The sequence below is a fragment of the Hippocampus guttulatus genome, chromosome 2 (genome assembly GCF_054856545.1).
Source record: "Hippocampus guttulatus isolate MCC_2025c chromosome 2, RoL_Hgut_1.0, whole genome shotgun sequence".
NCBI classification, from domain to species: Eukaryota; Metazoa; Chordata; class Actinopteri; order Syngnathiformes; family Syngnathidae; genus Hippocampus; species Hippocampus guttulatus.
In genome coordinates this window covers 17025052-17091378 of record NC_141262.1, presented here as the reverse complement: position 1 = coordinate 17091378, position 66327 = coordinate 17025052, and the positions used below count along the sequence as shown (strand labels likewise).

The window sequence follows — 66327 nt, the reverse complement described above, 5'->3', positions numbered from 1 at the left end:
GCCTTACTGCACACAGTTGGTTTTTTCCGGCTAAAAGCACCTTACTATACATGGTCGTTTTTTTTCCCGCTAAAAACACCTTACTCTACATGGTCGTTATTTTCGTCGAAAAACGCCTTATTATACATGGTCCTTTTTTTCGGCTAAAAACACCTTACTGTTCATGGTCGTTTTTTTTCGGCTAAAACACTTTACCATACATGGTCGTTTTTTTTCCACTAAAACACCTTAATATACATGGTCGTTTTTTTCGGCTAAAAACGCCTTACTGCACACAGTTGGTTTTTTCCGGCTAAAAACGCCTTACGATACATGGTCGTTTTTTTTTTTCGGCTAAAAACACCTTACTCTACATGGTCGTTTTTTTTCAGGTTAAAAATGCCTTCCTATACATGGTCGCTTTTTTTTCGGGCTAAAAACGCCTTACTATACATGGTCGTTTTTTTCAGGTTAAAACGCCTTACTATATATAAAAATAATAAAAACGGCTTACTATACATGGTTGTTTTTTTCGGCTAAAAACGCCTTATTATACATGGTCGTTAGTTTCGTCGAGAAACGCCTTACTATACATGGTCGATTTTTTTCCGCTAAAAACGCCTTACTCTACATGGTCGTTTTTTTTCGGGTTAAAAATGCCTTCCTATACATGGTCGTTTTTTTTTTCGTCTAAAAACGCCTTACTATAAATGGTCGTTTTTTTTCGGCTTAAAACGCCCTCCTATACATGGTCGTTTTTTGTTCGGCTAAAAACGCCTTACTATTCATGGTCGTTATTTTCGGCTAAAAACGCCTTACTATTTATTGTCCTTTTTTTCGGCTAAAAACGCCTTACTATTTATGGTCCTTTTTTTCGTCGAAAAACGCCTTACTATACAGTACATGGTCGTTTTTTTCGGCTAAAAACGCCTCACTATACATGGTCGTTTTTTTCGGCTAAAAACATTCATCTACATGGTCGTTTTTTTTCGGCTAAAAACGTCTTACTATATACATGGTCGTTTTTTTCGGCTAAAAACGCCTTACTATCCATGGCCTTTTTTTTTTTTGTCTAAAAACGGATTCCTACACATGGTTGGGGGGTTTTCGGCGAAAAACGCCTGACTCTACGTGGTCGTTTTTTTTCGGCTAAAAACGCCTTACATGATCTTTTTTTGGTCGAAAAACGCCCTACGATACATTGTCTTTTTTTTTTCGGCTTAAAACGGCCTCCTATACACGGTTGTTTTTTTCGGCTAAAAACGCCTTCCTATACATGGTCGCTTTTTTTCCGGCTAAAAACGCCTTACTATACATGGTCATTTTTTTTTCGGTTTAAAACGCCCTCCTATACATGGTCGTTTTTTTTCGGTTTAAAACGCCCTCCTATACATGGTCGTTTTTTTCGGGTTAAAATGCCGTCCTATACATGGTCGGTTTTTTTCGGCTAAAAACGCCTTATTATACATGGTCGTTAGTTTCGTCGAGAAACGCCTTACTATACATGGTCGGGGGTTTTTCGGCTAAAAACGCCTTACTCTACATGGTCTTTTTTTTCGGCTAAAAACGCCTTACTATACATGGTTGGTTTTTTTCAGGTTAAAACGCCTTACTATACATGGTCGTTTTTTTCGGCTTAAAACGCCCTCCTATACATGGTTGTTTTTTTCGGCTAAAAACGCCTTACTATACATGGTCGTTTTTTTTCGGCTAAAAACGCCTTACTATTCATGGTCGGTTTTTTCGGCTAAAAACGCCTTACTATTTATGGTCCTTTTTTTCGGCTAAAAATGCTTGACTATACATGGTCGGTTTTTTTCGGATAAAAACGCCTTACTACACATGGTCGGTTTTTTTTCATCTAAAATCGCCTTACTAGATACATGGTTGTTTTTTTTTTGGGCTAAAAACGCCTTACTATACATGGTCGTTTTTTTCGTCTAAAAACGCCTTACTATATACTGTACATGGTCGTTTTTTTCGTCGAAAAACGCCTTACTATACATGGTCGTTTTTTTCGTCTAAAAACACCTTACTATACATGGTCTTTTCTTTGTCTTAAAATGAATTACTAGACATGGTTGGGGGGGTTTCGGCGAAAAACGCCTTACTAGGTACATGGTTGTTTTTTTTCGGCTTAAAACGCCCTCCTATACATGGTCATTTTTTTCGGGTTAAAACACCCTCCTATACATGGTCGTTTTTTTGGCTACAAACGCCTTACTATACATGGTCGTTTTTTTCGTCTCAAAACACCTTACAATACACGGTCGTTTTTTTCCGGCTAAAAACACCTTAATATACGTGGTCGTTTTTTTCGGCTAAAAACGCCTTACTATTCATGGTCGTTTTTTTTCCGGCTAAAAACACCTTTCTATACATGGTCGTCTTTTTTTTTTGTTTAAAACGGATTACTAGACATGTTTGGGGGGTTTTCGGCGAAATCGCCTTACTAGATACATGGTTGGGTTTTTTTCGGCTAAAAACGCCTTACTGTACATGGTCGTTTTTTTCCATCTAAAAATGCCTTACTATACATGGTCGTTTTTTTCGGCTCAAAACACCTTACAATACGCAGTCGTTTTTTTCGGCTAAAAACGCCTTACTATACATGGTTGTTTTTTTCGGCTAAAACCACCTTACTATACGTGGTCGTTTTTTTTCGGCTAAAAACGCCTTACTATACATGGTCGTTTTTTTTTTTTGTTGTTGTTAAAACGCCTTACTATACATGGTCTTTGTTTCAGCTAAAAAACACCTTAATCTACATGGTCGTTTTTTTCGGCTAAAAACGCCTTACTATCCATGGCCGTTTTTTTGGTCTAAAAATGGATTACTACACATGGTTGGGGGGTTTTCGGCGAAAAACGCCTTACTAGATATATGGTTGGGGTTTTTTCGGCTAAAAACGCTTTACTATAGATGGTCGGGTTTTTTTCGGCTTAAAACGCCCTCCTATACATGGTCGTTTTTTGGGCTAAAAACGCTTTACTATACATGTTCGTTTTTTTCGGCTCAAAACACCTTACAACACACGGTCGTTTTTTTCGGCTAAAAACGCCTTCCTATTCATGGTCGTTTTTTTCGGCTCAAAACACCTTTCTATACATGGTCGTTTTTTTCGTCGAAAAATGCCTTACTATACAGTACTTGGTCGTTTTTATCCTCTAAAAATGCCTTACTATACATGGTCGTTTTTTCGGCTAAAAACACCTTAATCTACATGGACGGGGTTTTTTTTGGCTAAAAACGTCTTACTATAAGATAAGATAAGATAAGATATCCTTTATTTGTCCCGCAATGGGGAAATTACAATCAGAATTCAGAAAGGAAAAAATATACATGGTCGTTTTTTTCGGCTAAAAACGCCTTACTATCCATGGCCGTTTTTTTTGTCTAAAAACGGATTACTACACAAGGTTGGGGTTTTTTCGGCGAAAAACGCCTTACTATACATGGTCGGTTTTTTTCGGCTAAAAACACCTTACTCTTCATGGTCTTTTTTTTTTCGGCTCAAAACACCTGACTCTACATGGTCGTTTTTTTTTTCGGCTAAAAACGCCTTCCTATACATGGTAGTTTTTTTTCCGGCTAAAAACACCTTACTATACATGGTCGGGGGGTTTTCGGCTAAAAACGCCTTACTATATACATGGTCATTTTTCTCGGCTAAAAACGCTTTACTATACATGGCCAGGTTTTTTTGGGCTAAAAACGCCTTACTATACATGGTCGTTTTCTTTTTTTGGGCAAAAAACGCCTTACGATAACACCTAAACGTTTTTAGACTGGGTTTTTTTCGTCTAAAAACGCCTTACTACACATGGTCGTTTTTTCGGCTAATAACGCCTTACGATACATGGCCGGGGTTTTTTTTCAGCTAAAAACGCCTTTCTATACATGGTCGTTTTTCTCGGCTAAAAACGCCTTACAATACGTGGTCGTTTTTCTCGGCTAAAAACGCCTTACTATACATGGCTGGGGGTTTTTTGGGCTAAAAACGCCTTACTATACATGGTCGCTTTTTTTTTTGGGCTAAAAACGCCTTACTATACATGGTCGGGGGGGGGGGGTTCGGCTAAAAACGCCTTAGGATACATGGTAGTGTTTTTTTCAGCTAAAAACGCCTTTCTATACATGGTCGTTTTTTTTCGGCTAAAAACGCCTTACTATACATGGTCGTTTCTTTTTTTTTAGTTAAAACGCCTTACTATACATGGTCTTTTTTTCGGCTGAAAACACCTTAATCTACATGGTCGTTTTTTTTTTCGGCTAAAAACGTCTTACTATATACATGGTCGTTTTTTTCGGCTAAAAACGCCTTACTATCCATGGCCGTTTTTTTTTTTGTCTATAAACGGATTACTACACATGGTTGGTTTTTTTCAGCTAAAAACGCTTTACTATAGATGGTCGGGGGTTTTTTCGTCTAAAAACGCCTTACTAGATACATGGTTGTTTTTTTTCGGCTTAAAACGCCCTCCTATACATGGTCGTTTTTTTCGGGTTAAAATGCCCTCCTATACATGGTCGTTTTTTTGGCGAAAAACGCTTTACGATACATGGTCGTTTTTTTCGGCTCAAAACACCTTACAATACACGGTCGTTTTTTTCATCTAAAAACGCCTTACTATATATACATGGTCGTTTTTTCGGCTAAAAACACCTTCATCTACATGGTCGTTTTTTTTCGGCTAAAAACGTCTTACTATATACATGGTCGTTTTTTTCGGCTAAAAACGCCTGACTATCCATGGCGGTTTTTTTGGTCTAAAAACGGATTACTACACGTGGTTGGGTTTTTTTCGGCGAAAAACGCCTTACTATACATGGTCGGTTTTTTTCGGCTAAAAACACCTTACTCTTCATGGTAATATTTTTTCGGCTCAAAACACCTGACTCTACATGGTCGTTTTTTTCGGCTAAAAACGCCTTACATGATCTTTTTTTGGTCGAAAAACGCCCTACGATACATTGTCGTTTTTTTCGTCTAAAAACGCCTTACAGTACATGGTCGTTTTTTCGGCTAAAAACGCCTTACTAGATACATGGTTGTTTTTTTTCGGCTTAAAACGCCCTCCTATACATGGTCGTTTTTTTCGGGTTAAAATGCCCTCCTATACATGGTCGTTTTTTTGGCGAAAAACGCTTTACGATACATGGTCGTTTTTTTCGGCTCAAAACACCTTACAATACACGGTCGTTTTTTTCATCTAAAAACGCCTTACTATATATACATGGTCGTTTTTTCGGCTAAAAACACCTTCATCTACATGGTCGTTTTTTTTCGGCTAAAAACGTCTTACTATATACATGGTCGTTTTTTTCGGCTAAAAACGCCTGACTATCCATGGCGGTTTTTTTGGTCTAAAAACGGATTACTACACGTGGTTGGGTTTTTTTCGGCGAAAAACGCCTTACTATACATGGTCGGTTTTTTTCGGCTAAAAACACCTTACTCTTCATGGTAATATTTTTTCGGCTCAAAACACCTGACTCTACATGGTCGTTTTTTTCGGCTAAAAACGCCTTACATGATCTTTTTTTGGTCGAAAAACGCCCTACGATACATTGTCGTTTTTTTCGTCTAAAAACGCCTTACAGTACATGGTCGTTTTTTCGGCTAAAAACGCCTTACTATATATACATGGTCGTTTTTTTTTTTCCAGCTAAAAACCTAGATGGTCGGGGTTTTTTTGGGCTAAAAACACCTTACTATATATATGGTCGATTTTTTTTCGGCTAAAACACCTTACTACCCCTGGTCGTTTTTTTTCCGTCTAAAAACGCCTTACTACACATGGTAGTTTTTTTGGCTAATAACGCCTTACGATATATGGTCTGGGGTTTTTTTTCAGCTAAAAACGCCTTTCTATATAGGGTCGTTTTTCTCGGCTAAAAACGCCTTACAATACATGGTCATTTTTTCGGCTAAAAACGCCTTACAGTACATGGTCGTTTTTTCGGCTAAAAACGCCTTACTATATATACATGGTCGTTTTTTTTTTTTTCAGCTAAAAACCTCTTTCTATACATGGTCGTTTTTCTCGGCTAAAAACGCCTTACTATACATGGCCGGGTTTTTTTGGGGCTAAAAACGCCTTACTATACATGGTCGGTGGGGGGGGGGGGGGGGGGGGGGGGGGTTCGGCTAAAAACGCCTTACGATACATGGTCGTTTTTTTTCAGCTAAAAACGCCTTTCTATACATGGTCGTTTTTCTCGGCTAAAAACGTCTTACTCTACATGGTCGTTTTTTCGGCTAAAAACGCCTTACTATACATGGTCGTTTTTTTTTTTCAGCTAAAAACGCCTTTCTACACATGGTCGTTTTTCTCGGCTAAAAGCGCCTTACTATACATGGCTGTTTTTTTTTTTTGGGCTAAAAACTCTTTACTATATATACATGGTTGGTTTTTTTGGGCTTAAAACGCCTTACTATACATGGTCGGGGGAGTTTTCGGCTAAAAACGCCTTTCTGTACTTGGTCGTTTTTTTCGGCTAAAAACGCTTTTCTGTACATGGTTGTTTTTTTCGCCTAAAAACGCCTTACTATACATCACTGGTGTCAAACTCATTTCACATGGTGGGCAACATACGGCCTCAGTAGATGTCAAGTGGACCTGACTATTAAAATGATACCATACTTTACTATAAACAACCAAAACAATATGTCTTTCCTTTATTTTGGTATAAAGAAGCACAAGAACATTTGGAAAATGTTGAAATTTAATGAACGTATCTTTTACAAAACATTTCATGAAGCACCTTACATTTCCTTCAACAAATGTGCAATTTACTTTTATCATTCACATATATGCATTGCAACTGATCCCATTGATTGTACAAACTTTAACAAGTAATTGGTATTGAAAAATATAGTAATGCACTTTATGATTAAAGATTTATAAAGAAATTAAGTTTTAAACCATTTACACGTGCATATAAAATCTAAATGTAATCCCTGCCTACACCTTACAAACTAAGGAGAGTGCTATTAAATGTGTAAATGTGAGAGTGCTATTGATAGCGTCTGCTGTCATGGGTCTGTCTCAGTGACGGACTGAGGCTGCTGTTGTCTTCTTCTCTGGTCAAAACAGTGTCCCCTCGTGGATACTCAATGAATTGCACCTTATTAAAAACATTAATTCTGTCTTTTATGCATTTTTTTCATTTTTAAATTATGCTGCGGGCCTGATTGAACCTTGCGCGCGCGCGCGCGCGTGTGTGTGTGTGTGTGTGTGTGTGTGTGTGTGTGTGTGTGTGTGTGTGTGTGTGTGTGTGTGTGTGTGTGTGTGTGTGTGTGTGTGTGTGTGTGTGTGATGAATGGAATTCCGCATCGGTGTGCAATTGTAAAACAAGGATGTGTGTTGAAAAAATAAATCTGAAACTGCATTTAAGGTTGGCTCAATACTGGCTGGCCATATACGGGCCGGAGTTGTAAATTGATTTCTGGCACAAATACTTCACTCCACAACTGGCCCTCATCTGGTTTGCCAGAGTCAAGCCAGTGCCTCCTTTGCCACTCCTGGGCCGTGTTCGGCCCACATGCATTATGCCAGTGCCGACTCAAGGCCAGATGAGCCAGCTTCATGCCGAATCCGGGCCAGATGCCTTTGCTGACTGGGTAGCAACCCGCATGCGCACATAACGTTATCTGTTGCATCCCCCCCCCCCCCCCAACACTGAAAAGAAAACCAAAATGAAAGTTAATTAGAAGAAAGACACTCACACACCACACCACAAGCACACATACAGGCACAGTGAAATCGCGTTGATCACAGTCAACTTGTGTGCGGTGACTTTCATGGTTAAACTATTTTTCGGTACCGTTAAAATGACGCCACGGAAACGACATGCTACCGGTAACGATTGTTACCGTGAAATCCTCAGGCTTGCCATAGTTTTTTTTTGTTTGTTTATTTGTTTTGACTGAGAAATTTCCTTGCGTCCCAAAAACGCACATTATTTTGAACTGTGCGTCCCGTGGGAAAATTATGCGTCTAGGACGCAGAGCGAAGAGGTAACGAGATGGCTGAATCTCTAAACATTCTCTGAGTACTACTATTATTACCACTCCCACTAATACTACATTAATTAATTTAATACCTTCAACTTCACAATAATAATAAAAAATAATTAAATCAACCATGATTTTAAACTATGTATTATCAATATTCATTATTCCAAACATGAGAAAGCATTCAGCAAACATAACCGGAATCGAGCAAAAGGACTCCAAATCCCAACGGCCAAACCCGAAAGTGAAGTGCCGACATTATTGACTCCAGCTGTAACGCAAATTACTTGGTTCAAACAAACATTCTAGTGCGACCGCACAAACGTGAGTACTGTGCAAAAATAACTAAATAAAAGACACCACTGTTACAGAAAGGCTTTACATGCTATTTTAACTGCCGATCGCGAACGGAACGAACCGTGATTGAAACTAATTGTGATGCCGCTCTTTACACGTTGTACTGACTGTCAGTCACAGTCCCGCCCCCCTTTTAGCGCCAGACAAAGTTATCAACGTGGGTTTCCCTGGATGGATTTTGTTTGATTTCTTTGTGATTTTTGCGGTCCTCTGGCCCACTTTATACCTGTGGACGAAGGATTAGGGGCTCTAATCCCTCCTACCCAAGACCAAGGACTTGACTCCAAGGCTGAGGACCAAGGACTGCCCTTCGGTCCTCGAGCCGGTCCTCGAGGAACACATCACTGATATGTGATTACATAAAGACAGGATAACGATGACAGAACAGACATAAACAGTGACATTGTTGCTATCTCTAGACCCATACACTAAACTTGGAGCCAGAACTATTCTTTCATTTTTTTTGGGGGGGTCACAGTATTTGCAAATTCGCACGCCAAAAGAAGCCTGGTGAATACTGCGGAATGTACCTGCTTCGTTTGCGCCACAACAGACAAGAGATAAGATAAGATAAAAAAACTTATTTGTCTCACAATGGAGAGGAGGGTCTTGTCCTTGTCCTCTGTCAGAAATAAAATTCTCAAGTCAATCAGGTTGTGGGTGGTTGTGCTAAAAAAAAAATGGCTGACGCTAATTGGTATTGCTGGTATCTTGTTAGTACATGAAAAAAAAGTATTTATATTTATCTATATCTATCTATCTATCTGTACTATATATATATATATATATATATACATATATATACTGTGTATATATAGCCTGAAAATCGGAAAAAAAATAGCATTTAGAATTTGTCAAGATGGTGAGAATTCAGGATGAGATGATATTTTCAAGTGTCCAGAAAGCGGGCAAAAATGGCTCCTTCTTTCAATGTTTCAAGAAAAGGAATGAAGCCGAGGCCTTACAGTTTGAGACAAGTGGATTTCACAAGATGAGTAATCCTAATTATAGTTAATTAATTCATGAATAATTAATCAGACACAATTAAGTGACTCATCAGTCACGATAAAATCCAACAAATATTTGCAGACCTCAGGTTAAAACCTAACTGGTGAAATTAACAAGTCGCTGCCTTGTCAGAGCCATTTGCTTGCCATTCCTTGATCATGTTTCCTGGGAAATAGTAACCAGATCGTCACATACGCTATGAGGTCTTCAAAAATGGAGATATCAAAGCCCTCACAGCATCATCATAACTTTCACCCTCAAGCTTCTTCTGCACAAACTTTTCAATCTTGACATTGTAAGTCACCAGGCATGTTTACTATTTACTCTTAAAATGGAAAAGCGAATAGGTATACTCAAATAAAAAGGAATGCCCATTTAATATTTCTTACTCATTTGTCGAAATTAAACCCACAGTCAGTCCACACTGGCCTAATCTACATACACCGTTAATTTTTTGTTGTATTTACATGTGGCGAGAAAATATCTATCCTGCTTTTACGAAATCATTCAAAAAGCTATTATTTTTTTCCTACTTTTTTAAAATTTCTGATTATTACCCTTAAGTTGTTTACTGCATGACAGGTTAAATGTTCTCAAGCATGTTAGCCGTTTTAAAGCATGCATCAGTGGTGCACATTATCACAATCAAAAACAACATGAGGGTTTTCATTTTTATATTTTGAATTTTATTTCATGTTCACTTCTTCGGTGCCAGAGTTTGCCAAAAATATTCCATTTTGATGTCACTATTTGAAAAGGTTGTAGCTTGAAAATGGATAGAGATAAAGCCGGCAAACTATAAAGGTTGCTTGGTGCAGTTTTGCTACTTTGGTGCTCAAAATGGGTACTCTGGATGACTTGTTTTCTCATAAACTGTTTCAATACTGACAGGATTCTGCAGCAGTGATTTTGGTGTATTCATCGCAACGCACCGACAGCTCGTTAGCACGTCCGCCTCACAGTGCAGAGGTGCAGTGTTCGATACCGGCTCCGGCCCTGCTGTGAGGAGTTTGCATGTTCTGATCCATGCCGGCTGGGGTTTTCTTTGGGTACTCCGGTTTCCTTTCAAATCCCACAAAATGCATGGTGGGGTTCACAAAAGTCTTCAAGTTCTAGGTGTGAATTTGTTGTTTGTCTGCATATGCCCTGCGATTGGTGATTACTGCATGACAGGTTAAATGTTCTCAAGCATGTTAGCCGTTTTAAAGCATGCATCAGTGGTGCACATTATCACAATCAAAAACAACATGAGGGTTTTCATTTTTATATTTTGAATGCCTCTTGCCTGATTTCATCTGGTCTGGGCTCCAGCACACCCACAACTCAAGGGAGGATAAGCAGTACAGCGAATGCAACTCAGAAGTGGACAGAAAAGGTTGTTGTTGTGTTCTTGTTTTTTTTTCATTCGAGAGGACTATGACCTATCCCCATCATAGCACGATATTTGCTCTACGCATCTGAAGACTGGCCCCTCCACACACAGGTTAACGTGTTGAGCAAGCAAGCCGGTGGAGGGGGTGGAAACAGTTCTTATGAATAGACTGAATCCAAGCCATTCTTGACAGTGAGGTAATTGTGATCTATGATCTCCATTCCCACTTTTCATTGAGACACTGTTGCCAAACACCCCCTAGCACCCTGCCCCTATCCCCAAAAAAAAATCACATGATGGGAAAAAATTATTTTAATATAAGATTTTCATTTAAAGCAAACAGGCATGTAATGGGTCATTCGTCTTATTGATCACAGCATTGTTTCTCATTTTCAGTTGCATCCCTCGCGTATTAATTTTTTAATGACACAGATCGCGTTGGGAAAAGAATTGTAATTATTAAAAGCCAACCTGGTAAAAGTAAGGAAGCGTGAATTGTATTAGTGCTTTGATTTTACTTGAAGACAATGTGCAAATCAGAAGGAAAAACTCTCCCATTGTCAGCTCCTAAAGAGACCACACTCAAGCTCACTGGTAGACTGTGACTCGCAGGTTTATGGGACAACGAAGGATCAAGATGAAGGAACATAGTCAAGAAAGCAAAAAGGCAGCTCGCAGACGGTGAGGAGAGCAGACGGGAGTAGGAACATAAAAGCAGAGGTAATCATCATAAAGTGCTTGAGACCCTCACATGAGATGAGCGCAACAGAAGCTGCGTGTCTGTGTTCGAATTTCTTTGCGCATTCTTTCACATTACGCGGTGCGGTGCGATTGCACAAAGACGGCGACGAGGTGCCATTTACACAACGCCATTCTGAGCAGTAAATAGACAGTGTTTTGACTTTTCCCGAGCCTGCAAGCACAAACCTTTCAAAAACACTTCCAAGTGGAAGTTATTGTTTCAGCATAAATAGTCAAGATGGTTGTCGGTTAAAACAAGGGCGTGCGTGCATGTCAGTGTTCATTCAGTAGGTCACAACCAAAAACAACATGGGTCGAGCAAGAGGACTGGTTGTGGCAATGTGCGCTTATGCTTCTCCAACAAAGAGTGCATGTATTGATGTGAAGGTTTTGTTGAAGACCTGGAGGCCAAATTGCTGCTCTGCCATGGTGCGCGTTATTCTTTACCAAGTGGCATCACCAACTAACTAGCCTAGCGTGCATGTGATGATTGTTTTTGACATGTCGTCATCTATATGCAAAACAATCCAAAACCAAACGGAAGCTGTTTTCGCTGTAAATGTATGCTCGGGGTGGGTAATGAAGCTCTGCTGCGACAAAGCTGCCCCTGATGACGGTCGGTCACTCAGTCAGACGGTGCCGACGACTTCACATTGACATTAAGTGGGATGCGGAGTGTGCGTTCGAGGCACCGTGTTGAAGGAAACGAAGGCAAGAGTAAGAAGGGACACAAGATTTAAGGCCAACCGGGGAGGAGGGACGCGAGTGTTTTGTGGCACACAGAAAATCGAGAGCGGAATAAAGGTGCGGAGAAATATTATGTCAGCATGTCCCAGAGACAGCAGCAACACAGGGCTGTCCAGCAGGCTGTCAGGCACGTCTCCGAAGAGTTGTCTCTTCTTCTGTCCTCCACCATGTACACTGCGTAGGAAAGAGGGAGAGGTTATTATTTCAAATGTCCTCGCGAAAAAGTTGATCAAATCAAAGAGAACGGACAGAAATGAAGCAGCAAGTCTCCAGCGTTGAGTTTGCGTGGCCAGGATCTGCTCTGATTTCCCTCCAACTAAGCTAATCAAGGCGGAAAAGGGACATCTCCGTTGTAAGGGAAACCTTTTTACACTGCAGTAAGACTGGCACTGCTCTGGGCGATCCCCAGCCAGACCCTTTTCAAGCTTTCAGGGGAAGAGTGGGATTCGGTTACCAGTCGCTGATTCGTGACGAGGTGAAACAAAAAACGACGACGACAACAAGCTGTCTCCATCCCCATATTGGGGATTAAACGTTCATGTGTAGGCAGGGGAAACAGTCAATCAGCTTTTGACAAGCAGCTAGTTAAGCTGAAGTGACAAGATAAATTTATGATGAACTTTGACCACCGATCTGAGCCGTGATACATGTGCTTTATGGTTAATTACTAACGAGTGTGCGGTCTTGATCAACCATAGGCCAAAGTGATATCTTAAGATAGTTGGACCTTAGCACATTTCAGTATTGTCGTCATCAACAACAACAACAACAATCAGGTAAAGTGATGCCTTGAGAAAAGATTTTCTTCCGTGACCATGCTCATAATTCAAAGCACTTGCTGAACGATCTCTAAGCATTGAAACAAATGGAAAGTTCCCTAACTCCTAAAAATGAACAGATAGCATTTAAAAATGTTCAAAATATAATTATTTTGTATTTATAATTTTCTATGGCGGCCCGGTGGTCCAGTGGTTAGCGCGTCGACCTCACAGTGCAGAGGTACCGGTTCAATTCCAGCTCAGTCCTCCCTGTGTGGAGTTTGAATGTTCTCCCCGGTCCTGCGTGGGTTTTCTCCAGGTACTCCGGTTTCCTCCCACATTCCAAAAGCATGGCAGACTGATTGAACACTCTAAATTGGCCCTCGGTGTGAGTGTAAGTGTGGATGATTGTTCATCTGTGTGTGCCCTGCAATTGGCTGGCAACCGGTTCACGGTGTCCCCCGCCAACCTTGTGAGGATAAGCAGATGGATGGATGGATAATTTTCGATCCATCCATTATCTGAACCGCTTCGTCTCTAAATAATCCTCATAACCATGTCAGTGCTCCTTTGTTGTAACAGTCCTCCCACTTACCCGTGTTTTTAGGAGGTTCTCCATACATGGGTCCGGGTGGGGGTCCACCCTGCCAGCCGTATTGGGGTTGTCCAGCATATCCCTGATAAGGCGGCTGGCCTGGCCCTGGATAGGGACCTCCAGCTCCCATTGGTCCAGGTGGGTAGTTTGGGTAATTTGGATTAGGCTGCTGCATGTTTACAGGGTACGCCTGCGGAGGATAACTCTGAGGCGGGTAGTCCTGAGGAGGCTGGCCCTGGGCGGGGTAGACCGGAGCGGACGGGCCTGGGTATGGGGGCGGCTGGTCTGGATTCATCTCTCAGCAATCACCTGAAAAGAAAATACAAAAACACTGTATCAGACCGGAACAATCTGGTCAGCCGTGGTCTGTTTGACCTGCCCTGGCAGTCTTTCGTGAAGGCAAAATAAAACATCAACTATGCTCTGTGCTTTTATTTTTAATGTGCACGTGTGCAGGCAAGCAAAAGCACGCACTTGCGTCTTTGGTCTGCCAACTCAGACGCCATGTTGCTGGATTTGGTGACATTTTACATTAGTCACAAAATGCCAGTTTAACTTTTGGGTTGTTCAATTTGGGCCTTTCTATTTGTTTTTCTATGATTGAAATGCAATTAAATGTTTCTTTAGAACTTCATTTTCTGATTAATATAAAAATGATATATTTATATATGTTTTTTTACTTCTTCCTACTCTGAACATATAATTGTGTTGTAATGATGACTGTTTTCCTTTTTTTAACTATTTTACTTACCTTTACTTTCTGTCAATTTATTAACTTATGTTTTTATGTTCAACAAACAAACAAACAACTTATCCCAACTTCCTTTTTTTTTTTTTTTAGATTTTGCCAAGAACAGTGCCCTTGCAACGGTTACTGCAGCCTATTATGTCACAGGATAACAATAATTATACACTGTTAATTGCATAACGCAGTCATTACTCGAGAACAATATGTTAATAAATGATGGCGTCAATATTTGTTATTGTACAGTGAAACTCCTCTACAACAAAACCTACATGGTCGAACATACCCCCTAGTGTGAAAAAATATTCATGCATTAACACTATTCTCACTTTCCCGCCCCCCATACGACGAAAACCCACCCCTGTTGCGTTATAAATATTTTTCTTTGCTCTAGCCTTGAGATGAGATTCACTACAACGAAGTCTAATCCAACAGCGACCTCTACTGCTTCGTTCGGAAATGGCAACAGCAACCACCACACTGGTTTACACATGCGCAGAAGTCCAGGAAGTATTTGTTATTGTTCATTTCACACGCAGCAAGAACGTTGCATTGCTAAAATGGCTACAAAACGGACCTTTGGATGTCAAGCAGCGAAGACAAGAAGAGCTCTGACGCTGGAAGAGAGGGTAAAAGTGGTCAAAATGAAAGACGCAGGAAGCAAAATAAGACATTATCCAAGAAATTTATGTTAGTGTAAGTGAATGCTGATCGTAAATTTCACAATTTCTTTCCCTTTTTTTCTTTCTACACTGACTATATGAAGTGTCAAATAAGCGTATGTTCATACTTTTGCACTATTAGAATAAAAATAAAGAGTACACATACGTTTGTGTGTGCGTGTACACGTGTGTGTGTGTGTGTGTGTGTGTGTGTGTGTGTGTGTGTGTTTACATCTGAGATCAAATTTGCTACGGTGAAAAACCCCCTGTTGGGAAAAATTTCTTGCTGCAAACATGATTTCGTTGTAGAGGAGTTTCACTGTAATGCATTTATAGCAACAACCTCATCATGGTGCACACCGTTGCAGCCTGAATCAAGCTACGAGGACTGCGGTGTGCCATCGTCCAAAACATTTGTCTCTATGGATAAATTAGCCTTTGCCGATTCACTTTCCAACTGTGAGAAAGAGGCCAAATTAAAAGTCAGCACTCTATTTGGCTCACAAAAACTGACAGATTGGTTGAGATAGTTTTAAGTGTGGGCAAAATGTCGGTTTCTCTTGCAATGTACTTATTGCGTGCATTTTTCTATTTATTTCTTGTATCCACTTTTGCTGCTGAAACAATGTCAATTTCCACACTGTGGGACCAATGAAGGTTATCTTATATCATATCACATCAGAATATTTATTATATTAACATACTTCCAACCTTATGGGACCGTCCTCTCGGCTGACGTATGTGGTGATGTACTTATTTGTTTGCTGTCCTAAGTAGCTGTGTAACATGGTGATAAGTTTATGGGATCACCCAGTCCCTAATTTCGGTGTTTCACATCTTCAGGTCGCCATGAATTTTTATCATGGCTTTTCCGTCTTTCTCTCACCTAGTTTGAAGTGCAGCTTATTGGCTGCCCTGGAGGCAATGAGTAGCGATTCGGTGCCGTGTTGACGCCAGACATGAAGTGAACTTGTGGCTCGGCATCGTGTTGAGCCACGTACGCTAGCCAGCCAAGTAGGTCGCAGGTTGCAGCGCCAAATAGAATGCACCAAACGGTCCCCAATATGAATTCTGTTGCTTACCAAGCACAGAGTTGTCTCAATTTAAGATTGAAGACTTACAATACAGAACCAACAGCTAAAATCAATGTTGTTATCAACAACTGTTTGTTGATAGCAAAACCTGGAAAAAAGTGATCGTCATGATCTTGGGTGTGCTGGTTGTCATTGGACTTTGAGACAGATGCATTCAACTGTTTGTGCACTGTGACTTGCCCTCCAGAGCCACACGAGGTAATGAATTCCTCGGGGCTCCCTTCTGAAAGCCACTAAATGATGCAACTCACAACAGGGCATTAGTGGTTTTCTTTGATCCATAAGCCTGTTTCAGGCCTGTTGCAGTCACAAAAAAATATGCGCCGCAGTTTGTGCACGCTGGAGAAAGATAGTTTTCCAGTGCAGGAATGTATTGTGATTCAATGATCAATCACATGTCAGCATATCGGGACCACCATCTTGCTGTTCACACAGACTTCCCAAATGGAGGATCTTGAGTCACAGGACACCGCGAAAGGCTAATTGGCATTCGCCATGGGAAAGAGAGAAATGCAAAACAGATGGGGACTGACCCCTTTTTTTTTTTTTTTTTTTTGCATGGTAACAGTACACAAAGTTTGAGTCAGTGCGAAGACACCTGACAGTACGCGAGTCAAATTCGACGTGCATAACCACTTTCACACATTCCGGGCAATGTCCTAAGGTTATTTGCTTCACTTTTGACTTTGCGAGTAGGAAGTTGTATTTCCAGAATTTCTAATTGGATCAAGAAGTATTACCTGCCTACGGGGCAAAACTGCTAATGACACCTGGAACATCACAACTCTTGCTCTAGCCTCATTGGCTGAATTTGCTCATGCAGAACAACCATAGCAACGGAAAATGAAAGCCTCGTCTGTCGCTCACTATAAAGTATGTACACTACAAACACCTAATAACTGCTTTCAGGTCAGCGTACAGTATGTAGCCACATTCACGTTCACCTCTCCAAAAAGTAGCTTCACTATTTATCAGAGGTTCACACACACAAGTGCAATTGTGTCTTTATCTCTGATGATTATCTGTAATGGAAAAGCAAACCACATGATTAAGGTCAAAGTACTGTGGAATTTTGTGATAACACCGGAGTTTAGTTATACATTTTCCGTCACGATAAAAACTTCCCTGACCTCGGTTCCCCGATTTGTGCTTTTGTCCAATATACTGTATATTGACCTTTTACCTCAAAATGTTGTCAGTACTGCTGACAGATGGCAAAGCCTTGTAACTGTGGTAACGCTGCTCTGGGAGCAGGAAACCGAGGCCTAAATGGTTTGCTTTGTTTCACCTGGAGGCGATGAGACCTGCACCCATGGCAACAGTTATCAAATTCAGCTATATATGATTACAAATGTATTTGATCTTATAACAAAAAGGTCAAAGGTTGATAGTAGATTAAAAAAAATTTAAATTGGCCTTCAATGCTGTACCATCATGTGTGGGTCCATTTGGTTTGTTTTTGTTTGTTTGTTTTGTTTTATCCCGTCTTGTAAGGCCTTGTGTGAATCCAGTGTTTTCACATCAATATCAAGACGATTATTTTCTTATGTACTGACAAAAAAACATTTCGATGTTTTGCAGTCCTTTGAAGCAGCATCAATATGTCACACTGCTCTCTAAAAAGGTGAAAACTGCTACAGCCACAAGTTTGCCAGCCTTTATTCGCTCCTTTCTACTTCGGATGCGGTAAAAACAGCAAACATTCACCTCTAGGCTCACCAATGTAAATGAAGCTGTAATACAATAGTTACACCATCTACTAGGTTGTCTTTTTTGTCCAAAGACATTACTAATTTGTGTTTAACTGTAGACATAGTAGTATTAGTTTGACTGCAGGAATCCAACATTATCAAGACGCCGAGGAAACAGTTTTAGTGCACCTGTAGGCCAAACCCAACCCGCTGTGTAAACACCGAACTTGGTGATGACTCCGCTTTTATGAACACAACAAACTGTCAGCCATGATGAGCATATAGCAAAACTTACCTTCGAGAGAACAGGAGCTGAATTAGATTTGTTTCCGTTACAGAAATCCCGTCTTCCTCATACGTTTCTTTTCCCACCGCGCTCTACAAGGGTTTCAGGGCCAGCGTCGAGTGCGTCTAGCGGGACATGACGTCATTGCAAAGGGAAAAAAAACGCTATTTGTGGGAAACGAAACACGTGATTGGCTACTGCGACCATAGAGATAGATGCCTCTTTCGACCAAGGTTGCACTGTTGCTGAATGACTTCACATTTGCAATCTTGGATGTGTCAGCTCTGCCTGTTGATTCATGCAAGTAAATTGAATTTTTTTAAAATACACATACACATACACACACGCACAAACACACGCACACAACAAGATATTTGGAAAATAGATCAAAAAACATAATGTTTTTATTGTCATCACAGTAAGTGCGTTACAAACATGGAGTAGAAAATGAAAACATGTTGATTTGGTGCTGACCTATAATCCCAAATAAAGGTTTATAATCATCCTTCCATTTTCAGATTTGCTTATCCTCACAAGGGTCGCGGGGCGTGATTGAGCCCATCCCAGCTGTCTTTGGGCAGTAGGCGGGGGGCACCCTGAACTGGTTGCCAGTCAAAAAAAACACCATCACTTTTGATACATAAAATCTCCCCAAAAATAGAATGACAGAATTTTTTTAAAGCATAGAGCCTTTAAACTAATTCCATAATCATTTTTTCATTTGTTAATAAAATACATACAGTATTTTGGACAGACACACAATGAAATGAATTTAAATGTATTAACAAAATGAAACTAATATTCCAATGACCAGAAATAGTCCCAATCCAAATATGTGCTTGAAATGCAATGAATTAAACTGAAGACAGCAGTGGATCAAGGACCATTTAGGTCAGGATTACCTGTCATTTCACTAGTTTGTCACTGTTTAATTCAACTGTTGTGTCTCAGTCTGAACTATATGAATTTAACTGGTAATAATGGCAATCACTGGAGATGGACTACTGACAACTTTCCCCCTCTGTGTCTTCAGTCCATTTGGGGGGAATAACATATGAGACAAGTAAGAAACTAAAAGTAACCACTGGGGCAATTTAATTGAATAAAACGGATTTTTTTCTTTTCTTTGTCTCTCTGCAGGAATTATGCACAAAATACAAAGTGTACAAATTATATTCAGATGCACATGTTCTTCCTGTAAAAGGGTCAATACAGTATACACACGAGACTCCCACAATTTGCTCCACATCCAATAAGGCGGCGATGAGGCCGTATGATTCGTCCCTTAGCGAGTCAGCTGTATGCACATGCCTATGACTGCGACCATGTCTGTGGCACCACCACCCGTCATTGTCCAATCAGAGATTAGAGATGACCAGAGGGGAGGGACGTTCCGGAAATTAAGTGACCCCACCACTCAGTGAAAATCGTGACTCATGATCACCTGACAACATCGAGATGCACCAAGTCCAGAAAAAATAGATAAATCAGTAATTCATCTTAATCATTAACAGGTGAGAAGTAATTTGCAGCGTTATATAATGTCTATGATATTGTTTTACAGGACAAAGCTAAAATTATGTAAAAAACTAAAAACATATCCTGTTTCGTGCAGTTTCATCATTTTCCAGTAGATGGAAGCATGCTCCCAGTGTAAAACAACACGAGCCTTGTAAATGCATTCTATAGAATAGTCTTGGTGGAAGAACGTGAGGGATTGGGGTCAGGATTAACCAAAATAACCTTTCCTGGTCAACTCAATCTGATCTCAATTTTTAAAAACTGATTTGTCCCCACGGTTCTATGTTTCAGCTCTTTCAGCACAAATGGTGCGCCCTTCCTGACAAAGGACTCGATGGAAAAATTCACAACAGCTGTTTATTTATTTATTTATGTAGACCAAGGATGTCCTTTTTGAATCTTACCATGAATCTTAGGGTCTCTGGGTCGCTACCTGCTGATGACACTGTTAAACTCGATCTGCAGTTATTGTAGTGGTGAAATTATAAAAGAATTGTATTATGATTGTTCCAATAGTGTTGCGCAATGCTTTCCAGGATACAAAATAATCACTTGCCCAATTCACCAGCAAGAAAAGAGGGTACCCTTCATCCCAAGAACATCAGGGGCCGCCCTCACCAATGTGGTGCCCTAGCTGAGATTTTATCCGGCCCCCGCAAAAGAAGTCGAATTTGTAACATTAAAGTCATAAAATAACGGTTAATGGTTAATATCAATTTCAATGTCGTGTTTTTTTTTTTGTTTGTTTGTTTTTTTTAACAGCAGTTTGGCATCCATTGTGGCGCCCGAGGCAACCGACTGGGTCGCCTATGCCCAGGCAGGCCCTGTGGCACATTATGCAATCGAAGATATGGTTAGAGACAGTAAAAGTTATCTTCAGAGAATATGTTCGTGAAAGTGTTTATCACTGGTTATAAATGAAGGAATAGTCTGCCTGGCAACAGCTGTAAAAATGCAGACCCTAAATGTGCTATCTACAACACACAAGAAAGTAACTTATTCGTCAAATGATTGTCTTCGTACACCAGTCATAACATTAAAACCATTTGCAGATTTTTTTAGATGAATGACAACTAATCCTCAAGTGTGCACTCTTCTCCGAGCAATATGTCATGTTTAAGAAGGGAAGAAAGTCATTTTTACAAGTGTGCTTTCAAAAATATCACAATGTAATAAAATAATACATTTATTCCGGAGAAGTTGCTCTAAAAATAGCATTAAATAAAAACACCTTTGTTCTTGAAAAAATAGTACTAGAAGAGAACAAAATTAGACATACAGTATGCAAAAAATGTATATGTATACGTTTTCATTCTAAAATACAACTTTTTTTTCCATGCACGTATATCAATTTAGGACTTTTAACTGGCCCAAAGCTCAAGTGGCGAGGAGTCATTGGTTTCTGTTTGTTTTATTCCACTTATATAATACATATAATGTAATACAGTTTACTGCAAATTAGTTTTGCAAGCCATGACACACGTACACCCAAAATGAACTAGACTACAGTTAAAGCTAAATTACAGTCAAAAAGAATCTTTTTCAGTCCCACACACAGTGGGGAAGTGTGCTAATACTGTATACAAATGTGTAACTGCAAATTCCAACCACTATTTTTTTTTTAAATGTGTAAAAGGAACATCTCCCTGACAGTGTCAATTACAACTGGGTGTTACAATTACTACTACCTCTGTAGAGGTAGGATACCTAACATCTTTTCCATTGTATATTATTCTGTCGGTTCTCATGTGGCGGTGGTGTGTACTGTATACAGTACACTCGTGGTCAGTGGCCCGCTCCAAGTCTCCATTCCACTCTGATACATGCGACCGAGCAGGCCGTGTGTTTGAGTGTCTGTTTACATTGTCACCCCAGCAATGCTCCTCCAACACCTCGAACAGCAGCAGCTGACAAAAATAGAGCCTGGCCGACCAGCCCCGGTCCAAGCAGCCTTCCTCCCCCCCCCTGAAACTGGAGCGTTACATGAGGGAAGGGGAGGAGGTTGCAATGGAAAGAGGGGAATATTTTGACTGTGGAATAGGGCGATGGCGCAATTTACTCAATTTCGCTTTAAACTCAAGAGGGAAGGTTGGAGTATCCATCTCCAGTGGAGTTGTTTACGGTGATGCAATGACCAAACATTTCACCAAGAACATTTTAATGAGAGTGTAGAGGCAGAGTCATTGCCTTTTCGGTTTCCCACAAAAAGATGAGGAATTTCATATTAGAAGCATTTTATAGGCTATCGGTTAGCTGGCACCTGATGTTGGTGTCACGTGCATTCCCACACTCATGTCCAAACAGCACATGGAGGTCAACAGGCACACTTCACAAAAAACATCCAAGTGTGCGCAAACTGCAGGCTGAATGTGAGGAATCCAATCTTATCACGTGGCTTTAGAAAACAAGTTCCAGGATATGTTGTCGGGCAAAATTATGTTTATTTTGCATGCTGGACTAAACGTGTGGCATTAGCGCACATTGATTTGGGCAGTTTAGTCACCAAATTGGTAAATACGAGCTCGAGTTCGAGCAACAGTGTGTGCGTGTTAAATCACAATACATGACAGTTTTGGGTGATGGATGAAAGCTCGTGAGAAAAGAACATCTGAGCAGACTGAGCTACTGTGCACCCTGAAGTTTACACTTATGGGCGTAGCAGCTTGTTCTCATGTCATAAATTGGGAAAAGAGTTCCATTACAGATCACCGCGAGGCGAATAGTGCCACCAGTTTTGTACTAGACCCTTAACATCATTTTTTGGGGAATACAAGATTTCTGAGATGAGTGCTGGTTAAAACACCAAAATGTGTCACACTCTTCCACCCCATTTCAGAGTGTGCAATCTGTGTGTCCTTTAGGCTGCAGCTGCCCTCATTCCTTAAAACCAGCCCCTCTCCCAATCTCCGGTGCTGTGCCCCACCCCCCCTTCCAACCAGCTGATGCACTTTGGAAAGCCTGAAACAGCAACACACAGTTGTCTTTGGAATTTATAGACGCTAGAAGAAATTGTATTTATTTCTCCCCGCCTCCAACTGCTCATATAAATAAACAACCGACAAATTAGAAACCACTCTGATTCTCGCATTGCATAGGAGTGCTACACCAATGCAAATACAAGGCTCTTTACATTGATACCGCACTATTATCAGAATATAATTTCTGATACCATTCATGTGTGGGGCATTCTTCAACTATGTGGGTATACCTAATGTAGTGTCTGGAGAGTGACAGCTTTTTGCTCCTCTTGTCAGATCACCCTGTCTGTCTGTCTGTCTGCCTATGCTTGACTCAGAGTTCAAGGTTCAACATCACCAGTGAAGAAATCAAGCCGCATACAAAATGCAGTTATATAACACTTAAACTTGCTCAGCATGAACATAAAGAATTATGTGGCTGTATGATTTGCCATTGCACCAGTTAATTTTCACCCCCATGACTCTCACGAGATGGCAAAACTGATATACAGTACTCTTCAAGCACACAATGTAATTGTAATCATTTGGAAACGAAGTGCAAATGAATACGTCAACTGAGTATAACCACTGATATTCCAACGAAAACACGATGTCCGTGTCGTGTATCAAAAGTGCACAAAAAAAACAGTCATATTTTTAGCAGCCTTTATTTGGAATTATTCACATTGAATCCCTCCCTCTGTGAAAATAGCTGATTTTCAATAGGCCTTGACCCCTCAAAGAAAGTAGACACTTTGTGGCAAATGCAGAGTGCCTTATATAGTAGGGAAACTTACTCACACGCACACGAAAAAAAAAAGTCTCCAGTAGAAAGGCTGACTTGACTTGAATGTAAATTCTTGTAATCTTGAATTTGCCAACTTAAAAAAAACAAAAAACAAGCTGCATAGTACACTGTAATATATACAAAATATATAAAATGTTACATCTTTTTTTTTCTTTCCAAATCCTACAACTGCTCAAATGAGCAGGCAACCCAACCGGTACCATGTCTAAGCAAAAACACATTCGGGTTTATAAAAAAACAACAACAACAAAAACATCCTGCTTTTCTAGCCTCCATTGTTTTTGGTTCCAAAAAAAAAGGATAAAAAGCTTATAGGCAACGCTTTTCGGTCAGTACTGACGATGGAGGTGTTTTGATGGATGACTCTCCACAGGAAGAAAAACTGGAGCTCAGATGTCCATCTCAAACTGGTTGTCATCTGCTCCAAAGGAGGGACAGAGACAGAGAGCAAATGGAGATAAGAGGGCATAACACTGACAAGCTGCTCGAGGAAAACCACACCTTAACGGACACGATGAGGAAAACGGACAACATCCCTTATCAATACAGCCACAATTGACAGGACAAAAATATAAACACTTGAGAGGGTGTGGCCATCACAGGAGCTTAGGCAAACTGTCCAGGCCGACGCAGACAATAGTGAGAGAAGCGGTATAATCCTCAAGGCAAACTGATATTTGCCCTTTACACTTTTTTCAACCTTGATGTAGTGGTGGCCAATTCATTTTGCTTGAGGAGCCCCACGAGAAACAAACGCTTTGCCGAGGCCCCAGAAACATGCCCATTTCAATTTTGTTTGTAGTATTTTACATGTATTTTGAATTTGCATACTGTCGTGTTTCAAGAAAATGCTCCAAATACGCATTGTGCACCCACAGCAGTTTTACATTCACAATTTACCCCAATTGTATGTCTTCATCGATGTGAAAACGTGATGCTCTGATCTTCTCTGAGCCAATATGTCGGAATTTGGGTAGCATTCCAATTCACTTTTCCTCAGCGGTGGTTGTCAAAAACAATTTTTCAGTGTATACACCAGCGGTGGGCATGTATAGACAACTAGAGCAGTTGCAATTTCACAATATTAATCTCCAAAGAGCTCATTGCATGTACAAAATTACCTGCAATGCCCTTTTCTTCCTCTTCAACCTCCTCTTTCACATCCTGCAGTTTGCTTACAGGGTGAGTAGCAGGGCACGTCACCCCCGGGATCTGAGGGAGACAGCATGGGGGTGTGCGTGCAAGAGGGGAGTTCCTGCAATCCAAGAGAAATTTCCTGTCGTAGATGATGCGGGTACCTGTGAGAGATTGATGGATGGACTTAGAGTTGAGACACAGTGTAGCGGTTTAGGACGTCTGCTAACAATCGAGAGTTCAAATGTCGAACCCCGCATACAGTTTGCACATTCTCCCCGCACTACCACCCCACATTGCCAAAACATGCATTATAGGTTAATTGACGACTTGACATTTTCCATATGTGAATATCCTATAGTTATTTGTATGCAGTGGATATAAAAGGTCGACACATACACACACCTGTTCAAATGCCAGGTTTGAGTGATAACAAAATTAGACCAATATAAATCATGACAAAACTTTGTCCACCACCACTGTGACCCCATAACCTGTACAAATGAAATGGTGAAAAGAAATCTTTGAGAGGGAAAGTAAAAACAATAAATGGGTTTTTTTGACTTGTGTAATACAGGTTTCTAGTTCACAGTATTGGTGGAAACAGCTTTGAAATGATTCATCTTTCTGTAATATGAAAAAAAACCCTGCCATTTCAACTGTTGTGTTTAGACTTTCATAGCCACTGTGCATGCAGCCTGTGATTAACTGGCGATCAGTCAAAGGTGAAAGTCTGCCTCGTGCACAATCAGCTGGCATTGGCTCTCCCTCTTTTTTTTTTTTTCCAAGCAAAAAATGTGAAATCCTACTTTCTGTACCCGTCAAAGATGCTGCAGTCAACAGTTTGGTGAGTTTGAACCCCCTAAATCTACTGCTAAACTGCTTTTCATTGCTTCTGCAGCAATGACAAATATATATATATATATATATACAGTATATTGCATTTTTCTATCCAAGATGAATATTTTGGCACTCTACAGGCTCAAACTGAACCAAATTCCCTCCTGCAAACAACCATTGTTTTTGAAGCACAAGCGTGTGTACGTGCATGCAAGTGTGGGAAGGCGAATGGGAGGGGTTAAGGGTGCCCTAGCAAAGACTTCTAGGAAATCAGAGTACATAACATTCCCTTTTGAAAACACTCTGGGAGATTAAAGCCACGTGTATTTGGTCTTTGGCTGAGTTGTAGCATTTCTATTAAAGGAAAAGAAACTCATCAAGTATTTATTTCTCAAAATCTCAGACATCATAGGTCAATAAGTATATTTGCAATGTTTAGAGTCTGTCAAGGATTGGACTGAGGCCAACATCGAAGAGCTCAGCCATAAAGTGCTGTTGTGTTTGAAATGACAGACTTGTTGTCATCTGATACTTACGTTCTCTTTTTTTTTGGAGTTTGACCTATTCGGTACATCTGATGAGCCTGTCCACTTGGGGGGTAAAAACATGTTACGCAATGTGTCCAGGACAAAAGGAGGGCTGATAAGTGGGGTCACGAGAAAAAAAAGGCAAGACTGTAATATAGGAATCATTAGTCTACAGCAGTTTCTGTAATCAATGTTTCTCATTGCTCAGTAATTCCGCCTTTGTTGCCGATTATAAATTTCAATCTGTTGCAAATGTTTTTGTTGTCAGGTTTCTCTTCATTTATTAATCCAATCCATTCGATGATCACAGTTGACCTCTTCGCATGAACAAAATGTTCTGTGTTCCTGCAATGTGGAGCAGAGAAAAGACAGCCTCCAGCCTCTTTGCAACCAATCACTTTACTGTACTGGAAACAGGATAAACACCCTCTTGAAAACCCAAGACTGGGCGGTACTCTCCAAATCCTGTTTATACCAGCAGAAACGATTTGCTTCACTGTACACAATTCGGCTATACGTTATTCAGGCGCAAGTGTTGATTATCTATGTCGGCGTTCCACACAGTACTTCACATTATTTTATTCATAACTACTCGTGTATGGAGACCTGGCATCACATTATCGAAGCATTGTGGACTCAACACGGACGTTGCGAAACAACATAGTTGGAAAGTAGTACATCAAATGTCATGTATACATTCACATATCTTTCCTCAAATTCGGGCTATTCAAAGCCGTATATTTATAAGTTAGACGCATGTGCGCTCGCTGTAAATCACACGTTGGGAAGATTGCGCGTGATTATTTGCAACATCTCGCGATAATTCTCCTCGTGTGCGTGTGTTTTTGAACAACTTTTCTGTACATCCCATCTCGTAGATGCATTTTTGAGAGGTAATTTCCAACAAAGTAAGCTCTTTAAGGTTAATGTGTCACATGTTAAACAGAAGTGTGCCTTCCAACATTTCTTACCACCGGGCGTAGTGGAGAAGAGGGTCCCCCCGGGTGTCTGGCTGTAGCAGTCGGGAAGTTGAGACCAGTCTTTCAGGGTGAGAACCCTGGTAGGAATGGGACAGCTCTTCATTTGATTAGTCGACATGTTCGCTTTTTGGTTGGAGCAGGGAACGGAGTTTTAAGAGATTTCGTTTGAAAATCGCTCAGAATTCACAACCCTTGCTGTCAGTCTTCGCACAAACAGTGCCCTTCTTCGAGAGGTTCACGGTGGGAAGCGTCTCCACGTTTTGAGTTTGCCACCGAGCTCAGAGGTTGAAAGTTTGGGCTCGGATTGTGTCGTGTCCGCTTGCAAAAGCAGCTGCCAGCTCCCACCACGCGCTATATTTGAAGCCGTCGCTCGGGATGTTTTTGTGCAGAGGCACGTGCTGCCTTGCAAAGACGGATACGCTCGTTTTACAAACGAGACGGCCCGTTGGGGCGGGCACTTGCGCAAAAGAGAAAAATATCAATGGTTGACTTGAAACAAGCGCACCCTCTAGATTGGGCAGGATTCTCCAATAACTGGTCGCAGATACTGTACTGCAAAAGTACTCACACTCTGCATTGTAAAGTAGGTGTACAGATAAGTGTGTTTAAAAAAAAAGACTAACAAAAATGTAAGTGCTGATTGGCAAAAGTCGAGAGTGGCTGCCTTTCCAGCAGCTCCTATATTTTGTTGTTCTACTTCTTCCTTTGATAACTTTGCTGCTGTGAATTGGGAATTTCTCCATTGCGAGACTAATAAAGGTTTTCTTATCTTATCTTTATAAGTGTTGATTCAACTTTTGTACAGTACTAGATAGAGGACAGTAAGGTAAGAAAATGTAGTCTGGAATGTACTTGACTACGTAAGAAATAATTGTATTTTTGATCACCTCTCATATTTTTGTCACTAAAACAGGTAATAAAAATCCAGTGGTTTTATTTGTCAAGTTCAAATATCATTGGCACACATGAATTGTTACATTCGCCAACTCATATTTTATGTTGTTTTTGGCACAACTCTGTTGCTGAAACCGGGTCCCGGAAAACATTATATTACAATATATATATTGCTGAATAAGTCCTTTAAAATTAAATAAAGAAAGTCCATTTTTATTGAAATATTAATTTAATTCACTGGAATAACAGTAATCGGGCTCATGTGTGGAGTTTGCATGTTCTTCCCGTGCCTGTGTTGGTTTTCTCCATGTATTCCGGTTTCCTCCCACATTCCAAAAACATACATGGCAGGCTAATGGAACACTCTAAATTGTCCCTTGTTGTGAGTGGGAGTGCAAATGGTAGTTCGTCTCTGTGTGCCCTTAGATTGTCTGGCAACCTATTCAGAGTGTACCCCGCCTATTGCCCAAAGACAGCTGGGAGAGGCTCCAGCACGCCCCGCGACCCTTGTTAGGATAAACGGATTAGAAAATGGATGGATGGATTGAACTAAGTGAAGTCACTTCAACATATTTCGAGAGGAGAACGAGGAGCCCTGCTTTTGGGAAACACCCGCCCCACTCCCCCACCCCATCGTCTCTGCACTTACTATCATGCCATGCAGTACAAATTTAAACCTCAGGGTGGCAGCGCCGATTTCCCTGTAAATACGTTTTACAATGCACACACGTATAAAGTCCCGTATTGTCTTTATTAGTCTTATTTGTATTATTATTATTTGGGTGTACCACTTTTCTAAAATGAAAATGAAATCACATGTTAATGACTGTGCGTTTGTAATTTTCGGCTGCCTCAGTCTGTCATATTTTAACACTGGAGCATGAACTCAGTGAACCCATCTGGTTCGGGTGGAAAAAAAAGTTGCCGGCCTTGCAGCATCCCGTGGCCGTCATGGCAACCCGCAAGAGGGTGGGCGGTGATGGCTGCTGGAGGCGGAGCTACTGGCGTCTCATAGTGTGTAGTGTCTGAGGCTGAGCATGCTGCAGCATCACATGTTGGGGCGATTCTGGGATTGATGAGGCTGATCGCATCTGAGGAGACGATGCATTGACAGTCCTCAGGGAGACACCGGGACGCGCGTGCAAATCGGCGAGTAAACGCGCACGCTAAAAAAAAACACTCGTGTTGAATTCCCACAGTGGATATGATCCTCTCCTAAACTATGGCACCGTCAGGTTCACGTAATGTCAAACGGGGCTGCAAAAGAGTTTTCTACTGGATTCCGGTCCTATTCATCGCACTCATAGTGGCTTGGTCGTACTACGCCTTCGTTGTGCAGCTTTGTTTGGGTAAGAGAACGCATGTCGGGGCACTGCGTGTGCATGTGGGGCAGGGGTGTGTGCGCCTTGTCAGACGTGCGTCTGGTTTGATCATCGAAGGAGTTTCTTTTTTAAATGCGCCCAAGCTTATATTGTCTGTAAATATTGTGGGTGAGGTGTGTAAACACTCACATGGTCTTGACAGTCCAGGCACCATTTTGAAATGCATACATCTTTCTGCATGTTGTCGTTGTTTCCAAGTTTCTTTTTGTTTGTTATCAAGATATGTTCATAGACCTCACTAACTCCCTCTAAACAGTTTAAAGACTTACGGTCATGTTAATATCATTTGTTAATAATCTGAAATCCAACATTGCAGTGCGTATGTATTGACAAGAATGGAGCGAGGCCTGTCTTGTTTATACTCTTCCTCTCTTCTTCTGAACATTAATTGTGAGTGTGCAGACAGACACAAAATCCCTGAATGCTGAACATACAGTTGACCTGCGCAATAATGGGAAATTAAAATCAGATCTCCCTTTAAAAACTGTAAAACTGAAGGGGGTAAAGCAGAATAAGCACTCTCAAACCGTGACCCAGATCACGTGAGTGAGTCGCCTGGAATGATTTTCTGGAGTTTGAAGACGACTTGTTTCCAGCACAGCATGACATTATTTATACACGGGATATGTAGGTCCAATAAAAAGTATGTTTTCCTCCAGAGGAACAACTGGCGAAGCTGTGACGAATTGAAAACAAGAGGACGGGACAGTCGCTAACACAGACAGACACAGACACAGTTGTGTGGAGCCGGCATCAGCTGACGCCCTCGTTCAGCGGCTCAGTTAATCCCATTGTCGGGTTTATATAATTCACCTCAAGCAATCTGCGGTTGACCCATTTTTTTAAAGCAACCAACATCTGCCTTACAACACTCAGACCATCTATTTACAAGATGTAGCGATCGTTGAAAATGTACACAATGATATGGGTTGGCACACAAACTCAAGCAGTCACTTCTTAGTTGAGTACAATTTAAAGAAGCCAAATCAGTTTCTCAGAGAATATGATATTCAGATGATATATATGTATATGTATATATATATATATATATAAAAATTCCTCGTCTCACCCCCCCTCGGGTGGTGTCCGTCCCTCATTCAGCTCGGGTCCTCTACCAGAGGCCAGGAAGCTTGAGGGTTCTGCGCAGTATCCTTGCTGTTCCCAGCACTGCACATTTCTGGACTGAGATGTCCGATGTTGTTCCCGGGATCTGTTGCAACCACTCATCTAGTTTGGGGGTCACTGCCCCGAGTGCTCCGACCACCATAGGCACGACTGTCACCTTTACCTTCCAGGCTCTCTCCAGCTCCTCTCTGAGCCCTTGGTATTTCTCGAGTTTCTCGTGTTCCTTCTTTTTGATGTTTCCATCACTTGGGACTGCTACATCCACTACAACGGCTTTCCTCTGCCCTTTATCTATGATCACGATATCTGGTTGGTTCGCCATTACCATCTTGTCAGTCTGGATCTGGAAGTCCCACAGGATCTTCGCTCTGTCATTCTCTACCACCTTCGGAGGTGTTTCCCATTTTGACCTTGGGGTTTCCAGTCCATACTCGGCACAGATGTTTCGGTAGACTATGCCAGCCACCTGGTTATGGCGTTCCATGTAGGCTTTCCCTGCCAGCATCTTACACCCTGCAGTTATGTGTTGGATCGTCTCAGATGCCTCTTTGCACAACCTACACCTTGGGTCTTGTCTGGTGTGGTATATCTGGGCCTCAATGGCTCTGGTGCTCATGGCCTGCTCCTGAGCAGCCAGGATGAGGGCCTCTGTGCTGTCCTTCAGGCCAGCCCTCTCTAGCCACTGATAGGACTTCTTGCGATCGGCCACTTCAGTTATGGTCCGGTGGTACATCCCGTGTAGGGGCTTGTCCACCCATGATGGTCCCTCTTCCAGCGCCTCATCTTCTGTTCCCCATTGTCTGAGGCATTCTCTGAGTACGTCATCCGTTGGAGCCTTCTCCTTGATGTATTCATGGAGCTTGGATGTTTCATCCTGGATAGTGGCTCTCACACTCACTAGTCCCCGGCCTCCTTCCTTTCGGCTTGCGTACAGTCTCAGGGTGCTGGATTTGGGATGGAACCCTCCGTGCATGGTTAGGAGCTTTCGGGTCTTAACGTCCGTGGTCTGAATCTCTTCCTTTGGCCACCTTATTATTCCTGCAGGGTATCTGATCACTGGCAGGGCATAGCTGTTTATTGCCTGGGTCTTATTCTTGCCATTGAGCTGGCTTCTTAGGACTTGCCTCACTCGCTGGAGGTATTTGGCCGTAGCCGCTTTCCTTGTTGCCAGTTCGAGGTTGCCATTGGCTTGTGGTATACCGAGGTACTTGTAGCTGTCCTCAATGTCTGCTATTGTTCCTTCAGGGAGTGAGACCCCTTCAGTGCGGACTACCTTTCCTCTCTTAGTCACCATCCGACTACATTTCTCAAGCCCGAATGACATCCCGATGTCGCTGCTGTAGATCCTGGTTGTGTGGATCAGGGAGTCTATGTCCCTTTCGCTCTTAGCATACAGCTTTATGTCATCCATGTAGAGGAGGAGACTGATTGTAGCTCCATTTCTGAGGCGGTATCCATAGCCTGTCTTGGTGATTACTTGGCTTAGGGGGTTCAGTCCTATGCAGAACAGCAGTGGGGAGAGTGCATCACCTTGGTATATGCCACATTTGATGGACACTTGGGTAAGTGGCTTGCCATTGGCTTCAAGTGTGGTTTTCCACATCCTCATCGAGTTTGCAACGAAGGATCTTAGGGTCCTGTTCACCTTATACAACTCCAGGCATTCAGTGATCCATGTATGTGGCATCGAGTCATAGGCTTTCTTGTAATCAATCCAGGCTGTGCACAGGTTGGTACGTCGGGACCTGCAGTCTTGTGCGACTGTTCTGTCAACCAGGAGCTGATGTTTGGCTCCTCTGGTATCTCTACCAATGTCCTTCTGTGCTTTGCTCATGTATTGATCCATGTGTCCACTTATCTTAGCCGCAATGATGCCTGACATGAGCTTCCATGTTGTGGAGAGACAGGTTATTGGCCGATAGTTGGATGGGCCTGCACCCTTTGAGGGATCCTTCATGATCAGGATCGTTCGCCCTTCGGTTAGCCATCCTGGGTGAGTCCCATCCCTCAGCAGCTGGTTCATTTGTGCTGCTAGGCGCTCATGGAGTGCTGTGAGTTTCTTGTGTGTACCATGTCCGGGCCTGGTGCTGTCCAGTTCTTCATATCTGAGACTCTTTCCTGTATGTCTGCCACTGTTATGGTAACTGGGTTCTGTTCAGGGAGGTTGCTGTGCTCCTCTCTCAGGGTCACCAGCCATTGTGCACTGCTGTTATGTGCAATCTCCTTCTCCCATATGCCTTTCCAGTACTTTTCAGTTTCCAGTCTTGGTGGGTCAGCTCTGTTGTTAGGACCCTGCCACTGAGCGTACACTTTCGCAGGTTGTGTTGCGAACAGCCTGTTTATTCGTCTGGCCTCATTCTCTTTCGTGTACCGCTTTAGGCGGCTGGACAAGGCTTGGAGCCTTTGTTTGGCAGTTTCGAGTGCTTCAGGTATGGTCATCTGGATGTACCTCTCGGGTATCGGCCTTTTCATCACACCTCTCTGGGCCTCCGTCAATTGACTCACATCTTTCCGAGCCGCCTTGATCTTAGCCTCCAACCGTCTTTTCCATGGTGGGTAACGTATCTCATGGCTTCCATGGTTGCTCTTATAGCCAAGCATCTCAAGGATCACTGATGCTGCAGCGTATATCAGCTCATTGGTTTCCGTGATCGTTACGATCGGGATCGCCCTCAGTGCTGCATTCACACTTTCCATGAGACTTTCAGGTGGTGCTTCACATAGCCGTTGTAATCGGTTTCTAGGTTGCCCAGCTTTCATTCTCGCCATGATCTTAGCTTTCAGGTCAGTTGCTATTAGACTTGACTCAGTTGCTGCCTCGCTCAGCATTTCATTCATTGGGGCTGGCCTCCCAATCTCATCATCTGCATTCATTGAGGCTTGCCTCCCAATCTCTGGTATGACCTCCTCCTCTGATCTGGCAGCCTGGGGCCCTTCACCATGGAACCTGCGTTGTACCTCATCAATCTCAAGTTGTGACAGCAGTTGCCGTTTGTGGATGTTGGAACACTGAGCTACTAGTTGTTTCGTGGTCAACCGTGACTGTGGGTTTCGAAGTAACCATTTAGCCCACATTCTCTGCATGTAACCCCTCTGACTAGGGTTGCTTGAGTAGTAGCATTCCAACAGAGCCATGTTATCGCGCTCGCCCATCTCCAGTAGCCCATTTTTCATCAAGGTGCTCTGGTTCCCCAGCATCTGACGCAGACCTTGTTTGGCCGGGCGACGTCTGAGCCGGCATGTCATTCATTTTACTGTCTCTCATCATTGTATGAGGTAGGCATTAGCGTGAAGGACCTTGCCCAAGGACCCACACTGGATGGTGTTATGTGCTCATTTTTTGCCCCAAGTGGGAGCAAGTGGGATTCGAACCACCGTCTCCCATATGCCAAACCGATGCCTTACCAACTGAGCTATCCAGCCGCTCGCTCGCTCTCTCTCTCTCTCTCTCTCTCTCTCTCTCTCTCTCTCTCTCTATATATATGATGTCTATATATATATATATATATATATAGAGAGAGAGAGAGAGAGAGAGAGAGAGAGAGAGAGAGAGAGAGAGAGAGAGAGAGAGAGAGAGAGAGAGAGAGAGAGAGAGAGAGAGAGAGAGAGAGAGAGAGAGAGCGAGAGCGGCTGGATAGCTCAGTTGGTAAGGCATCGGTTTGGCATATGGGAGACGGTGGTTCGAATCCCACTATATATATATATATAGAGAGAGAGAGAGAGAGAGAGAAATATGATGATTCAACATGCATCTCAGTACATGTTGCACATGAAATCAAAACCAATTTTCCGATTATGCTATGCTATGCTATTGTGCTGAACTAATATTTTCAATGCCTCATATAAAAGTAAAATATGTGCTCAAAATATCATTAAAATGATGTCGTTATTTAGCTCTGCCCTATGTGCAGGTACGTAAGCATACGAGTCACTGAGAAATTCCTAAACTCTTGTCTATAAAGTTTTTTTTTCCAAGATGGCGCCCGAGTAGGCAGCCTTCGGCAAGTGCTCTTCAAGAGCCTTGCTTTTTTGTTCTTTTTTGGTGTTTTTGTCTTTTGTTTTGTCACATGTTGTTTGTTTCATCGTGTGGACCTGATATGGACTGTTTTCAGCGTTTTTTGGCCATGACATTCGTCAAAGGAGAAGTATCTGTGCTTGGTGGTCGCGCCTTCTCGGCAGCACGCCTGTACCAGTACAGATTTTGATTGGGAGGAATGTCGGCGCTGGACAGACCTGGGGCGCTTGTGTTTTTTGCGCCTGTAATGGGCAGCATTTTTCACAACCCAGTTTTGTTCAGTGGATATGTCGGTGCTGTGGAACAGTCGGCAGTGGTGTGGCTGGATGGATGGCTGCTGAAGTTGAGGATAGGATAGGAAAACCTTTATTAGTCTCGCAATGGAGAAATTCCAGATTCACAGCAGCAAAGTTATGAAAGGAAGAAGTAGAACAACAAAATATAGGAGCTGCTGGAAAGGCAGCCACTCACGCGGCGCCATTTTGAAGTCAAAAAACAAAAATAACACAACACAACACATAGGACACAGACAGTCGTGCAATCTTCACCACTTTTCTGCATACACTTTGTTGTCTGAGGCAGTTATAGATGAAAGAGGAGAGGATCAAAGTGTCCTTTCACCAGTGGATCAGAGACGTCATGCTGAAAATGTGCACACGTCTGCTACAAGCTAAGTTTTGAAAGCAAACACGAAGCTGTAGCGTCCATTGACGAAAAAGAGATTGGCTCACATCTCCTGTCCCATGTAAATCCACTTCAATTCCAAGCCGCGACTCCCAGTTCCACATCCGCATCGGCGTTCCGCGCTAACGCTCCTTTCTTCTCATCGTCGGTTACTCAAGCCTTACATCCATCCAGCCGCAGACCGTTCAACAGCACCGATCTCTCCGCTGAACAAGGTAGGGCTGTGAAAAATGCTGCCCATTACAGGCGCAAGACACAAGCGCCCCGGGACTGTCCAGCAACGACAGTCAAATGGCGCCGACATTCCTCCCAGTCAAAAACAGTGCTGGTATACCCATGCTGTCGAGAAGGCGCAACCACCAAGCACAGAGTTTCCTCCTTGATGAATGTCGTGGCCAAAAAATGCTGAAAAAAGTCCACATCAGGTCCACACGACGTAACAACAAACACAAAGTGACAAAACAAACCAAAAAACAACAAAAAAAGCAAGGTTCATGAGAGCACTTGCCGACGGCTGCCTACTCGGGCGCCATCTTGACTTCAAAGCTGATGAGGAGAGAGGAGCGTTGGCGCAGAGCGCCGATGCGTATTTGGAACCGAGAGTCGCCGCTTGGAATTGAAATGGATTTCCATGGGACAGGAGAAGTGAACCAATCTCTTTTTTCGTCAATGGATGCTACAGCTTCTTGTTGACTTTGAAACTTAGCTTGTAGCCGACGTGTGCACATTTTGAGCATGACGTCTCTGATCCACTGGTTAAAGGACACTTTGATTCTCTCCTCTTTCATCTCAAACTGCTTCAAACAACAAAGCGTGTGACGGAAAAGTGGTTAGGACTGCACGACTGTCCGTGTTTTATGTTATGTGTGGTGTTTATTATTTCACTTTATGTTAACTGTTTTGTTAAGCGCTTTGTTACAGCTGCCGCTGTTGTGAAAGCGCTATATAAATCAGCATGTATTGTATTGTATTGTATAAAGCGCCAGCATGTAGGCTAGAGGTCATCTGATCTCAAATAAAAACTCCAAATCAGGAAAGTCTTGACATGTATTTGTTTCTTTCCTTTTGCAGTTTCAATTGAAGACATGTGGGAAAAGGGTAAGTGTTTCATGAAATCTCCTCCCAAAATCAAGAAGGATGATTTAGCCTCGAAGCCTCAGATGTGGAATTGAATGCAACTTTTTCATGCTATTTCAACTCGCTGGATGTTTTCTGCAGCTTTGGAAGACACCCAAGTCATAATAAAGACGTTAAAAGATGCTTCTTTAGGAAGATGATTTGGTTCTTCAAAAATTCCAATTGTATGTGACCGTTTGTCTTGACCAATAATCATCACTTGGATTTGTTTCCCTTTTCAGTTGTCTATTTAATGGTGTACCATGTGATCTTCATCATGTTTATTTGGGCTTACTGGCAAACCATCTTCACCAAGCCCATGAACCCTTTGAGGGAGGTGAGTGAGACGACGATGCAGCGTTGTTGACACCGTGAGCAGAGGCATTGTGAGAAGTGCAGAGGGAGACGGTGGCCTCACCGAATGATTAAGTGCCGCATTTTGGACTAAGTCTATTTCCTCACCGAGTGCCAAGGGGTTCGGTCGGATGCTGCGCTCGTAGCTTCGCCACTTCAATTCAGCTCTGCATGCAGGCAGTGACAACACACAAACATTGCAGAGGGCATTGACAGAAAAATGCACTTAATTCGTTGACTCCATTTCCACTTTGGTGATTGTAATGTAGATCAATGATTGCCAAAGTGTTGTACGCCCACTACAGTTCGGTTGTATTTAACTTTCCAGAACAAGGCAGTTGCAATTGATCTTGTACAATGGTTTCTTTCAAACATTTCTTGACGTACAAATTTTAACTTTTACATGCAGTGCATTTTAATAAAATAATTGCGATTCTAGAATTACAGAAGGATGAGATCTCAACCCTGCTGATATTTGCTTCATGGGGCACAAAAGACACATGGAGGATTCATAAATGTGATTTCAAAAAATATATTGTGCGCTTCCGCTGCGTGCTTGAACATGTTCCTATACCGACAGGCTCCAAAATGTTTCCACTAGCGTTGACAAATGTACAGGTAGAAAGCAACAAGCACAGTCAAGACAGCTTTGTTTTGTATTTCCTTTGCGTCCTGTTCGACAAAGTTCTGCCTGTCCTATTCGGACAAGGAGCTGCTGGAGCGTGAAGACCGGGGCGAGTCGCAGCAGGAGATCTTGAGGAGAATAGCTAAGGAGTTGCCAATCTACACACGCACCAACTCTGGAGGTAGGTCAAGTGTAGCGTGAAAAAAAAGTAGGTGGTCACCAACCACATTCTGTAAAGTGGCAACATACCAGGCCAGGCCTCTTTTTTTTACTATGAGTTAATTCGACCCATGGAAACGTGATACAGTTAAACTTCTTTTGCTTCCTGATTGTTTTCCTATTTGAATTTTTCCGTTTGTTTTGATGATTCATGTGCATAGGTAAATCTCACACATTTTCATCATCAAATAAACCAAAAACAACAAACTTGGGGCTGTCAGCAGTGCGGTCTGCACAGAGTGTGGGCAGGGACAGGAACTGAGACTGACGCAGACTAAGAAAATCAATCGACCAAGAAGCAGCAAAATTGACACAAATTTGTATGCAGTCGTTTAATGAATTAATTGGTCAAGTGCTTGCAGGGCACTGCTGATAATGGTTTGATGAAATTGTCTGTTTCCTCAGCCATCCGTTTCTGTGACCGCTGCCAGCTGCTGAAGCCTGATCGATGTCACCATTGTTCAGTTTGTGATAAGTATGTCTCTCTCGCTATTTGCTCGTGCGATGAAAAAAAAATTATATATATACAGTATATATATAAATTAACTCCTGAAGTACTGACTGACAGGATAAGGTCCAATAATAAGATAAGATAAGATAAGATAAGATATCCTTTATTTGTCCCACACTGGGGAAATTTACAGTCTACACCAGCAAGATTGTGGGTAGAAAGAAGAGATAAGAAAAACAAAGTGTATAATAATACAAAAGTAATAATGCTGGTATCTGACCATGCTGTGTTCCAGATGTATCTTAAAAATGGATCACCACTGTCCCTGGTATGTCGGCACGCCTGTGATTGAAACAGTTGAATTCTGTGCTGTTCTGTGTTAAAAACATTTTGTCCATAGAACAAATTAGCGAGAAAGATGAGCGTTTGCGGTGTTGAATACAGAATTAAAAGAATGTTCTTTTTCTAACTGCTGTTTTATTTTATTCTCTCAGGGTGAACAATTGTGTGGGATTCTCCAACTACAAGTCGTTCATGCTGTTTTTGGCGTATTCCCTACTTTACTGCCTTTTTATAACTGCGACAGACCTTCAATACTTCATTAAGTTTTGGATGGTATGTGCGTAGCTTCACGGAATGTGCATCCATTTCGTAGAAAAAGAAGTAGAAACACAAACCCAAAGTTGTTGTTGGACGGCGTGGTGATAACAAACGCACTGTACATTTTTTTTTTCCCCACAAGGCTGGGGGTAAAGCCCATTTCCGTCTGAAAGAATACCTGGTAACCATTTGAGCCATTTAACCCTTTTCATGCACCCGGTAACCAGATAACAGGATAAGCTGTCCACTGTAGTAACCGTTGTCCCTGAAACGGTCTATACAATAGAATAGAGAATTCCCATTGACTGAAAGTAGTCTGTGCTCGACCAGAGGTTCGCACCTGCTCTGCTAACATCCATTTGTGTATTTATATTGCTCCCCGCCCATCCCCCCCTCCCCACAGAATGGCTTTCCAGACACTCAGGCCAAGTTCCACATTCTCTTCCTCTTCTTCTCTGCCTCCATGTTCTCAGTCAGCCTCGCTTCGCTTTTCGTCTATCACTGCTGGCTTGTCTTCAAGAATAGATCCACCCTCGGTAGGTCTCGTCTGTGTTGTGTCTGTCTGCCTCCTTAATGTGGATCTGTAAAATCTGCTGTCGGTGATTGTTTGCACCGTCTCAGCATAAACGCCCTCATCAGTGCAGTCGTTTAGTGAGCCTCTTTGGTTATTAGACAGGCTTGTGTGTGAGTGGATGGAGCAGGTGGATTATCTAGGGAGAGTTGTGGGAATGTTGCAGCCAAGACAAAAGGATCAGAAGTGTAAGACGTTCCTGACATCGCCACTCAGGAAGACAAGCCACAGCTGCAGCAACATCAGCCCGGGACCTTCATTGCTCATGCTATGTTTTCCCCTATGTTAGAGACAGTTCTATTGCGGTATATAAAACCTTCTTCTCCGTGGCTGTCCTTATCAGAGGCTGTTCGTGCGCCAGTGTTTCGTCATGGCACAGACAAGAACGGATTCAGTCTGGGCTCCAGTAAGAACTTCCGCCAAGTATTTGGTGATGAAGCCAAATACTGGCCTTTTCCAATTTTCTCCAGGTAAGGTCATTTGACATGATAGGTCTTGGGGCACACTTCTGAAATTGTTCACTAATTGTTGTACAGTAGAGATCTCTGCCCCCCTAAATTCCTTTGAAGATGTTTCCTTGCTATTTATCGAGGATGTGGTTCGCTAGATGAAGCCATCCGACTCTCCTTATGACGTAGTTTCTTCTCTATTTCTTTCATGAGCTTGTCCTCATATTGTAAGTTGGTTTGGGCAATTATCAATTTTGATGTAGTCAGCCCATGTAAGCCCGTTAGTAAATGTGAGTCTGACTGGAGGTACGGAGGACTTGGCGGAGGCTCAGAGGAGATCGAAGCTTTTCCAGTGCCGTTCTTTCCCTTTGGAATGACCTTCCGTTAAATATTAGCCGAGCCCTCTCTCTGTCCATTTTTAAAACTCATCTTAAGATACATTATTATTCTTTGGCTTTTGACTCAGTATGAGCCACGTTATTGTTCTGGTGTTTTTTGGTGTCTATTGTATTTGTGTTAGTATTAATGAATTGATCAACTGATTGGTTCTTTAATAGATAGATTATTGAATTGGTTTATAATTACTCTTCGATGATTATTAATTTGTGCGAGTATTTTATATTTTTCTTAGGTTTTTACTCCTTGTACAGCACTTCATATGCAACAATGGTTGTTTTAAAGTGCTCTAGGAATAAAGTTGAGTGGAAGGCTCACAGATGAGTTGGAACCTATCCAAGCTGGCTTTGGACGACAAACGTGGGAGAAAGCCTGAGTGCTCATGTACCATACGTAAACAGAACCTGTAGCCCGTGAGGCAGACACGCTAACCACGGTGCTCCACCTCCCACTAAATCAGACAAAAATGTCTTCAGACTTCATTACCCGACACTTGCCAATAATGTCCGTATAGAATGTATTTTGTTTGTGTTTAACCTTCTCAACTCAAATCAGTTTAGGGGATGGTTGCTCATTCCCAACATGCCTGGTGAATATTGACCCTGAGCAACAGTATTCGCCCACCAGCCACAACGCCGCACCAAAGGGGTATGTTAAAAATATTGGCGAATAACAAGTAACACAAAGATGTTATAGTCTGCATCCACTAGGTTTGTCAAATTACTCATTGGTGTTACAATGTTTTAAATTAGACCTTATATTACCGTATTTTCCACACTGTAAGGCGCACCTAAAAGCATTCAATTTTCTCAAAAGCCAACCGTGCGCCTTGTAATCTGATGTGCCTTGTATATGGATCAATATTCTTTTTTGGATGTAGTATTTTAAATGTTCCATAAAGTGCTTTGTGAGAGCTACATCTGTTGTGAAAGCTCTATATGAATAAAGCTGCATCATATTGTATTGGATTCCCTTTAGCATGGCTTCATCTAGTGGATGCATAACGCAACATCAACCACCATTGTCGCTTCTATTCTATGCACCACATAAAAATATGGAAACAGTTTTAAAATAGGCAGGCCAGTCATTGAAGACTTATACTCCGAAGCGCCTTACAGTGCGGAAAACACTACTTTTTTTTCCAAAATAAAGAAAGACCCTGGTGTCCTTGCCATCGTAGTCAATACCTGAGATGGCTGTTGCTACCCACCTCCTATTCAGAAAGTTCAGCAAAACTTGAACAGGTCAGGAAAGAAATAAACCAAACAAAGCAAATTCTGACTTTTATCTGTCGATAAGAAGGTTGCGCACAATCATTTTCTCAAAAAAAAAAAAAGAAAACCCCAAAAATTGAAAATCTTCATATTCACGTAAAAGTATGATTTTACAAACAATTCAAAAGAGAATCGTTTTTACACATTATTCATATGTCGATATTTAATGATGTTGAAACATCAGTGACTAATCGGGAATTTGAACCGACCCACATGAACTGTGTTGGTTTATTGAAGGATTGTCATCAAATGGCAATCTGTCAGACCTTGTGTTTAACATCACTTAATTATAATTACACATAAGTACTGTATTACAAGAGAAAATCAAGTGAGGTTTTTTTTAAAGTGGATTATTGTGATGTTCTTTTGTGTATATTTATGCCTCCAGTAAAACAGACAGCTGCCACTTCCCCTTCAAGCCAATGAGGGAGAGTCAAAGTCGACTGCTCAGCAGTACCGCCTCTTGGACTGAAAGCGACATTGCGGCAGATGACAAGAATGGTATATTGTAGTGTACCCTACAGTGGGTTTCAGCTGATCATATTTTTCTGACAATATTGCGATGATTGTTCCTCAACTTTGGATTTGTTTAGGCACTATTAACCCGCTGATGACTACAGAAAATGAGGCGTAGGGACACGGATCTCCTCTTGAGAAGTGTAAGTTTACATACATAAAGACATGATCTGCAGGTCTGTTACAAAATTAATATCACGGGTATTTTTTTTCAAATCGAATAGGTAGGTCCTCGCGACGGTGACGTCACCGGTGTCAATTGTACTATTTCCCTGACATCCAAACATGGAGCGTGAACTCGAATGTCGGCGGCATGGCCTGATGCTGTCAGGAAGGTTGCGAACTTTCATAGTCAAGTGTGATCCTTCCAAATTTGCATTCCAGTGATCTCAATGTCTTTTTTTTTTATATATGTGAGAAAAAAGAGATGTGGAAGGGCTGTGTAGTTGTGTCTCTTGTGCTGGTTATTCATTGAGTGGAATATGCCTAAGCTACAGTACAGTATGCATTTCTAAGCTTGCCAAATATTTGCACATCAAAAGTAAATTCTTGTGTTCATTTGGTGGTGGCAGCAGGAGCGAGAACTTTTGCATGCTTTCATCTCAGGATATCAAGACAAATGTATCTTCGTGGTTAAGTGTACTACGGGATGCATGGAAACAACATGCCCTATTAAATAGGCATGTATGTAAAAATAAGGGCTATAGTCTGATTTGTTATAATATGGACGGAATATGTGCCTGTAGTAGGGGATTATCGGGGTTTGTTGTCACGTTGCAATTATCTTCTCCACCAGAGGATGCAAGTATAAAGTGGGATATTTGTTTTCTTCCGATAGTGTATGTGGTCAGTAGTCGTGTCATGTCCAAGAAGACAATAGCACATTGTGAGCTGAGATGAGCAGTAATGTTAACCATTTTGTACCATTTCCCACCCCCCCCAAAAAATAAAGTGAATTTAATATCTTTTGAAAAAAACCATCTTACAGATTATTGATTTAAACTACCTTAAAACCAGAGCTCGGAATGGCAAACATGCTAGTTTGGGGCAACATGTCGGTGGTCGACTGGTTAACCCGCCCGGCTCACAGTGGTCACAGGTCATGGGTTCAGTTCTGGGCACTGGAGTTCCTGAGGAATTAAATTTGCATTTTCTTACCAGGACCAGAGTGAGTTTTCTCCGGGTACTCCAGTTTCCACCCACATTTCAAAAACGTGGACAGTAGGTTAAGTGATCACTCTAATTTTTTCCTAGGTGTGATTATCAGTGTGAATGTTTATTGTGTTGTCCTTTTTTATGAGTTGCAAAATCCAGTGTTACATCTTACCCCATGTAGTGGGACAATTTACCTGATGGTGGGGCATCATGTCACATGTTCTCACTCTCTCTTTGAGTCCTTGTAACTCTGCACTGACGAAAATGGAAACAAAAGCTATAGCTGAGACTGTGGTCTTTCTGGTAAACATTTGGTTTATATATGATGGAGTGATTCCAACAACCATCAAAAAGTGTGACATCAGGCCCTGGTCTCCCCTACCCGACTTCGCCCGCAAGTCTGGATTTATGTTGTCAAAGTCAAGGCACAGAGGCCAAATCTGGACCGCCACATGACATCAGTTTTTGTGGCCGACAAAAGCTAACCAAGTGTCCACTTCGTATTTCTTGCTCAGTGATTTTGTTCATTTCATTTTTGCAGAGAATATGCACCAAATTTGAATGTTGTCTTCACTTTCTACAGATACTATGCATTTTCTTTCACCGAACTCATCATAAATTGAGTTGTTACTATTTTCCATGTCTTCTGAGTACCAGTTGTTTGGTAAATATATACCATTAAAATGCAGGGGCACTTGTGTATGTTACAAGATAACGGCTCTCCGAGGGAAACCATAACCCCAATATTGTCTTGGATAAAATGAGTCAACAATCTGCCCAAATGTGTTGACTGTTGGTAAATAGAGGGCTAGTAGCAATATGTTTTCATACTAAACTGCATTCGAAAACGGTCCAGTGTTATGGCTTCTTTGCACAGCCATAGATTGTTTGCCTCCCACTATCGTATGATGCATTTTGATAAAATTAATCATCAGAAAAAAATTGAAATAGTGAAACTCACCACTATATACAGTACTGTAGATTCACTACACACAAATTGAAATATTTAAAGGCTTTCTTACTGTTTATGATTCAAGCTAAAATTCGCATTGAAGAAATATTACATCAGAGAACAGCAAGTTGTGCCTAAATGACTCGACCAGTGAACAGCTGGACATGTATTAAAAAAAAAAGAGCCATCGAATCAAGTTCAGTGAAAAGGTTAGAGTGCATTTTGGTTTATCCAATTATCACAACATTTTTGATTTGAGTCTTGAGTTTCACAATTTCATTTGAAAGTATAGAAATAAATTAACTTTTTTTAACAATATAATTGATTGAGATGCACGTGTACATTCTCAAACGTAACGAGTCTGTAAATTTTGAATACCCTTGGGGGTTTTTTAAAGCCCCAATTATGATGGTCTTGCTATATTTTTCTCTTCTGTCTGAGTCGAAATGAAATGTGGACATGATCTTTTTTTGTGACCTTTACAACAATAATAATAAAAAAATATATACAGGTATATATACCGGTATTTATTTGTTCACCTTTTCCATTCTGTGGCACACCTTCTGAGGACAAATTTTCAGGCATTCAGTCAAAGATGCAAAACGGTATTTCCATTATGAAAGCTTTGAGCCTTTATTTACAAAATAATCTAAAAACAACCCTTGATATTATATTGCATACTCTTGCTCATGACAGTGTCAAGTGCACACTGCAAACAAGAAAACAAAACATCAGTCATCAACAAGACACTGAACTGGAGGCATACCAACAGCGGATATAAGAACAGATTTGTGATTTCAAAAAAAAATGAGACCTAGACAGCTGTAAGCAGTTCAACTTCATTGAACAAGAAAATATTTGGAGATAGTAAAAATAAATAAATGCCAGAAAACACACATACAAATGTTTAGCTTACAGTTCAACAACACAGCTTTTGTTGAAAACTTTTGGAACATGCGGTTCCCCTATGCAGCATGTTAGAGCAGGAAAGCAGCACAAACATAAAACAATCTCATCCAAAGGCTAACGCTCCACTTGAACTCCACCAAAACAAACCTCAAAGGATGCATGTTAGATGTTTTCCAAAGGAGTAAAAGTGTTTGTTTTTTGAAAATTATTCTATTTCAACACTAAAACTCTACCAAAAGAACTTCCATTAAAATAAAACAAAAGAAAATGTACTCACAACAGAGTACTCCAGCATGATGACCTCTACATGTGCTACATCAGGTGAGTTGGTTTGAACTACGTTTTGACTTGGAGATCAGTGCGACACCGTGTGGGCAAACAGCATTACTGCAATCACAAGCGAGCGTAAAAGGAGAGCATTTATGTGCACACCAAATCCAATCTCGGCTTCAACATTTCTCGGATGCACACATGCAAAAACTGTATTATCCTGGAATACAGACTTCTCACATGGGAGTGTTGAGGTGGAAATAACAAAACAAGCAAACAAATGACTGGACTTCCCATCTGTGTGCCTACCAGCACACCCAACGAGGAGCTCCCTTTCTCATTTTGAGGCAATAAGGTAAAGTGTGGTATGTTAGCGTAGGACGGTGTATCTTTTTCCATAACTGGCACAATAACTTAAACATTTAAAATAATGCAGCTAATCTTAAGGCTGAGTGTGGCAAAATGTTAGAACATTAAGTCAGCGCTGCGTGTTCCTCCGCGTAAAATGTGAACGTGGAGAAAGCAACCAAGAGCAGAGAGACGTCAGGCCACATACTTTCCATATAAAATCAAGTTAGAGCTTTAAAGTGCAAAACAATACTACAGATTATTTTAGTCAAACTAAAATCCCATCTTTTTCTTTTTCTTTTTTTCCAAGCATGTTAAATGGTACTGAACCAAACAGATGTTTTGCAGGAGTACTTGATTAAGCTCACACCAGTGCAGCTGTGTCACGTGTGAAGCAAAGTGTAGTACGTCTCACTGTTAGCAATCATTTCAGTTGTCTGACACAAGTAGAACTAATGACACACCGGCTGGCTGAATGAAGCAATTCCTCCGTGATTATCGTTCTAATCCTCCGGTTGTCCAAGCTCGGCCTCTGGGCCGCATCGCCAACTGCAGCATGGTGCGAGGATTGATGTCAAGATTTCTGCTTGTTAGCTTCTTCTTCGTAAGCGTTCCCTGTTCCATTCTGGACGTAGGCTGATCCTGAGCCAAGCCCATATAAGTGGCCGCAGTACTTTGCATCGTCAATGTGATCCTCAAAGAACATCTGGTGGAAACGCATACACTGAGCATAGAAATCTACAAATAAATACATTCACTCCATGTATACATACATATACACACACACACATACACACACACACACACACACACACTGCAAGAGCTACATTGAACATTTGACTTCGGAGAAGAGAATACTGCAGTTTCAAACCGCATGTTTCTAATATTTTGGGCACCCTCTTCAGTCACACCAAGAGGGTGAAATATTCAAAGCAGCTCTCCAGGGCAAACTACAACCTAAACAATAAAGACTGTGTGTAACTGACTGACTGAGTGAATGTACAGTAATCCCTTGCGACTTCACGCTTCAAGTTTTACGGCTTCAGTGTTTCGTGTTTTCCCCCCCCAAAAATAAATATATATTTTTAAATGCAGTCATATCAGCACCCACATCGCGGAAAGACACATTGTTTCATGTTGATGTGCGAGAGAGAATGTTTCCCTGCATGGCGAACAAAGAGCTGACGTGACTCAGAGGCTTTGTCCATGCCAACTCAAAAAAGGCGTGTGATTGGTTCCCGGCGCGACATCGACCAATGAGAGCACGAGTGGATTTATCCGGTGAGCTGATTAGCTGGCATCATTGCCACTCTGCTGACTGTCTCGCATACCGTATCATAGTGTTGTGTTCGGTATAACCTTTTTTGTTTCATCGGTAGCTTTGATTATTTAAGCTGCGCTCCAAACCCTTGCCGCCGCCGAAGCAATGCATCTCGGCTGTGTAGGAGCATGTAGGTCCGCTCGTCGGAAATGACCCCATCAACAGGGACACATTGCTTCAACGGCGACAGCAGATAGTCGGTTCACAGCCTTGATTGACACCGACAGCTCAGTGAAGGCTGAAATGAGAACCGAAACTGTCAGCTCTGTAAGAATTTTTTTTTCCTGTACTTAGCTCGTTTTAAGCATTCCTAGATGATGCACTGTGTTGTGGCCAGTCAGTGTATGGCAGCATTAAAAGAATGCGACTTACAGCATGGCTTAATTGGAATATTACATATCACCCGTGCAAAAGTAATCAAGAGTCCTTGCTTTTCTGCTCAGGGGCCTACCTCTCTCATCTTGAAGAAAGCCATGCCTGTAAGTAAAGAGTCAGAGCCTGCTTGATGCTGCGGTCCAATCCTCTCGAGTTCCAGCTGCTCAGCTACTTCCTGCAATCCACCCTGAATACATGAAACGACTGTCAATCATGTCACCAGCCACACCCCCAGGGTCAAAATGAAGCATTAGACTGATGAACCGGGTTCAAGATGTTGTGTACCTTGAGAATTTTGCAGCTCTTCATGAGGTACTTTACATCATAAATGACTGGAAAGTACAAGCGAACAAGCTCAAAAAAATCAATCTCTTCCTCAGGCAGCTTGGCATTGGAGAGAACCTTGATTAGGTATCCAAAATCGTAGCCGCTGCAACACAGCCATACATTATAAAGGGTGAAACGAACGACTCTGGCTTCAACACAAACACCCAGACCATTTAAAAATAGTTGAAAATAATCATTTGATAATCAACATGAACTTGGCAGTCCATAGACCATGATATTTTGCGCCACTGGGCCAATAGGAGCACATGACAATAAAATGACTAGCCAATCGTATGTCTTGGTCACTGCTGTTATGTTTAAAAAAAATATATACATGTATATATTATGGGGGCTTTTCAGTATGCCCCCCCCCCAATGGTTTTATACAGAATCACAAGCTTTTTTATTTTTTCGCCAACCTCCCCACATTATCATGATAATTATCATGTCGTGAGTTCCATATCGTGATAATAGTGTATCATGACATTTGGATTCCGTGACATCCCTTAGCAGCCACGAGAACCAATGCGAATTGCACGAGAGATTAACCATTGACACTCCATTCATACGTCACCATGCGTCAGTTCAGTGCAAAGACAGGCTCACACATGAGGGGGTTCTCTTACATGATCGGCTGAGCGATTTTGCCATGTTTCGCCACCATCTTTCAGCTTCAGATACCAGAAGGAGACAAACTTAGCGAATGTATTTCCTCATCAAGCCGCAGGTGTAACAAATGCTATACATTTACTTCGTCACTTGAAGGGATACAAGAAGTCGTTTGTGATGACATTTTGCTTGCACCTCTGCTGAAGCAATTGGTGGTAAGCTTGCGAAATGCGGTGTTTCAAAACGCAAGTGCTTCCAGCTCATGTCATTGCATTCTACGAGTTCACCACTAGACAGCACTATATTCAATAATGTACCTTTGAAGATCTTGCTCATTCGAGTAATGTACTTTTGTGACAGGCAGACAGACTTGAAATAAATGGAATGAAGAGAGTCGAGTGAATACCTGTGAAATGACAGCCACTTGATCCCATCACACAGTACTACTCCTGAAGTCATCAAGAGCTCCGCAAAGTACAATGCCTCGATGCCTTCATCCTCAAGCTTCTTGAACTGAATCCCTGCAGTTGTCAGGAGCTCAATAGAGTCCTGTGCGTACATATCCTCCCTGAATCGGAGATGGGGAACATGTAGATTTCAAGGGCGATTCAATATCAATTTTATGGACGGATAAAGTTGTGTAAAACATTGAAGCATTACACTGTATTTAAACGCCATGGCCCATGACAACTGTTTTGAGAGAGAGGAGCATCATCTTACGTGAGGTTAAACTTAAAATTGAACTGCCATGTCGATGTTCCTGGAGGATATTCCCCTTGCTCATTCATAAAGGTGAGGCCCAGCTGGATTATCTTGAGCAAATCCACATTGCAGCGCATTAACTGGTACTGATAATCAGCATTGCTTCGGAATTCTCCTATCGGTCTGGCGACTACGCCTGGAAACTCTGTGTCCTGTGGAGTACAAACTTGTTACCTAAAAAGGAAACCACCATGCCTATAGTATGTTCTTTTCAGGGCGCTGTACAAATAAATAGCTCAACTATCACTCACCATGGCGATATAGTTGTATTTTCGAATGACATGTCTAATTCTCTTCAGCTCCTCCTCCAGGTTTTTGGCCCATACCTCACATATTCTTTGGCTGTGATCCACAGTAGCTGCGGGCATAGTGCCACTGTAACATGCAGACAGACAAAGAAAGAGATTTTATAAAATGCGGCTCAAAATGGTTCTTTAGTATACTAGACGTGTGAATATAATATAGTACTAGGTGGCGAATGCATGGATGTCAACAAACGCATTGTGAATATAGATGATCCTCTATCAATAGTGACGATTATATAATTTATGGTCCCGCTGACCTGCTCAGCGAAATTCAAAAATCAAGCAAACATTGTGGAGTGCAGCTGTCTCTTTGGAAGCTGACTGTTGACATTAGCTCGCAACAGCACTTTGGGCTAACTAGCAGCTAGCACACTAAGCATCTGCTAACGTGTGCAAGTCGGTTGGCTTTCCTGCGTGTATTTCATTTCCGCGACTGTTTCTTGTTCACAGTTGTCCCAGGGAAGAAGCAAGAGCGTGGGTTGACGTGAGAAGTCAAGTTAGAGCAGGACGCACACACGATGGTCTCACTCACACTCGGGTGTCACTTGGACTCACTGAAGCTACGTTAACTTACCCTTCCCCAAAACGCGCGCTTGTGTGTGTTTCAAGCGTGCACTACCTCAGCCTCTTAAATTCACCTTATTTACCGCGCCGCGGTTTTAGCCCTAACTTTTAAGAGCTTACAATCCAGCATTGACTTGTTGTCAACCTGCGGTTGCCATCATAACTAACCTACAACCTGACGTCATCACGTAGACCATTACGCATTTGCGTACGTTGCCCACGTACATTTCTCTGAGAATACCTTGACCTGTTCCACAGTGTCGTGAAAAGAGATGGCAAATGTTTTAAGTGAAAAACAGGGCTTCATCCATCAAACACGTAAAATAATGAAACAAAACGCCCAAATGACCTCCACGCTGTAAAATACCTATCATATATCATTACAAAAATGAAAACGTATATTACCTGTACTAATATTTCAACCGAAGGCTTAACTAATGTATCATGCTATTTTGGAAAATTAAGCAACACGTGGAAGAGCAGTAATATATATTACACAATAGGAAAACGTATTTCACATCATTTCCACTGTTTTGCCACATTTGTGAGTCTCTTCATTAATCACTGACTTTCTGTTTCCCATCCATTATCTGTAGTGCTCAAGTAATCGATGCCAATGTAATTGACTGTACAGTACCTGCATTTGGTCCACAGCAACCAACTAAGCCTAAGTCTATAAATAGGAAGGCAAAGCCTCAAATTTTTCCATCACCTGTGCTCTAACCACTGAGGTACAAGACCTACATCCTTCATCATGAAAAGTTCTCTCACCTTTGTAGAACATGCAGGATTGTTTAACATAGCTCTAAAAACATAACTGGCAGACCAAATCTAATTCAGGAGGGTCTTTCCAGAATCAGTATCAATAGTTAATACTACATGTTTACGCCTTAAGTATGTTTTTTTCAGCATGCTGTGAAGTATGAAGTGGGAGGATGAATCGACCGAGTTTGCATTTCGATACAACCTAGGGGTAGACGGCATTGTATTTGTTATTGACTTAAACCCATTTGTTACTGACTTAATAGGGAGTTTATTAGGAGAGTGCAGGGAAGAACAATACCTTATATCCTTTCACATAAACCAATTAACAACATTTTGAATTTAATAATACAGTATAACCAACAAGGGATTTCATTCCACATTAATAAATAAATCCATAGACAAAACATTTTAACTTACTCAAATACCTTTTTACTATTAATAATAAATGGCATGCATGCATGATTTTATATATAGATATGCACACACACACACACACACACATATATATATATATATGTGTGTGTGTGTATGTATAAATGAATAAATAAAGGTACAAAAATATATTTGCATGCTGGATTGTTCACTGGCAGGATTGTACAGAACAGTAATACACCTGATTTGAAGACACGAGTGTGACACGACATGCTCTCAACTGTTGACTCCATCCATCATCAGTGTGCACAGCTCATATTAACAAAATATCTTCATATTTACAGTGTCTGCAGCTGACAATTTTACTGTTTTTTTCTTCGTGCCATTGAAACACATTGTGTTCAAGAAGTCGGTTTCTTCAGCCAAGCACACTGACTGAAGTGACCACAAAACCCCTAGGAATTCCCACATGCCAGTCAGCATAATGTGAATTTTACCTTGCATCATAGCTGGTTTTAAGATAAGATAAGATAAGAAAACCTTTATTAGTCTCGCAATGGAGAAATTCCCAATTCACAGCAGCAAAGTTATGAAAGGAAGAAGTAGAACAACAAAATATAGGAGCTGCTGGAAAGGCAGCCACTCTCGCGGCGCCATTTTGAAGAAAACACATAGGACACAGACAGTCGTGCAATCTTCACCACTTTTCTGCATACACTTTGTTGTCTGAAGCAGTTATAGATGAAAGAGGAGAGGATCAAAGTGTCCTTTCACCAGTGGATCAGAGACGTCATACTGAAAATGTGCACACGTTTGCTACAAGCTAAGTTTTGAAAGCAAACACGAAGCTGTAGCGTCCATTGACGAAAAGAGATTAGTTCACTTCTCCTGTCCCACGTAATCCGCTTCAAATTGTTCGACCTGGACCTTTATTCTAATGTTTATTTGTTAAGATAAAACTTTTCGAACTCAACATGCTCCTCCACTGATTGATGTCAAGTGCTTTGCATTTATAGTGGTGCATTAGGTCTTATTTAGCTCTGTATTTTTGTTATGTGTGTTTACACTGCTAAGATGCTTGATACATAAAAATATGGAAGACCATTGTGAAAGAGGTGATGTACTTCCACATCCACTTCAACACAAAAGGATGTGTTGAAGTAGCTCACTCAGGGGTAATAATGTTTTTAGAGTGCAGAACAGCACCCAATAAAACGGCCCAGGAGGACCATGATGCACTTCAATATTTTACATTCTGTCTGCACGTTTTAATATGGTCCCCAAACATTACAGACAAGAGCAATGAATCTCTTCATAGAGAGTAAGTAAAATGTGGTCAACTACAACAAACAAACTACTTTACATGGCAAGAGGGAGCGTCGGCCACTCCACGTGCATAACAAAAAAATTGTTTTGACTGACATTTGCAAATAGCCTGTATTTTTAGTGCATAGAGGCAGTGTTTGGTCAATGGCCGTGTGGGGCCTTGGTCACATGGCAGCTGCCACACCTTCCACTCCATGCGACATTTGTTTATACAGCATTGTCAGAGTTTTGATCTCTGGTGCTCTCTCTTAAAGGTGAACGGCAGCTCAGGTCCGCTATACCAGACTCTTGATCACTGCCGTTGGAGTGACTGGAGTCGTATGTTTTGTTTAAATCTTGGGGTGAGAGGGTCAGGCTGCTACGTGGTGTCTTTAGATGACAGGGGCTGATGGTCAGGAAGCTTGACATGTAGTCTTGAGGGGTGTTTGCCAGGCCGAGATCATGACCAAAAACCCAAGCTGTGGGGCTTTTATTAAGGGCGGCTGATTTTGGGGTACAATTCCACACCTGCTTCTCCTTCAGTTGAGAAATGTTCTATTGATATTGTAAGACAAAACAATCTTCAGCATTAAAGCTATCAAGATAATGAAAATATTTACAATTATGAAACTTTTACCTGTTTGTGTGAGGCGAGCAGCTCCTCTAACTGTTCAGTTTCCTCTTGTATGGCCCGCAGGTAATCCTCTACAGACTGGCGAGGATGCATCCCACGGTCAAATCGGTTGTACAACCCCCTCCAAAATCTGTACAAGAAAATAAGTTATCACTTTCTTGTCAAAGGGATAAAACCATGCTTCCACTGTTAATATAATTTGAATTCTCAAACAACGCACATTGTTAAGTCTTCCTACTGAATTACAAACTGGCAAACTATTTAAAAAATACTGTCGAACAAATTCAAATACCCGTGAGGTTTTAAAGTGTCCAAACCTTTACTTGCACAAAAGGTTGCTGTTGAATTCAACTTTGTATGACAGTTAAAAATGTTCAAAAGTTATTTAAAATCTCGCCGCTACATGTGATGTTTTGACTTTAGGATGGATCATGTCCATTTCCATCGAGTGAAACATTTGATAAACGGTGTGACATACTTGAACCAACAGGGGGCGGTAGATGGCCGAAGGAGTCCCTGTGTGTGGCTGTGGTCTGGTCTGTACAGAAGGTTAGTGTAGTCTGTCCGGTTTGCCCACAGATAATGCCACAGAGAATGGGTCCTCTCACAAAGTCTGCACGACGTGAAATTAAATTGAATCAAGAAAACATCTAGAAATGTCTACACTGCTAAAAGCAGGCAAAAAAAAGCTCTTACCGGAGTTCTGCCCTTCCCTGCTGGTTGTTGCCAATAAAGTTGCCATACTGGCAGGAGTAGATGTGGCTGTGAATGGTGATTAGAAACCGCTCATTGAACTCAAAAGCACAGGGAAACCGCTCCATCAGTTGCCACACACACTCCAAGAACTGATCGATAACAGGAGACACTTCTTTAGGGTCTCCATTTAGGTGGTTGCATCTGCATAAGAAGTGAGGAGTGTTAGACTAGACCACAAGATAAAATGGATCATGCTTAGAAACCAATCATCAGTCAAACCTGTGAGAAAACTTGTGGCCGAATGAGACCCAATCTTTTTCGATGAGAACCTAATTACAAAAAGACATGTCCAAGTTATGTTATGAGCATGTTAAAATATTATGACCACCACGGAAAATATTATCATATTGGACGGGAATGGTAACATCTCATACCTGCAGGTGAGGGAAAACAAATGATTATGGACACAAGCAGTGAGATACAACTCTTACTTACTAAATCAACCAAATGGTTGGACTAGCGCACTGGTGTCCAAACTCAGGCCCAGAGGTCATTTGCAGGCCCGCGTCTGTTTTTTAGTGGTCAGCCCAGCCGCATGTCAAATATTTTATTAACGTTGCCGATATCCTTTGCCTGGATTGTACTACTTATTTTCTACACCTGGTGGCAAGGCAAGAGAAGAAGAACGGAGTCTTCCTTATCACATCTCACTTCCTTGTCCACCACAAATCAGGCACTATTCACTCAGGCGCACCGTGGAAGCACCGCTGTTTGCTCCCCTTTCTGCTGTGTGTCAAGGTTGGGTTAGTATAGATTGTTCTTGCTTTGGTTCTGAATATGGCAATGGAACGTATCTGTAGTGCAATACTGCATGTCAAAGCCATTCCTTCATTCCACGCATCCACCACCACCATGCTATAAATCGTAGTTACAATATGTCTATTTTACAAAGTCGGTCTGTACCATGAGTCCTTTGATGGTCCGGTAGTATGGATCCAAAAGGACGCAGGCCACAGAGCACACCTGAGCAGTACGGTCCCAACCATCAGAACAATGAACCAGGACGCTGACACCTTCTGCAATGGCCTGTAACACACACACACACACACACACGGGACACACACAGGAAAATTTCGAGCTGGTTCTTGGGGCATCGTCCCTTCAATTTTATCTTCAGCAAGTGATGACTGTATCGAGACAATCAGACTTGGCCATTGCATAATGTTCCATGTCTTTGCCCTAAAAAACTCTGTAGTTGCTTTCACAGTGTGCTTTGGGTCATTGTCCATCTGCACTGTGAAGCGCCATCCAATGACTTTTGAAGCATTGGGCTGAATATTAGCAGATGATAATTCCTGAAACACTTCAGACTTCAACCTGCTGATTTAGTTAGGAGACACATCAATAAATACAGGGGAACCGGTTCCATTGGCAGTTGGCCATGGAACGGCTGAGCAGTCCAAATTTTAATATCCTATTTGTACAGCATGATTGTGCAAACTGTTTTATGTATCAACTCGGAAAGTAAATTAAACGCTCACAAGCTAATATTTTGAGTAGTAGTGAAGAAGACAGCGGGGATTAATCTGCAGCCTGACCTTGGCGATAAAGATGCCTGCATCCAAAACAGCTTTGATGTGCTTCAGCCAGCCTGAGCTCTCCAGGCCCTCCAGGAAGTAAGACATCGAAGGGGAACGCAGCTCACACACTGCATTCACAACACAGCTGTCTCAGCGGCAGGAAACACTGAGAACACTAGACTTTATTAAAACTCATTCACTCCCAAAGACGTATTTAGATGTATTTTCAGACGCCACAGATTTAATCCCAGCTCCTCATTTTATATTGACTGTACTTGAACAGGGTCTGAAAATGGCCAGCCAGCTGACTTTCAGACCCTTTAATGGCAAATTAGCAATTCTAAAAATCATTCAGTACTTGAGACACACCTTTGGATCGTAATTATTTTCACTAGCACCAGGAAATTGTGCAGATTTGTGTATGTTCTCGGGGCAATGAAAGGAGGGGGAGAGCAGGTGAACAAGTTCATCATGACTTTGATAACTTCATGTAGGAGAGAGCAAAGCCACTACCTAAATGAAACACTTAAGCTGATGCTGGAAGCCGGGGGGTCTTTAAAATTGTATTCAAGCATGCGATGGAGGGCAGAGGCTTTGTCTCAAACTTTTAAGAGCTTCCAGGAGGCAAAGAGTTATAACAAGTGGACAGCAGCTACAACTTTTCAGACTCTGAACCACATCATTCTCACGCCCTCAGTTTTACTTTAGGGGTAGGTCACAGATTGTGCACTCCAGGAAACCAAAATAGCTCAGAAATAAAACCCAGATGGATTCAAAGTCTTCCTGGGATCACCGCGACACAATACCCAGAAATTCTCCTGTGGGCTCAATTGAGGCCTGATTGCAGCACAGTGCAGCGCAATCTGGCTGAGTGCGTCCGAAAGCCAAAAGGATAACACGGGGTTGCGCAGAGCTTTTAGTCATGTGAAAATAACAAGAGTTCAAAAGACGATGCCAAATATCGTACATTTTTACATTAATAATGAAGTGATGACAACATTTCAGAAGCAGCGACGAGTGCACTGCCAACAGAACATTCCCGGCATGAAAGTCTCTGTGAGAATTCGGGATCACTGTACCTTCTAGCATTTTTTGCTGGCTGTTCCTCATCACATGGATGTTCTCAATGGCGGCGAACTGGAATTTAATGTGGAAGTAGTTGTCCTCATTTTCATAGCCTTTTCCCGCTGCTCGATTCGCCATCGCATTTAACTGCAAAAATATTTGGCTGGTTGTTAGAAGATGAATTTGTTGTTTGTTTTTAATGTTTTGGACCGATGACTGCAACATACTACTGATCATTGTATTCCGAGACAAGAGCCAAGATTCTCCCAGTGTTTATCTAGGATCAAATCCAGCTGCAAACGCTGTTTGGAAAATAAAGCCCACCTGGACATACACCGCAATACTGCATGACTTGTATTATTACAAGGCATTCTTTCCATCCATGGGGCTCACCTTGGGCCTGGTGTCCACCACATACATGAAGTCACTGTGGGGATTGGACCTCAGTATGGCCTCCAGCATCTGCTCATCCTCCACGCAACGAGCGCTGAAGCCTGAAAGAGGTTGGCTGCTGCGACAGATGGCAGCCTGGGAGGAGGTGAGAGGAAGCTTCACGTATGGATGCTTTCGCACCGAACAATGACGCTGGTGCAAATAAAAAACATTTGAAGCACTTCTTCTTGATGTGCATATTAAGAGGAATAATCTTCTCATATCTCCAGTTATTATCCACTGGAGACGAGGCCACAAATTATTATTCGGTTCTCCCTTCAGACCCATTAACCAAACTTGTAATGTTTTTGAGCTTCACACACTGGACTCTCAACCCTGGGAAGTTGACCTTACACTCATAAAGCACTCCCAACTGTTGTGTTAAGAGCTAATAGAATGATTTATGAGCATGAAGGCTGATCAGCATACATGTGGCCAAGATGCTTTCTCTCAAGATTCGACTAGAAGATTTTAAGATATTTCATCAGAACGCTGGACAAGCCTTCATTCAAAACCTCCCCCCAAAAGACACGATATCATACTTGACCAAACGATATAAGAGCAAATGTGACAGCCATAAGAATGGTGAATCATACGACAGTTATCAGAACGTTGGAAGGAAGAAATCATAAAGCAAGCTGTTTCAATTAAACACGCGTTTTGCCCCATCGGGCAACTTACTGTAAAGACACCGCTCGTAAGAAGGAATAGGATTTGTTTTCTGTCAATTAAAACCCCTGATGAGGAGTCACACATGAAGCAAAAAGGAAATGCATGCCATCTACTTACACAATTTTCCTTGTAGTAGTATGAAAGCGTAGGAAATCTTCCTCTGCTCCTGAACTTGGAACTTCCGGTGATGACTGATGGAGTTGTTGACTCGGGTACAAAAAGTTCAGCAGGGTAAGTGTCACTCACCTACAAAAACAAACATAACTTTGTTATTGCAAGGTCGACATTAGTATGAAGATCATTTGCTTGTTCGCAAATCTCAGTGCCCTGACCTTGTAGTGCTGGTTGACTAAGGAGAGTTTCCACAGGGAGTTTGGGATTCCCATTCTGGTGTACTCAGCTTTGAGGTCCAAGAAGTCCCACTCCTGGCGTCTCTCCTTCTCATCCATGTTTGGTTTATATGAAAAGCAATACAGCTCATCATAATGCTCTACAAGGTACAATCAAGGTGGATAAATGTCAGCTTGAGAAGCTGAATCGCACATGCTTAATCAGGAAATCAAAGATTGATGAACCAACAAACAACTAGAGGAAAGCAGACAGACCCCAAGCAGGAGGACATGAGGGCAATGTGGGGTGTGCATATGACTGTTATGAACCGTCCATTGTGTGTAGAGTATACTGTATATCGTCCGGCACTGTACGTATCGACCAATGTATGTGGTGTAGTGTATGTGTATGTATTGTTCAATGCATGTAGCAGCAAGGAGGGCATGTCCTCCGAGACAAGTTTCTTCTATGGGAGACCAAATAAAAAGTCAAATCAAATCAATAATTTTTAATCTACCATGATTGTTGTGGTTAGGCCATAGCAGTGCATGTGAAGAACCATCAAAATGTTTAACATTTTTCTTTATGTGGCCAAACGCAATCGAGAAATAGCAGCCTGCTGAAGTGTAAACCTTAGAAACAGGTCGTTGGTTCCGTGTAGTAACCATGAGCCGGTGTAATCAAGTTTTTTTTTTTTTGAGTGTGAAGGTCTGCCCTAAATAGAACTGACACTCAGCAAAGAATATTATCAGAATATTCAAACTAAAATAACGAAGAAATGACACAAATATGATTTGTAACTATTTAATTTGAAGTCCGGCATCGTTAGCAGCCCTTCTGATACACTGCCGTTTTTTTTAAGGCACCATCGAGGAGCTTTGTAATGAAAAACACATATGGAATGTTTATGAGCAATTTTTGATATCTTTTTTTTCCCCCTCCAATGCATTTCAATGGTCATCGATTCTAAGGAGATGTTTGCTATTACTGGTCGCTTTCCCCTGCGAATAGCGAGGGGCCTCTGTATTTTAGATCATGTACTGTTCCGTGTGTTGATCCAAGTCAAGTGTTTTGTAGATGCTCTGTCTTATTCTCTAATTCTGTGGTGCTAACTGTCATTACAGAGTAAGTGTCAATTGATGCACACAACTGTGGTTTATTTTCACCCCAAGTCCTTTCATGCTTGGTGGCAAGCAATAACAAGCAATTTACCTGGTTGGGAGAGACGCAACAGGGACACGTGTACATCATGGCACTCTCGTTCTCGAGGTATGACAAAATGAAGAACCTGGAAGTTTTTGCAGTGTATCAACAAAGGAGATCCAGACGGCGTGGCCACTTGTTTCTCCACGCTGAAAATCAAACTGTGAAGCACCTGGTAAGACAAAAATACATGAAGAGTCTCTGCTTGCAAATGTAGAGGAAAGAACACTCATGAGATAATTTTGTCTTTGAAATAAATTGGACTTACCCTTATCCCCTTCCATGCATCCCTCAGTAACTTACCCATGTTTCATTGCGCATTCCACCTTCACTCTCCACAAAGATGGTGTGGGTCGCCGTCAGATAGAGGGTGCCCAACCTGCTTCTTTTGGTGAACACTCTGTCTAGCAGCCTGACCTTCTCCACCTGGTTGACGCAGAAGAAGAATCAGACAACCATCGTTGCCCCCCCCCCCCACGAATGACGTCATTCTCATTCCTCTAGGAGCGTTAGCCGTGGAGTGGCTTGCCCTGATACGGAGTGCACTCAAACGCCCCCGGCGATTAGTCTACGTGGCTCTCGCCGCGTTTGTCCGATATACCGGAGTAGAAACCGACAGACCGAGTGACGGGTTTACAGGGGTGAATGTCAGTGGGTGCATTGCGGAAATTAGGATTCAGATTTGCGGTTACCTTTGGAAGCCGGATGTGCTCCATTGGTAGTTATCAAGCGAGCCGCAAGCACAGTCACGCTCCCTACCACCACTGATGATATACAGGTATAAACACTAAAAGATAGGTTCGATTCTGAATTCGTCGTCAGCCGCGCTGAGGTAAACACGGCAATTTACACACAACCATTATGATGTACTCTGGAAGCTCTCAGTTGCGGTACACCGCAAGGTCCTAAAACCCCTTAAATATTTTCCATCATGATGTCACACACAGTGAATACTGTATTAAAGATTGCACCCCTACGTTCAAATGGCAAGTTTTTGTTTATTAGGGTTTTGTGCGTGTGCGTGTGTGTGTGTGATGTAACAAACGAGACCAGGATAAATCAAACTTTTCCTCCACTAATGTGACCTATAACCGGTACAATTAATAAACAATAATAATAATCATCATAATTTCAAGAGACAACACGTTTCACTGGGAATGTGGCTGTGTTCAGAAATTAACCAGTCACATTGAAACTTATTTTAAATGGCAGTCAGCATACCTGCCATGAATTAAAGTGCCTCTGATTAACCCCAAATACATTTCTGAGGTTCTAGTGGGCTTTTTATTATTCTATAATAAGCCTGGTTTTGTAATAACACCCATGAATCACTGTAGGTTTGTTGTCATCTGGTAGCTGGCTTTGTTCACACCTCTTTCGAAGTAGCAATGCTCCTTATCGAGAATTTAGACATCGTTGTCTTCAAGTAAATGTGCCTTTCTTTTGAGATACAAAAGAACCCGAAGAAACTACCCTCCAATGTTATGCCATGCATTTGGTGTGGAAGCTGCTTGGTCTCTCCAATCTCAAGATCGTTGCACTTCTGATCACCCTTAGCTCCCGTTCTAGTGGACATTGGAGAGCCGGTGTTGGTTCCTCCAAAAGTGTCCCACCTCTTCAGTGGGCAAAAAAAAATCTCAAAGCATTTCACTCGAGGCATTAGACACTGAACATGGGTTGTTTGTTTGTTTGTTTATTGAACATAAAACATATATACAGTAATAATTTGACAGAAAATAAGGTAGATAAAAAAAGTAAAAAGAAAGAAATCAATCTTCATTCAACACAGTTATTATGTTCAAGGGAGTAGGAAGAAGTAAAAAACTTATCTAGTCCTACCCCGTTATGTGATTGTATCTAATAAATCATTTTTATATCAATCAGAAAAGAAAAAGTAAGAAGAAAGAAGTCTACATTAAGGCTCATACTTTACCCTTAACCGTGATATTTTTACAACTTTTGGTTTGTATCGGGATTATATACTTCCACACCCTGACACTCTTGTGTCAATTTTCTCTTGTATTCATAATGGATATTTATATACCTTTCTCTATTTATCAACTTAGTTCTGATTTATCATTATATTTAATGTTTTGAATTTATCATTTTAACTCTGATTGATGTAGGTTGTTTGTACTATTTTTTTGAATTTGTTTTTGAACTCAGCAAGCGATTTACTCATTTTCAGGTCCGTTTCGAGATTATTCCACAGATTAACACCTTTGATAGATACACTTCTTTGCTTGATGTTTGTTCTTGTTTTGAGTTTTTTGAATAAGTTGGTACCTCTTAAATCATAGGTGCTTTCTCGAATTTCGAAAAACTTCTGAATGTTTTGGCAGAGCAGCTTATTGTGTGCTTTGTACATTAATTGGGCGATTTTAAAGTCAACCAGGTCATAAAATTTCATCGTATTTTATTTGATAAATAGTGGATTTGTGGGTTCCGTATATTTTGATCTATTAATAATTCGAATTGCTTTTTTTTGTAGGTTGAGAATAGGGAGTGTGTTTGTTTTGCAGGCATTTCCCCATATTTCCACACAGTAGGTCATATATGGTAATAATAATGAAGTGTATAATGTGTACAAAGATCTCTTATTTAGCACTTCCTTGGTTTTGTAGAGGATCCCTATGGTTTTGGCTATTTTTCTTTTTACGTTATCGATATGTGGCTTCCAACATAGTTTTGAGTCTATTACTAATCCGAGAAACTTGGTTTCATACGCTCTTTCTATCTCAATTGAGTTTACCATAATTTTAGCTTGGTGTTTGATTGGTCTTGTGCCAAAAACAATTAACTTCGATTTTTTCAGGTTAAGTGACAATTTATTTCTGTCGAACCAGTTTTTTAATTTGTTTAATTCGTTTTCTACGGTTGTCAGGAGCTGTTTCAGATTTATTCCAGAACAGTAGAAAGTTGTATCATCAGCAAATAGGACACATTTAAATTGTTTTGAGACCTTGCAGATATCATTTATATATAAGATGAATAGTTTTGGACCAAGCACTGACCCCTGAGGAACTCCGTGAGTGATTTTCAGTTGATTCGTTTTTTTATTGTTGAGTTGCACGTACTGATATCTGTTTTCTAAATAACTTTTTATCCATTTATAAGATACACCTCTAATGCCATATCTTTCTAGTTTTTTCAATAATATACTGTGATCTATTGTGTCAAAAGCTTTTTTTAGATCTAGGAAAACCCCAACAGTAAATTCTTTGTTGTCTATATTAGTGGCTATTGCTTCCACAAACTCCATAACTGCCATTGAGGTGGTCCGTTTTTCCCTGAAGCCATATTGATTCTCACTTAACAGCGCATGCTTTTGTATAAAGCTATCAAGTCTGCGAGAAAATAGTTTTTCTAATATTTTTGAAAATTGTGGTAGTAGTGATATTGGTCTATAATTTGAAAACCGATGTCTTTCTCCACTTTTATAGATTGGAATAACTTTAGCAATTTTCATTTTTGATGGAAAGATACCAGCTTTGAATGACAGGTTGCATATGTGCGTGAAAGGTCGAACTGCATATTCTATAATCTGCTTTATTATTGTCATGTCAATATTAAAGCAATCAGTTGACTTTTTATTTTTAAAAGTTTTTATAATATTTGATACTTCTTCTTGTTTTACAGCAGTAAGGAACATCGTGGAGGAGTTTTTTTTCTACATATCTATCTATTTCAAACAAGTTTGTTGGATCAGGAATTTGTTTTGCTAGGTTACTGCCGATGTTGACAAAATACTCATTAAATTCAGTTGCTATTTCTGCAGTTTTTTCCAAAATAGTATTTTTGCCTTTGATAAAATACTCTGGATAATCCATTTTTTTAGGACTATTTCTGATTACTTGGTTAAGTATCTTCCATATTTCTTGTGTGTTACTTTTATTCTGCTCTAATAGTGCATGATAATGATCTGTTTTACTGGTTCTTATAATATTTACTAGTTTATTTTTATAGGTCTTATTTTCTTTTTCTGCTTCTTCAGTTCTCAATTTTAAAAACAATTTATATAAATTGTTTTTCTTTTTACATGCGTTTTCTATGCCTTTCGTTATCCATGGCTTACTTGGGTCTTTATACTTTTTGGAGACTTTAGTTAATGGAAAATGTTTATCATATAAGGAGATTATGGTAGACTGAAATACTTCAAACGCTGTATTTGGGTCTTCGTTTGAGTAGACCTCGGTCCAGTTTTGTTTTTCTAGGTCTTGCTTAAAGGCGTCGGTGGAGCGTTGGGTTCTTAGTCTTATTTCTGTTATGTGAGTTGTTGACTTAGCTTTTCTATCAAAATAATTATGAAAAACTGCAAAAACAGGTAGGTGGTCACTTATGTCATTAATGAGAAGTCCACTTTCCATTTTATGGTCAATCTTATTTATAAATATGTTATCTATTAATGTGGCCGTGTCAACTGTTATTCTGCTAGGTTTCAGGATTACTGGGGAAATGCTGTTGCTGTACATAGTATTTATGAAGTCGGTTGTTTTTTTGTGTCCATTTGGGTTTAATAAGTCAATGTTAAAGTCACCACATATTATTTGTGTTTTCTTATCGTTGTTGTAACTGAGCATATCTGTTAGTTTTTTATTGAATGTGTCAATACATGCCTTTTTATTATGTATTTCAATGGTTAGACATTCCATTAGGTTTTCTATTGTGTTTGTCAATCTCTCGATTTTACTGCATTTAAGTGCTTTGTCTACATATATTGCAACCCCCCCTCCTTTTTTGTTTTCCCTATTAGTTGCAAACATTTCATAACCTTCTATTTCCATTTCAGTTGTTTTATCTTCATCAAGCCAAGTTTCTGATATGGCAATTATTTTAAATTTATTGAATTTAGTCAGGTATTCTTTGATTTTTGTGAAGTTTTTATAGAGACTTCTACTGTTTAAGTGTATTACTGAAAGTGCATTTTCCAATTTTATATTAGTGTTGAATTGTTCATCCAGGTAATAGTCAGAGTTTGTTACCCGTTGTTTGTTCTGGAAGAAGTTGTTGTCTGGGTCCAAATTGTTCTCGGGATCGAATGGCTTATAGTCAATATCTTCAAAGGGTTGGAAGTCCATGTTTTTGGGATGTGAATTTCCCGCTCCCACGCGGTCGTCGCTGGTTCCCTCGCTGTCGTCGCTCGCTCTCTCGCCGTCATCACTGGCTCCCTCGCGGTTGCTGGCTGGACGTCTCCTGGGTCCCTCGTGGTCGCTGGCTGGCTGCCTCCCGGCTCTCTCACGCGTGCTGGCTGGTTGTCTCCCGGCTCCCTTAGGCTCACTGTCTCCCAGCTCCCTCGCGGTCACTGGCTCCCCTGCAGTCGTCGCTGGTTTCCTCTCGGTCGTCTCTGGCTCCCTTGCAGTCGTCGCTGGCTTCCTCGCGGTCATCACTGGCTCCCTCACGGTCGGTCGCCGCTGGCTCCCTCGCGGTCGGTCGGTCTTGAAAAAGTTATTGTCCGGATCCAAGTTGTTCTCAGGGTCAAATGTCTTGTGGTCAGTAGGGTTGGAAGTCATCAAAGGGTTGGAAGGGTCATCAAAGGGTTCGAAGTCCATGTTTTTGGTATGTGACTTTCCTGCTTCAGTAGGGTCAGAGTTTTTATCTTCGGGTGGTGAATAATTCTCAGTATGCTGCTTGATGGTGTTGAACTCGAGCCTGTTGTGTTGGAGTACTGGTGCGGGGGTGGACGATAAGTTTGTCATGTCTTAAGTAGGCAGTTTCCCCTCTGTCACGTGCAGCTTTTAATTTTGGGAGGAGCTCTTTTCTTTTTTGTCGTACGGCATCTGTAAAGTCTTCGTTGATGTAGATGTTGGAGCCTTTTAAGTATTTTGCTTTTTGTAGGATCCTTGATCTGTCCTTGTATTTGAGAAATTTCACCACAACTGGCCTCGGACGAGGTCTTCCAGGTTCTTGTCTTCCTGTGCGGTGAGCTCTCTCCACCTCAATTTGCCCCTGTATCAGCAGCTTCTCCTTGAGGATTTTTTGAACTTTTTCCTCTGTTTCAGTCCACGTTTCTCCCGGTTTTTCCTCAATTCCATCAATTACCAAGTTGTTTCTTCTTGACTGTCCTTCCAAGTAGTCCATCTTGTCTGTCAATACAAGCATGCCGTCACATATTTTGTAGAATTCTGTTTGCATGTCTTTGGAATGGCCAGTTTGACAGATTAGATTTTTTTTAATGTCGTCTACCTCTTTTTGGGTAAAGTTGATGCTGGTTTTTATTTCTTGGACTTCCCTGGTAAAAGTGTCAAGTCGTGAGTTTGTTGAGTCTATTATCATCTTGACAAATCCTTTGAAATTTTCCTGTTGTTGTTGCAAGAGCGCCGTAAAAAGCTCTTTTTGTTGCTGGAGTAATTCGTTTACTTGAGTGAGGGTCAGGAAATCCTCATCCTGCTTTGTGTCTTGCTTCTGTTTGGGTGGCATTTTGTCGGGTCTCGTTGCTAGCTAGTTGTATGCTAGTTTGTGACGTGTCCAGTGGGCTTGCTGCTGGGTGTTTCTAACGTGGCAAGTGGGGTTGCCGGCTCCCTCACGCTCGCTGGCGTTCGGCTGGTTGGTCTCTGGTGGTGGGTTCCAGCTGCGTAGCGACTTTTCGCAATTAGCTTCCGTGCTAACGTCCGCGGTTAGCTTCCGTGCTAACGAGCTAGCGTTTCGTCCAACCCCCTCTTCACGTCGCCAATTTCTACACACGCGCTGCCACCATGTTTCGCTCTGTTCTTTACTTTCAAATGTGGGAAAGCTTCACACGAGAGAAATGTTGACTTTGCTGTTGCTGCTCCTTCTTTCCGCTCTGCAATGCGTAGCAACTCACACTTCCTCGTAGCTCTGTGGCCTGTGAGATGGAGTAGGTGACTCATTTCTTTGTCAAGGTTGTCCTGTGAATATTACCACTTGCCCTCGGAAGATTGGCATTTGATTTCCAGCATTGAACCCTTCTAAGCCTGCCTGCAGTCTGTTCTGCATTGTTGATGTAATAAAGGCTTGAATTTAGTTTGGTAATGATGTGTATTTAATGTCATATTTAGCAGGGGTGAGGAATTGACTCACATGACTTAACTCATGCCAATCTTTCAGATTGAACATTGTTTTGCAGACCACTTGGTAGATCAGCCATCTGTTTCAGGACAGTATGGAAACAAAAAAAACAATATAAGTAGTCAGTTAAACTAAGCAGAAGTTATTAGCTGACTGATGCCTGGCAGCCACTGCACCTGCCCTATCCTACTGCTTTGCATCCATGCATGAAAAAAGATAAACTGTGCTCTGATTACATTACATAACTCAAATGCCTCAGCTCTGCTTAGTTGACTAATCTTTTTACGGGCTTCTGCTAATTAACAATCTGATCTTGTCGTCAGAGCATATGTTTTATGATTGATATTTGTTGCATCACCGGTCGAGTTGGGAAATATTGAGTCATGCATAAAAGGTCAGCAGAGGCCTTGGACAGTATCTTTATATTGACAGTGTAGAGTGAGAGCCTAAAACAAATATTTAATTATCCTGGGGTTGTAATGTTATAAAACCCCATTTGGTCAGTTATTGAATGATTTAGGGCAATCCAGGACAAACATGACCTACATTTAATCAAACAATTTTGCCTCCATTCACAAAACGTGGTATGTATATGTGTGTGAGTGTGTGTGTGTGTGTGTGTCTCTCTCTCTCTCTATCTCTGTAAATATACAGTATACAGTATATATATACATATATATATATATATATATATATATATATATATATGGGCATGAGTTTTGGACATGGGCCTTTAGTGGGTTTTTAGTGGTCTAATCAACCTCTTAATAATGCCGTAAAGTCACAATATGGACCCCCACCCCCCACACACACAAAAACACTATAGAACTATGTTCACACTAAAGAGCATGTTACTA

At 41.4% G+C, this 66327-nt stretch overlaps 5 protein-coding genes across 9 annotated transcripts; 1 reads left to right on the top strand and 4 right to left on the bottom strand.

Moving 5' to 3' along the window:
- Positions 1-11033: 11033 nt before the first annotated feature.
- LOC147208710 (cysteine-rich transmembrane module-containing protein 1) lies at positions 11034-18201 on the bottom strand. Of its 2 annotated transcripts, XM_086099632.1 has the most exons (4): positions 18065-18190; positions 14900-14939; positions 13578-13886; positions 11034-12398 (listed from the first exon to the last, which is right to left on the bottom strand). In XM_086099632.1, the coding sequence occupies exons 3-4, from the start codon at positions 13870-13872 to the stop codon at positions 12295-12297; spliced, it is 399 nt and encodes a 132-aa protein (XP_085955758.1). In that variant the 5' UTR covers positions 13873-13886; positions 14900-14939; positions 18065-18190; the 3' UTR covers positions 11034-12294. The 2 variants fall into 2 exon arrangements, with proteins under 2 accessions (XP_085955758.1, XP_085955747.1); XM_086099621.1 differs by lacking the exon at positions 14900-14939 and having other exon boundaries at positions 18065-18201.
- A 4984-nt stretch (positions 18202-23185) lies between these two features.
- Positions 23186-27205, bottom strand: eif4ebp3l (eukaryotic translation initiation factor 4E binding protein 3, like). The gene is made up of 3 exons (XM_086099610.1): positions 26814-27205; positions 24463-24639; positions 23186-23759 (listed from the first exon to the last, which is right to left on the bottom strand). Exons 1-3 carry the CDS (start codon positions 26938-26940, stop codon positions 23731-23733), a joined length of 333 nt encoding a protein of 110 aa, XP_085955736.1. The 5' UTR covers positions 26941-27205; the 3' UTR covers positions 23186-23730.
- Positions 27206-28742: 1537 nt separating this feature from the next.
- Positions 28743-44114, top strand: zdhhc2 (zDHHC palmitoyltransferase 2). Of its 3 annotated transcripts, XM_086099585.1 has the most exons (15): positions 28743-28865; positions 28952-29065; positions 35994-36020; positions 36281-36375; positions 37078-37198; positions 37642-37711; positions 37983-38015; positions 38182-38302; positions 38430-38468; positions 38691-38823; positions 39202-39328; positions 40259-40351; positions 41366-41478; positions 41571-41636; positions 41718-44114. In XM_086099585.1, the coding sequence occupies exons 3-14, from the start codon at positions 36008-36010 to the stop codon at positions 41609-41611; spliced, it is 999 nt and encodes a 332-aa protein (XP_085955711.1). In that variant the 5' UTR covers positions 28743-28865; positions 28952-29065; positions 35994-36007; the 3' UTR covers positions 41612-41636; positions 41718-44114. The 3 variants fall into 3 exon arrangements, with proteins under 3 accessions (XP_085955711.1, XP_085955702.1, XP_085955703.1); XM_086099576.1 differs by having other exon boundaries at positions 28747-29065; XM_086099577.1 differs by lacking the exon at positions 38430-38468 and having other exon boundaries at positions 28747-29065.
- A 100-nt stretch (positions 44115-44214) lies between these two features.
- On the bottom strand, positions 44215-49564 carry cnot7 (CCR4-NOT transcription complex, subunit 7). Its single transcript, XM_086099595.1, has 7 exons — positions 49401-49564; positions 48773-48896; positions 48480-48673; positions 48166-48327; positions 47109-47253; positions 46900-47010; positions 44215-45833 (listed from the first exon to the last, which is right to left on the bottom strand). The coding sequence occupies exons 2-7, from the start codon at positions 48887-48889 to the stop codon at positions 45702-45704; spliced, it is 861 nt and encodes a 286-aa protein (XP_085955721.1). The 5' UTR covers positions 48890-48896; positions 49401-49564; the 3' UTR covers positions 44215-45701.
- A 2216-nt stretch (positions 49565-51780) lies between these two features.
- mtmr7a (myotubularin related protein 7a) lies at positions 51781-59293 on the bottom strand. Of its 2 annotated transcripts, XM_086099574.1 has the most exons (14): positions 59137-59293; positions 58748-58870; positions 58454-58616; positions 57244-57401; positions 57029-57157; positions 56201-56335; positions 55822-55954; positions 54761-54870; positions 54126-54248; positions 53442-53491; positions 53163-53363; positions 52945-53079; positions 52470-52596; positions 51781-52387 (listed from the first exon to the last, which is right to left on the bottom strand). In XM_086099574.1, the coding sequence occupies exons 1-14, from the start codon at positions 59158-59160 to the stop codon at positions 52061-52063; spliced, it is 1938 nt and encodes a 645-aa protein (XP_085955700.1). In that variant the 5' UTR covers positions 59161-59293; the 3' UTR covers positions 51781-52060. The 2 variants fall into 2 exon arrangements, with proteins under 2 accessions (XP_085955700.1, XP_085955701.1); XM_086099575.1 differs by lacking the exon at positions 59137-59293 and having other exon boundaries at positions 57244-57348; positions 58748-58866.
- Positions 59294-66327: the final 7034 nt, after the last annotated feature.

Bases quoted from the DNA above. Each gene is read 5' to 3' on its own strand.
- zdhhc2 (XM_086099576.1), top strand. From the start codon at position 28,939: ATGGCACCGTCAGGTTCACGTAATGTCAAACGGGGCTGCAAAAGAGTT. The intron at 36,021-36,280 runs GTAAGTGTTTCA...TTCCCTTTTCAG, and splicing joins TGAAGACATGTGGGAAAAGG to TTGTCTATTTAATGGTGTAC. The intron at 38,469-38,690 runs GTAACCATTTGA...CCCTCCCCACAG, and splicing joins TCCGTCTGAAAGAATACCTG to AATGGCTTTCCAGACACTCA.
- mtmr7a (XM_086099574.1), bottom strand. From the start codon at position 59,160: ATGGAGCACATCCGGCTTCCAAAG. The intron at 58,617-58,747 runs GTAAGTTACTGA...TTGTCTTACCAG, and splicing joins GAATGCGCAATGAAACATGG to GTGCTTCACAGTTTGATTTT. The intron at 53,492-54,125 runs GTACAGACCGAC...TTTTGTAATTAG, and splicing joins GGACCATCAAAGGACTCATG to GTTCTCATCGAAAAAGATTG.
- eif4ebp3l (XM_086099610.1), bottom strand. From the start codon at position 26,940: ATGTCGACTAATCAAATGAAGAGCTGTCCCATTCCTACCAGGGTTCTC. The intron at 24,640-26,813 runs GTAAGAAATGTT...AATCTCTCACAG, and splicing joins CTTCTCCACTACGCCCGGTG to GTACCCGCATCATCTACGAC. The intron at 23,760-24,462 runs GTAATTTTGTAC...CCTTTGGAGCAG, and splicing joins GGAAGAAAAGGGCATTGCAG to ATGACAACCAGTTTGAGATG.
- LOC147208710 (XM_086099621.1), bottom strand. From the start codon at position 13,872: ATGAATCCAGACCAGCCGCCCCCATACCCAGGCCCGTCCGCTCCGGTC. The intron at 12,399-13,577 runs GTAAGTGGGAGG...TTTCCTACGCAG, and splicing joins AGAACCTCCTAAAAACACGG to TGTACATGGTGGAGGACAGA.
- cnot7 (XM_086099595.1), bottom strand. From the start codon at position 48,889: ATGCCCGCAGCTACTGTGGATCACAGCCAAAGAATATGTGAGGTATGG. The intron at 48,328-48,479 runs GTAAGATGATGC...TCTCCGATTCAG, and splicing joins AATTTTAAGTTTAACCTCAC to GGAGGATATGTACGCACAGG. The intron at 47,011-47,108 runs GTACACAACATC...TCATGTATTCAG, and splicing joins AGAGCTGCAAAATTCTCAAG to GGTGGATTGCAGGAAGTAGC.